This window comes from Podarcis pityusensis (genome assembly GCF_964106645.2).
Source record: "Podarcis pityusensis genome assembly, chromosome: 13".
Classification (NCBI taxonomy): Eukaryota; Metazoa; Chordata; class Lepidosauria; order Squamata; family Lacertidae; genus Podarcis; species Podarcis pityusensis.
Genome location: NC_138038.1, coordinates 30,464,699 through 30,536,787, shown reverse-complemented (window position 1 = coordinate 30,536,787; position 72,089 = coordinate 30,464,699). Strand labels below are relative to the sequence as shown.

The window sequence follows — 72,089 nt, the reverse complement described above, 5'->3', positions numbered from 1 at the left end:
GACGAAAACCAGCAACGCAATGAAGGGGAAATGCTGCTGTGGCGGCATTTGAGCAGCTAAACCCCGCCCCCAAGCATCGACCTGATTGGTTGGCTGCCAGGGGGCATGGCGTGGCAGCCGGGACAGCTAGGCAGGGGCCGGAACGCCCCCTGCATGTGGGAAACGGCTCCCACTCACAACTCCTCCCCTCTGCAAGAAGGAGAGGCTTTACAAAAAGGTTTATAAAACGTGAAGAAACTCCATCTGGGTGCAGTGCAAAAGCATCAGGAACATTCAGACATACAGTTACTACTTATCCCACAGGTGCTGGTTTTAAGAGGCACTCTTTGCCAATGAGTGGTATTCCTCATGGTCATGATCACACCTGCCCAAAGCCAGAATTTCCAGCCTGAGTTAGACACCAGCCAGCAGCAGAGAGGCTCGGATTTCTCTCAGGCAGAGGAGAGCTGGCACCTGCCGACTCCCCCTCCTCTTGTTGAAACTAAAAGGAATGCAGATAAGAAAGTAGCTAGAAGCAGGCTGGAACAAGCCAAAGCTCTCAGGCAGGCACAAAAAGCAAGAGAAAGAGCTTTTCTTCACCAGAAGAGGAGTTGGTTGACACAGTGAGCCCAAGAAGCTGATGAATGGGAAGGGTTTTAGACAGAAAACAAACCAAGAAACACAAGGTTCATAGGTTCAGTAAATTCTGCAGACACTGGAAGCATTCCTCAGAAGGGTCAACTTGGGTGTACTAATGGACGCTCGGCGAGAGGGCCCTGAGGATAATTGCTTTGTTTGCAATAAATCTTCAAGTTAATTACTCTGGTGTCCTGTGTTATCAAGCCAGCTGCCTGGACTCATTACACTCATTATTAACATTGATAGTTAGAGCTATCCATGTCAGAAGAATTTCATACAGATGGGTATATCTGATATAGCTGTTGTGGAATGATTAGTTCCCTTCATAGTTTTGATATTATTATGATAACCAAAACAAACAAATTAGCAAAACTAAACAAAATGCAGTATTGTTTCTATACAGCCCTAATGCTGAGGTGTGTTGAATTCCTGTGAGAGTAAATCTCTAGAAAGACAGGAGAATTATTAATAAGTGTCTTCCCCATGTTGATTCATGTTTATTGTCATCATAAATCCAACTGCTGGAGGATTGCTATAAAATTTCAGGTATGGGTGGAGAAATATGCAGCCATTTAATTTCACTGGAGAAGCATACTGGAGAGAACCATATGAAGAAGAAAAAAGTAAGATACCATTCTATATTTTCCACTTGCACTTACAATGAAAGTAATGTATTGGTCATCCTTCCTTCCTTCTTTCTCCCTAACTGTCATATTCTCTCCTACACAGATAGTCGCTCTCTCCAGCAACTATCTACCTTTGTTCACAAATCTTGCATAACACAAAGTACCTCAGCATGTGTTGCATCTATTTTCTGGATATTTTCAGATACTTTCACACTAGAAAGCAAAGTGTAACTTGGATTACATGAATTTGCTATAATTTTTTAACACAGTGGTCTACAGTTGGCAACAGTAAAGTGGATGAAAAATAATAACAATTATAACAATCCTAAATAAAATGGGCTCCCCTTTTAACAGCTGGTTTCTGCTTCCTTCCATAGCAACATGAATGTGAAGAAGCAGAGCATGGATAATCAAACATCTTTTTCAGAATTTCTCCTCCTAGAATTCTCAGAAGTTCGGGAACTGCAAATTCTACATTCCGTTATATTCCTGGTATTGTACTTGGCAACTGTCACAGGGAATCTTCTCATCATCTCTGCAGTAGCCTTTGACCACCACCTGCACACCCCCATGTACTTCTTCCTGCTGAACTTGGCCATGCAGGACCTGGGACAAGTTTCAGTCATTAATCCCAAATCCATGCTCAATTCCCTCATGAATACCAGGTACATTTCCTACTCTGGGTGTGTTGCACAAGTACTATTGTTCATGTCATTTATGGCATCTGATTTCTTTCTTCTCACAGTCATGGCATATGATCGGTATGTTGCCATTTGCAAACCATTGCAGTATGGGATGCTGATGAATAGGCAAGCCTATATTCAAATGATTAGCAGTGTATGGATCAGCAGCTTTTTCTATGGAGTGTTACACACTGGAGGTACCTTTGCATCCCCCTTTTGTTCCAATGAAGTCAATCAATTTTTTTGTGAAATCCCGCAGTTACTTAAGCTGGCCTGCACGGATTTGTATCTAGTGGAAATAGGAGCTATTGCTATAAGTGCTGTCTTTGGGATTGGCTGCTTTATCTTCAACATTATAACCTATGTGTACATTTTCACTGCGTTGCTGAAAATCCCCTCAACTGAAGGAAGGCGAAAGGCTTTCTCAACCTGCCTTCCCCATCTCATAGTTTATGCCCTATTTGTATTTACTGGATACTTTGCGTACTTCAAGCCTACCTCTAATACCTCACCATATCTAAATTTGGCATTTACAGTGATGTATTCCATGGTTCCACCCTTGATGAATCCAGTAATCTATAGCATGAGAAATAAGGAGATTAAAAACGCTCTATCAAAGCTACTGTGTTTGCCTCACTCCTCTATGAAAAACTTTTCCAGTCTTATTTTGTGAAGGATAATATCTGTATAGAGGATAAAACTAATTATAGAAAACCTGAAATTCTATGAGGAAACTTTGAAGCAGCTAAATAGATTTAGCTTTGTTTTCTCAATTGATCTAGAAGGGGTACATTGCTTATATTGCAAATTGTGAAAATTGGTGTAGTGCTTAAAATATCTGTCTTTGCCCTGCAGCCCTCTGCATGCTTTTTTATGATCTTTATTGGTTTTAGAGATTTTACAAATTTCACCATCATAATACATAATATATACCTTATTCCTTTTAACCTTAATACTTTAACTCTAAACAAGTTTGTACTTCCCTCCTTCCTTCTTCTGGTTTCTCTATATTTTCTGTATATTTATGCATTTGTCATGTTTACATTCTGTGTACTTAATACTATGTAATAATACTATTCAAAATTTAATTAAATATACATCCTTCAATTGTTGTAATATATTTGTTCAATGTTCTTAAATCCAAAATGAATGATTTTTAATAAACATTATGCGGTTTATTTCAGTCCCGCGAGTGTCTATTTCCAAACCCTTCTAAAACTAGTAAATCGGTGTTATCCAATTTTATCCATTCACCCAACCATGTTATACAGGCAGCCTCATAGTAAAGTTTAAGGCCCTCTGCATGCTTTTTCTCTAGCTCCCATCATAAGTGACTTTGGGCTATGCTGCCCAGGCCTTGGGCTAATTCAATAATCTATGGCCTTTAAAAGTGGGTGGGGTTGTTGTTTTTGTCTGTTACTCTATTGTGTATTTTTGTGTTTTTATATTGTAAACTGCCCTGTGATCCGCAGATGAAAGGTGGCATAGAATTGCTGTGGTTGTTGTTTTGCTTAATCTGAATTTTATTGTATTTCACCTAAGGTGTAATAACTGTAATAAGTCGAATGAATGAATTTTCTATGGAAAAGTAAAGCAATGGGAATTACCGCTCACACCTTTAGCAGTGGGCGGGGTTTGCAACCCGGCTCAGGCTTCCTGTGCCAGGGTGATGCCCCTCTGCATGCAGGCCATCGTTCTACTCCCTCCCTGGCTAGCCAATCAGCTGCAGGCTGGGGGGTGGAGCAAGGGCCAGGTAAGAAGGGCTCCAACTGACCTTCCTCCCAGTCGGTCTTTGGAGTAAAGCAATGGGAAACATTTTAACCCACACTTACACCACTACACCTAATTGTGGTTGCCTATCCACGACTGGACATAACGGTCAGGGCTACGTTTACCTTTACCCTCCAAAATGTCCCTATTTTCATCAGAGGAATGTTGGAGGGTATGTGTTTTCCCTGACTTTTGCCTGGCTCATGTTAATGGTTCAGAGTGTTTGTCCTGCTTGCACCTTTGATACAAGAATCAGCTCCTGGTGAACTATGTATAGCTCTTGATATAACATCTTTCTTGTCCATTGCAATGGAAGGCAACAGTCTTTCTCTTTTTTGTAATAGTATTTTGTTCTTTTTTCCACATCCAAAGTTACATTTGTTACTCAACAATTATATTCCAATCCAGCAAAACTAGTGACTTCCCGCTCACCCAACATCGATGTTTATAACTCAGATTACATACAATTGCATTTTAAGGTTTTGTCTTATCTAATTTAATTCCCTCTAACATGTTTGTACATATATTCTGCTGTTATCTTACACTTCAGTGCCATCAATTCTGCCATCTCTGCATATTCCAAGATTTTCATCAACCATTCTTCCTTCATTTCATTTCTGCTGCTATAGTCACATATATAAATATCATTGAGGGATTGCTTGGGATTTCATTGTCTAATATCCCCAACAGAAAGGATTCCTGCCCCCCCTTAATTTCATTATGTCCCCAAAAGCCTTTGAAAAGGCAACAGACTTCCTAACTCCAAATGTGCAGGGAGGATCAGATGAACACATTGCAAACTGATGGGAAAAATTGGAGTCACCATTAACCTGTAGAGGTACTCTGCTGCACATGAACACTGAGGATTGCATTTTGCTTAAATTTATGACTTAGAAACCAGGAAGATAAGACTCCCTATGCCCAGCATTTCAGAAGTTCTCATCTTCATCCCAGCTTTATACCATAGAAGCAGCAGAATAAATTGCATATTTCAAAAAACCCTTTTCTCTTTAGTTTTGTTTATTGGCTGACAGCTCGAAGGAGAAACAGAAGGGCAGTGATAAATACACTATCAGTATACAATCTTCATCCTCTGAATCTTGCCTGTCTGCAGAATAAGGCATAACCTTTCCTCTACCATCTTCTGGTTATGTTCATCCCTTAACATTCCAGGGAGCTAGGATCACTTTCATCTCTATATTAGAGAGGATGGATGTATCAGTGATTGGTTGTGGCCTGCACTTGCTGACTTTGCAACAGACTGTCTAAAGTTAAACATATCTTTCTTGAATAAACAAATCTTTGGTTATTTCTAGGTTTGAGTTCTTTAGTGGATACAAGGGTTTACAATAAACAAAATAAGGCACATTTATGTCTCTACTCGAAGTTCCTTGCAGAACTACTCATGTGGAGTTGACATGCAGGTGGGACTTGCTTTGATAGTTTCATTCTCACTTTAACCTATTATAGGCTCAGGTAGCTCCTTTTGTGATTCAAGGACCCACCACCCACTTGAGGATAAGAAAGACACAGGGACACAGTATATTAGGTTAATGGGCTAAAAAAGACCACAACTTTATTGATTACAGCATGTGAGATGTATTGGCTTAGGCATTGCATCAAACAACAGAGCGTGACTCCCCCCCCCCTCAGGGAGGTGTGAGTCTAACCAGGGTTAACCACCAGTGGGAGGAGCCTGTTGATGCAAATACAACTGAAAGCTCCCCCTGATGTCACCGGGGGTCATGCCATGGCCCTAGCCACCAGCAGGGGCATCAGACAGGATCCACAACTACCAGATTCCTTTACTGGAATACCCATACAGTGGAGGGGTAGGTGGTGGCCATACCCTGCCCTCCGAATACACAAACATATTCCAGTGCCTAACCTCCAATACCTAAAAAGTTGTGACGATTTGCTACAAGGTAGAAGAAAAACCAAGTGGCCGGTGCCATTTTGACAGTTGGATAAAAATTCCTACCAGGCCCCTTGGACAACCAAGGCGACCAACCAAAGGTCCATAGCAATGTCAAGAAACAAGGAATGAACTGAAGGGAGGGTGGGTGGGTGATCCGACGAAAACCAGCAACGCAATGAAGGGGAAATGCTGCTGTGGCGGCATTTGAGCAGCTAAACCCCGCCCCCAAGCATCCACCTGATTGGTTGGCTGCCAAGGGGCATGGCGTGGCAGCCGGGACAGCTAGGCAGGGGCCGGAACGCCCCCTGCATGTGGGAAACGGCTCCCACTCACAACTCCTCCCCTCTGCAAGAAGGAGAGGCTTTACAAAAAGGTTTATAAAACGTGAAGAAACTCCATCTGGGTGCAGTGCAAAAGCATCAGGAACATTCAGACATACAGTTACTACTTATCCCACAGGTGCTGGTTTTAAGAGGCACTCTTTGCCAATGAGTGGTATTCCTCATGGTCATGATCACACCTGCCCAAAGCCAGAATTTCCAGCCTGGGTTAGACACCAGCCAGCAGCAGAGAGGCTCGGATTTCTCTCAGGCAGAGGAGAGCTGGCACCTGCCGACTCCCCCTCCTCTTGTTGAAACTAAAAGGAATGCAGATAAGAAAGTAGCTAGAAGCAGGCTGGAACAAGCCAAAGCTCTCAGGCAGGCACAAAAAGCAAGAGAAAGAGCTTTTCTTCACCAGAAGAGGAGTTGGTTGACACAGTGAGCCCAAGAAGCTGATGAATGGGAAGGGTTTTAGACAGAAAACAAACCAAGAAACACAAGGTTCATAGGTTCAGTATATTCTGCAGACACTGGAAGCATTCCTCAGAAGGGTCAACTTGGGTGTACTAATGGACGCTCGGCGAGAGGGCCCTGAGGATAATTGCTTTGTTTGCAATAAATCTTCAAGTTAATTACTCTGGTGTCCTGTGTTATCAAGCCAGCTGCCTGGACTCATTACACTCATTATTAACGTTGATAGTTAGAGCTATCCATGTCAGAAGAATTTCATACAGATGGGTATATCTGATATAGCTGTTGTGGAATGATTAGTTCCCTTCATAGTTTTGATATTATTATGATAACCAAAACAAATAAATTAGCAAAACTAAACAAAATGCAGTATTGTTTCTATACAGCCCTAATGCTGAGGTGTGTTGAATTCCTGTGAGAGTAAATCTCTAGAAAGACAGGAGAATTATTAATAAGTGTCTTCCCCATGTTGATTCATGTTTATTGTCATCATAAATCCAACTGCTGGAGGATTGCTATAAAATTTCAGGTATGGGTGGAGAAATATGCAGCCATTTAATTTCACTGGAGAAGCATACTGGAGAGAACCATATGAAGAAGAAAAAAGTAAGATACCATTCTATATTTTCCACTTGCACTTACAATGAAAGTAATGTATTGGTCATCCTTCCTTTCTTCTTTCTCCCTGTCATATTCTCTCCTACACAGATAGTCACTCTCTCCAGCAACTATCTACCTTTGTTCACAAATCTTGCATAACACAAAGTACCTCAGCATGTGTTGCATCTATTTTCTGGATATTTTCAGATACTTTCACACTAGAAAGCAAAGTGTAGCTTGGATTACATGAATTTGCTATAATTTTTTAACACAGTGGTCTACAGTTGGCAACAGTAAAGTGGATGAAAAATAATAACAATTATAACAATCCTAAATAAAATGGGCTCCCCTTTTAACAGCTGGTTTTTGCTTCCTTCCATAGCAACATGAATGTGAAGAAGCAGAGCATGGATAATCAATCATCTTTCTCAGAATTTCTCCTCCTAGAATTCTCAGATGTTCGGGAACTACAAATTCTACATTTCATTATATTCCTGGTATTGTACTTGGCAACTGTCACAGGGAATCTTCTCATCATCTCTGCAGTAGCCTTTGACCACCACCTGCACACCCCCATGTACTTCTTCCTGATGAACTTGGCCATGCAGGACCTGGGACAAACTTCAGTCATTGTTCCCAAGTCCATGCTCAATTCCCTCATGAACACCAGGTACATTTCCTACTCTGGGTGTGTTGCACAACTATTCTTCTTTGTCTTCTTTGTGGGATCTGACTTCTTTCTTCTCACAGTGATGGCATATGATCGGTATGTTGCCATTTGCAAACCATTACAGTATGGGATGCTGATGAATAGGCAAGCCTATATTCAAATGATTAGCAGTGTATGGATCGGCAGCTTTTTCTATGGAGTGTTACACACGGGAGGAACCTTTGCATCCCCCTTTTGTTCCAATGTAGTCAATCAATTTTTTTGTGAAATCCCACAAGTACTTAAGCTGGCCTGCACGGATTTGTATCTAGTGGAAATAGGAGCTATTTCTATAAGTGCTGTCTTTGGGATTGGCTGCTTTTTCTTCAACATTATAACCTATGTGTACATTTTCACTGCGGTGCTGAAAATCCCCTCAACTGAAGGAAGGCAAAAGGCTTTCTCAACTTGCCTTCCCCATCTCATTGTATACTGCCTATTTGTATTTACTTCATACTTTGCTTTCTTCAAGCCTGCCTCATTACATCTGGATTTGGCATTTACAGTGATGTATTCCATGGTTCCACCCTTGATGAATCCAGTAATCTATAGCATGAGAAATAGAGAGATTAAAAATGCACTATCTAAGCTATTGCGTTTGCGTCACTCCTCTATGAAAAACATTTCCAGTCTTATTTTGTGAAGGAAAATCCTGTATGTGGTATAATACTAATGATAGGAAACTGGAAATTCTATGAGGAAACTTTGAAGCAGCTAAATAGATTTAGCTTAGTGTTCTGAATTGTTCTAGAAGGGTTATATTGCTTATATTGCAAATTGTGAGAATTGGTGTAGTGGTTAAAATTTCCTTATTTGCTCAGCAGCTCTCCACATGCTTTGGTCTCTGGCTACCATCATAAGTGACTTTGGGCTTTGCTAATTAAACAATTTATGGCCTTTTAAAGTGAATGGGGTTATTGTTTTTGTCTGTTATTGTATTATGTATTTTTGTGTTTTTATATTGCAAACTGCCCTGTGATCCGTGGATGAAGGGTGGTATAGAATTGTTATGGTTGTTGTTCTGCTTAATCTGAATTTTATTGTATTTCAGTTATGGTACATTGACAATAATACGTAAGTTGAATCAATGAATTTTCCATAGAAAGGTAAAGCAATGGGAAACATTTTAACCCACACTTACACCACTGTACCTGACAGTCGTTGCATACCCTCCAAAAGTCCTCAGATAAAAAGTCCCTATTTTCATCAGAGGAATGTTGGGGTGTATGTGTTTTCCTTGACTTTTGCCTGGCTCATGTTAATGGTTCAGTGTGTTTGTCCTGCTTGCACCTTTGATACAAGAATCAGCCCCTGGTGAACTATGTATAGCTCTTGATATAACATCTTTCTTTTCCATTGGAATGGAAAGCAACAGTCTGCCTCTTTTTTGTAACAGTATTTTGTTCTTTTTTCCATATCCAAAGTTACATTTGTTGCTCAGCAATTATATTCTAATTCAACAAAACTAGTGACTTCCTGCTTACCCAACATCGATGTTTATGATTCAGATTACATACGATTGCATTTTAAGGTTCTGTCTTATCTAATTTAATTCTCTCTAACATGTTTGTACATATATTCTGCTGTTTTCTTACACTTCAAACCCTGCTGTGATCTTCACATATGGGAAAATAACTTTTTATATAGACTAGAAATGGTTCCAATCTAAATAATAATAATAATAATAACAACAACAACAACAACAACAACAACAACAACAACATTCTAGAGGGTTAGAATCACTTTCATCTCTAAAAGAGAGAGAATGGATGTATCAGTGATTGGTTGCAGCCTGCACCTGCTGACTTTGCAATGTACTGTCTAAAGTTATGTATATCATCCTTGAATAAACAAATCTTTCTAGGTGTGAGTTCTTTATTTTATACAAGGGCTTACAATATACACCTAAAAACAAGGCACATTTATGTCTCTACTCAAAATTCCTTGCAGAACTACTCGTGTGGAGTTGACATGCAGGTGAGACTTGCTTTGATAGTTTCATTCTCACTTTAACCATTATAGGCACACAAAGTTCTTTTTACAAAAAAGATTATAAAATGTGAAGAAAATCCATCTAGGTGCATTGCAAAAGCATCAGGAACTTCCAGACAAACAGAAATAACAATAATTAATTATTTATACCCTGGCCATCTGACTGGGTTGCCCCAACCATTCTGGGTAGCTCCCAACAGAATATTAACAACACGAAAAAACATCAAACATTAAAAACTTCCCTAAACAGGGCTGCCTTCAGATGTCTTCTAAAGGTCAGATAATTGTTTATTTCCTTGACATCTGATGGGAGGGCATTCCACAGGGCAGGTGCCACTACCGAGAAGGCCCTCTGCCTGGTTCCCTGCAACCCCAGTTCTCGCAGTGAGGGAACTGCCAGAAGGCCCTTGGTGCTGGACCTCAGTATCCAGGCTGAATGATGGGAGTGAAGACGTTCCTTCAGGTATACTGGGCCGAGGCCATTTGGGGCTTTAAAGGTCAGCACCAACACTTTGCATTTTGTACTGGGAGCTAATGTAGGTCTTTCAGGACCAGTTTTATATGGTTTCAGTGGCCATTCCCAATCACCAGTCTAGCTGCTGCATTCTACATTAATTGCATTTTTCCAGGTCACCTTCAAAGGTAACCCCATGTAGAGCACATTGCAGTAGCTCAAGCGGGAGATAACTATAGCATGCACTGCTCTGGTGAAACAGTCTATAGGCAGCTAGAGTCTAAGCCTGTGTAGCAGATGGAGCTGGTACATGATTGATATATGAATATTTCTCCTAAAAATTGTATTTTCCCACAATTATGCCTAATACATGCATTTTGCAAACAAGCTTTATTTCTAATATGTGTTTAATTCCTGTGGGAGCAAATCTCCAGAAAGACAGAAGAGTTATTAAGAAATCTCCTCCCCATGTTGACAAATGTTTATTGTCACAGTAGATCCAAGCGTAGGAAGAATCTTATAAAAATTGCATGTATGGCTGCATAGATATGCAGTCATTTCATTTCAGTGGAATGAAACAGAATCTGAAGTGGAGAGAAATCTATGAAGAATAATAGTAAGCTGCTTATACTCATTTTCTCAATTGCACTTGACTTGCAATGAAAATAATAAATCCCTTCAATTCTCTGCCTGCTCTCCTCCTCTCTATTTCTCTGCCATATTCTCTCTTCCACATATAGTCACTTTGTAACTCTCTCTTTGTGCAACCCTCTTTCTCTTTTCATGACTAGTACAACACAAAGTACATCAACATGTGTTTTGTCTGTTTTTGTGTTTCTGTACTTTTCATTCATGCCAGTCCCAAGCTACTTTTTTTCTTTGTGCTGGTCACAAGTCCAAACTTCCCTATGTTCATATAATTTTATGTTCTCATTTTGTATTTTTATTCTAGATACTCTACAAATTTCACACACACACACAAAAAAATCATTTGATAGCAGTGTACCACAAAATGCCAATAACTCTGACCAAAGCCTAATTTTTGTTGCTTGTTAATATTGTTGGCATGGTTGGGATTCCTCTAATGTGAATTGCTCCATTGTTCTTCCAGTCTTTTAAACCCGCTTCTTGCAGGGTTGGTGCACCATCTATCTATATCTATCTATCTATCTATCATCTATCTATTGCTGAAAAACTTACAGACAGCACAGGTATTCACTGCTCATGCAGTGCATAAGAGAAATTCTTGGATTTTTTTTATTATTTTAGTCTTTAGGAAAATCATATGATACAATCTGTTCTGATCTATGTTGTCACAAATTATCGCTGCAATAGGTTGACTAGTTAGAAGGGACACTGCAAATCAAGTCAGGAACAATACCATCTTCTTTTGCAGACAGTGCAGGACTCTTTCTTGACATACTTTTCTTTTTTCAAATTCCCTTTAATCACTTTGTTCCGCTTTCTTCCACAGCAACATGATTGTGATGGAGCAAATCATAGTTAATCAGTCCTCTCTGTCAGGATTTCTTCTTCTAGAATTCTCAGAGCTTCGAGAGCTACAGATTTTATACTTTGTTGTGTTCCTTGCTTTTTACCTGGCAGCACTTACAGGAAATCTTCTCATCATCTCTGCAGTAGCCTTTGACCACCACCTGCACACCCCCATGTACTTCTTTCTGATGAACTTGGCCTTACAAGACCTTGGCTCAGTTTCAGTCATTATGCCGAAATCCATGGCCAATACCATCTTAAATACAAGGTACATTTCAAATCTGGGATGTGTTGCTCAAGTACTCTTTTTTCTCTTCTTCATAGCATCAGATTTCTTTCTTCTTACAGTCATGGCATATGATCGGTATATTGCAATTTGCAAACCGTTACAGTATGAGATGTTGATGAATAGGCAGGCCTGTACCCAAATGATCATTAGTGTATGGATCATCAGCTTTTTCTACGGAGTGTTACATACTGGGGGCACGTTTGCACCCCCTTTTTGTTCCAATCTGGTCAATCAGTTTTTCTGTGAAGTCCCAGAGTTACTTAAACTGACTTGCTCTGATTTGTACCTACTTGAAATTGGAGTTCTTGCATTCAGTTTAGTCATTGCGTTAGGCTGCTTCATCTTCATCGTTGTAACTTATGTGTACATATTCAGCTCAGTGTTGAAAATCCCCTCTGGTGCAGGGAGGCAAAAGGCCTTTTCAACTTGCCTTCCGCATCTCATTGTTTGCTCCCTATTTGTATTCACTGGATACTTTGCTTACCTTAAGCCCATATTTAATAGCCCACCACACCTGGATTTGGCATTTACAGTGATATATTCCATGGTTCCACCTCTGATGAATCCAGTAATCTACAGCATGAGAAATAAAGAAATTAAAAATGCTCTGTCAAAGCTGTTGGGTTTAAGGCACTCCTCTATGAATACCTTTCCCAGCCAATTTTGTAAATGTAAATTCTGTATATAACTCTAATGATTGGAAACTGTAAGTCTGATGAGGAAAGTTTGCATGAGTTACATATATTCAGCTCAGGGCTGCTTTACAAGATAAAACTGAACTAACATAGTCAAATTAGAAGAGCACTTTTTATTATTAAGCATTATGAATGTTCCTAATAGTATCAACTGTTCAAAAGTCATACAGATGTTTTTCAGAAGGTGATGAACAAGAGTCTTAGACGTTTTTATGTATAGACTAAATGTTCATCCATCAGGGATGTGTAGTAACTGGTTTCCTGCTACAGCAAGATATTGAGCAAGATAACCTTTCAAGTCACTCCCTGCTCTGATTCCTTGACGCACACCAATGCAGAATCAAAATTCCCTTTGTTACATGAAAACAGGCTCATTCTGTTACACTAGCTCAGCTGCGCCAATCAATCTTTACATAGACATTGAATTATGTATGAAAATTGAAGTTTAAAATAAACTGATTGCAAAGCAAAAAAGCATCACATTTGTATGTAAGTCTGTATGCATTTATTTATTTATTATTTTAAAAATTGTTTCCTAAAAGGATTTCAAATCTACTTCACCATACAACAAAACACATATATAAAATGCAGGAATAAAGTGCATCACAGACTTGTGAAGGAAATGCCTTTGCACTGCAAAATTTTGGGACCAAAGCCTGCAATAGAATGATGGGAAGTTTTGCTGTTGATTGATTGATTGATTGATTGATTTTAAATGTACCAAAGTTTGCCAGCTCTGTTTACTGTATTGGCTGATGGTTGCTGACTTGCCCTGTCAACTTGCCTTGTATGCAAATATGAACCTTGTGTTTGTGTAAAGTTGGCAATGGCTAAACAGTTATAACAAATACTATGTATCCATGTGTTAGGATGTACCAGGCTTTGGCATAATTTGTTAATTATATGCTAATTACAGAAATGTATAAAATACTTTGTACTTTCCTTGTTTGGGGCAGTACCTTTAGGTTGTCACCTGATGTGCAGCAGAAATAAAGAACAGAGCCAATTTTGGCTTGGCTTGCTTTGAATATTCCTTAGTTGCGTTTTCATTCAAGAAGCTCCCTATCTGGGAACGGACAGGCTTAGCATAACCAGCCACTCCATTGACAAAATGATTCCATATATAAAAACAATTTGAAATGCAATGCAGGAACACGTTCCTCTTCAACCAAGTCTTTGGCTGATTAACATCCTATATACTTTTATATGTGTTTGTGGGAGGGTATTGGTGTGTTTTGTTTTCCTTCTTGTTTTTATTACGTATTTTGTGTTTCTATCTTGTATTTTTATCCTGTGAACCACCCTGAGAGCTTTGAATGAAGACCGGTATACAAATTTCATAAATAATAATAATAATTCCAAAGGCTTGTTGAAGGATGAACAGGTCCTGAAGAACAATAGAAGTGACACCTAATATATATAAAAAAGAACTTCCAAAAGGTAGGTGTCTTCACAGTAGAGACCCATTTCCTATATTGTATAGGAAATGGATATCCTAATGAGCTGCTATCTTCAGGATACCCTCTTCTAAAGAGCACAGTGACCCATCAGGAAATAAGACATTGTGTCCCACAGCTGAATAGGCTTTGTCTCTCCTTATCTGTAGCAGGACCTTAGCCTGGTAGATAATTTGCAGTAAGCACAATTCTTTTAGCAGCTGTACATTTCTGCTTCAGTGAGCCGTCAAGTTCAGAAATTATGCTGAAGCTTCTGAGTCAACCTCATGGGCAACCTCACATAGAGCACATTGCAGTAATCCAATATGAAGGCATGGACACCAGTGGTCAAGCTATCCCAGTCCAGAAGTTACCACAGCTGACTTAACACCTAAAGTTGGTATAAGGGCACTCCTAGCCATGGAAGTCATTGGTCTTTCAATGACCAAAATGGATCCAGGTGCACTCCTCCAAGGGAGTACAACCCCATTTCAAATAACTCTTCCTCATCATCAGTATTAAAATGGTGAAGGAAGATGTCACTAGTATGTGCGATGATACAAACCCATTCTCCACAACAGCCTGTTGCATCGGACAGTCTTGTCACTTCCTACTTCTTTGGAATAAAATAGAAAGGGGGAGGTGAACTTATGGACTATGCTGAACTGGACAAATTAACTGGGAAGATTAGATATCAACGGGAACACAAGTTCATCAAGGACTGGGAAAAATTTACTGAATATCTGAAAAGTACATGTGATGAACAAACAACGCTAGTGGGATTTAAAGAGGCTTTGTGAAAGGTAGAGTAATATTTGTTAAACAGAAAGAGGATTGATAAAGTAATATTAAAATGCAATACTAAACTTAGAAAATGTGTAAAAATGGGAAAATATGGATGATTGACAGAGAAGCTGATGGAAGTCCAAAAAAACCTGAAATTTGTGAAAATTTGTTTGATGTTGGAATTGATATAATGAAAAAATTTAATAAAAATTATATTAAAAAGAAAGAAAGAAAGGGGGAGGTGAGATAGGAGTTATCCTAATGGCCTTCTGGGACAGATCCAAAGAGAGGAGAATGGCATTACATTTTATACGGTGCTTTGAGAAACTTCAAGTACAGAATGTGGTGCCTTACCTTCTGAAGAGCAGCAATCCATTCATCACTACTTCACATATCCTGAAGAGGCTTTATTTGCTAAAAAAAACCAACAACTCCCAGACTGAATTTAAAGTGCTAGTTTTGATCTCCTACAAAGCCCTAATGGTCTAGATTGTGGTTATGATAGGGAAAACCTCTAAGGATGAGGGGTGCAGGGCAGGAAAGATTTGCTATCTGTGACTTCTTTATGAGAAAAAAATATCAAGGTTTTGTGGTAAAGGTTCTCCTCCAAAGTCCCCAAACATTGTGTGGCACAAAGCAGGTCATGCATATTGCCATTGTGCAAGTTCCATGGGAACAAAGACCAGATCCTGACTTCTAAAAGTTTGAAAGAAGTGCCAGCATGCTGGACCTTCCTTCCTTCCTTCCTTCCTTCCTTCCTTCCTTCCTTCCTTCCTTCCTTTCCTGATCCCATGTTATAATACTTACTCTGAAACCAATTGTAAACTGTGTGGTGTACCCTCCAACATTCCTCAGATGAAAATAGGGACTGATTCTACCATAGGAGCCAACATATAGGGACCAAGGGGTCTTTGCCGCCCCCCCCAAAAAATATTTGAGGGACTCACCAACCCCAAGTTAATGGGCATTGCCATTCAAATGGTGTGTGTGTGCCACGCCATGTGGTCAATTATGTGCATTTTTGTTTCTTTATATTGTAAACCACCCTGTGAATCTTGGATAAAGGGTAGTACAGAAATTTTATCAATAAATAAATAAATAAAAATCTCAGGAACCCAATTTTCCACAGTCTGTAAAAAGTATATTATCAAAAAGAACAAGCTATTTTTGTTTCCGTAAACTCCAACTACTGAGAAGTGCTGGATTCCCATGACAGTAAATCTCCTGCAACACAAAACATAAATTATTACATCATAATTGACATCTTCTTATTATCACCATAGAGCTGTGTATAGAATGGCTTTTATAAAATGGCATGTACTGTATGGCTGGAGAAATACACTGTCATCTGACTTAGTTGGAGGAGAACAACCATTTGAAGCTGAGAGAAATCTGGAAAGAAAAAATAGTAAGCTGCTATATCCTTAATTTTTTCCCCTTGTCATCTTAGAGTTGCTTAGTTGCTCTCACTATGAACACTCACTCACTTTAAATATATACCCTTGCCCTTCGTCTTACAGTGGTACCTCGGATTAAGAACTTAATTCGTTCTGGAGGTCTGTTCTTAACCTGAAACTGTTCTTAACCTGAGGTACCACTTTAGCTAATGGGGCCTCCTACTGCCTCTGCGCTGCCACCACACAATTTCTGTTCTCATCCTGAAGCAAAGTTCTTAACCTGAGGTACTATTTCTGGGTTAGCGGGGTCTGTAACCTGAAGTGTCTGTAACCTGAAGTGTCTGTAACCCAAGGTACCACTGTACATTCATTTGTTTCTTCCACGTGCATCTCTCTCTCTCTCTCTCTCTCTCTCTCTCTCTCTCTCTCCCCCCCCCCTCCTTCCACTTACAATGACTCTTTTTCTCAACACTCTCTATGCCCATGAATCTCACACAAAGCAGAGTACTGTAAATTGTTTTCACATAAAGACATAATCCCATCACAGGGCAACACAATCTGTTGTGTAATCTCTAGTAAAGATGGTGGAGCTCTCAATTTTAATTCCCCCTCCCTGAAATCTTAAATTCAGTTTGCAGGAGTTTCACATCAGTTTCTCTCCCCCAATAAACAGCCTAGATGAAAATCCATACATATTTCCAGGCACCTTCCTCCTAAAATATGCATTTTAACACAATTATGCCTTACATGCCTTTTACAAGAAATTTTCCCAAATATAATGTATTTTTGTACATTTCCATTAATCACTGATGTATTTTTGGTTGCCCTTTACCATACTATACATAATTTTTATGGCTTGTTTTTGGCTGGCTAGAGAACAGTGTTGCAAAATTCATAGAAATGTACCCTAAATTTGTTTTGTATGGTCACATTTCATTTTCTATATCGGTTCAGGTAGTGTCTATTAGGTATGAACATCCCCCCTCCCTAAACTGTAATATAGATCCACAAACAACAAGAGCTGTATTAAAATTAAATTTGGTCATAATCTGTAAAAATCACCTTAACAAAGACACTTGAGGAATTTTAAGGGACATGATTTTAAAGGAAGCCTACAGACATTGGTAAGATTTCTCAAATTTCTAGTGGATGCATAACAGTGAGTGTTAATCACACAGAGAATATCGTTCTCTGAAATTATAGACTAACTTAGTGAAGAAAGTGTATGTTAAATGTTACTTGGTGTTTTGATATTGTTGAATAACTGAGTCTTTGAGCCTTAGAATGTTTAACCCTCTCTCCTTTCATCTCTCACTCTCCTTTGAAATGTCTTCCACTCCCATACAATGTTATGGCCACCTTGGATAAATTCTAAATTCACAGGGCATAGGGCTAGGTTTTTTCTAGGGCTATTCATTTTCTTTCTTTCTTTCTTTTTTAATTATTTTTTTTAAATTTTATTAAATGTTACAAAAAAATGAATGGAAAAGAAGAAATAGAAACAATACATAACCATACATAAAAACATTTTATCTACACAATTTTCCAGAATGCAAACTAGAAAAGAAGAAAGACAAAAGATAAAAGAAAGAAACAAGAAAAAAAATGAAAAGAAAAAATATTTTTCATAATCAATTATTCCAAATTCATACTTCAAACATTACAATATTTAAATCCTAGTTAAAATAATATAAAAGACTCCCACCGCATTCACCACACGTCTCTTGGTTATCTAGTTAACTTTTACATCTGTTCTTCAGTCACTTCCTGTATTCTCTGTATTCTTCACAAGGTTAGTCTAAGCACAACCAAACTTTCGTGTTTGATCCCTGTTTGTGTAAATATTCATTTAAGCATTCCCATTGTTTCTGTACCATAGTTTTAGATTTATGCCTTATTATATCCGTCAATTTTGCTAACTCCAGATACTCACATAGTTTACTTAACCATTCCCTTTTTGTTGGGATGTTATTTCCTTTCCAGGGCTATTCATTTTCTTTGCACCATACATAGACATATACCCTCTGACTGTCGGAGTCAGTATGCCTCAAAAATACCATTTGCTGGGAATCACAAGTGAGAAGAGTGCAGCTCCATTCAGGTCCTAGTGTAGGATTCCCATAGGTTTCTGGTTGGCCACTGTGAGAATATGGTGCTAGACTAGATTTGCTTTGACTTTATCCATCTGGGCTGTTCTTTTGGTTTTTGGCACATGCCAGAAATTCAGGTGGCACAATTAAATTAGATTTCGGGCTGTGGCAAAACAAAAGCCACTTCTAAGTTCAAACATGCACAACAATACTTCTGTAGTAAATAATGTAATGAGGAAATGCATTGGAAAGTTTGAAATAACAATTGCCTGTCATGGTGTTGAGTAACCTCTGAACAAGAAAATCAGAATGAATATTAAATAAACAAGGGATATTATAAAGCCTCCCTGCAAAATTGAGGAAACATATCAGGACGAATGCTCAATAATTGAGAGCCAGTGTGGCATAATGGTTAGAGAGCTGGACCATTACCTGGGAGAGTAAGGATGAATCCCCACACAGCCATGAAGCTCACTGGGTGACTATGGGCCAGTCACCATCTCTCAGCCTACCCTACCTCACATGGTTGTTGTGAGGATCAAATGAAGAGGAGGAGGACTATGTACCTCACCTTGACCTCCTTGGAAGATAAAGGTGATATATAAATGTAATAATAATAATAATAATAATAATAATAATAATAATGTATTGAATTACCTAATACAAATATAATTAATTGAAACAATGTTGTATTCTTCCCCTGCCTACCCATGATTCAAAAGTCACATTTTTCTCTTGCTTCCCTGTGTATATTTTAGATCGTACACTAGAACTAGCATAGTTGTTCTTTGGAAAGTGCTATATTCTGAAATAATGATGATGATGAAGCAGTGGTAGTAGTAGTAATTTGAAATTAAGTCCAAGTACTGTAGCTTCGATAGTTACATTAGGCTCTCATTTTAACAACTCTCCTTGTGCTTCCTTCAACAGTCAACATGCATCTTAAAGAGCAAAGCAGAATTAATCAAACATCTATCTCAGAATTTCTCCTTTTGGAATTCTCTGAGGTTCGGGAACTACAGATTCTACACTTCCTTCTGTTCCTAGTATTATACTTGGCAACTGTCACAGGAAATCTTCTCATCATCTCTGCAGTAGCCTTTGACCACCACCTGCACACCCCCATGTACTTCTTCCTCATGAACTTGGCTATGCAGGACCTGGGACAAGTTTCAGTCATCATCCCTAAATTCATGTCCAATTCCCTCATGAACACCAGGCACATTTCCTATTCTGGGTGTGTTGCTCAAGTCCTCTTCTTTCTCTTTTTCTTAGCATCTGATTTCTCCCTTCTCACAGTCATGGCATATGATAGGTACATTGCCATCTGCAACCCATTGCAATATGAAGTGTTGATGAATAAGCAGGCCTGCATCCAAATGGTTACTAGTGTATGGATCAGCAGTTTTTTCTATGGAGTGTTACACACGGGAGGCACCTTTGCACCCACCTTTTGCTCCAATATTGTCAATCAGTTTTTCTGTGAAATCCCACAGTTACTTAAACTCACCTGCTCTGATTTGTACCTTCTTGAAATTGGAATTGTTGTGGTAAGTGCTGTCATTGGGTTAGGTTGTTTTATCTTCATCATCATCACCTATGTGCACATCTTCTCTGCAGTGTTGAAAATCCCTTCTATTGAAGGGAGGCAAAAGGCCTTCTCAACATGCCTTCCACACCTCATTGTTTTCTCCATATTTGTGTTCACTGGCTGCTTTGCTTATCTCAAGCCAACCTCTAATACCCCCTCACATCTGGACTTGGCACTTACCATTATGTATTCCATGTTTCCGCCACTGATGAATCCAGTAATCTACAGCATGAGAAACAAGGAGATAAAACTTTCCCTGTTAAAACTATTGGGTTTGAGACACTCTAAGAACTCATTCTTTAGTTTTCTTGTGTAAATGTGGGTGGTATGTCATCCTGTCTATGCAGAGAAAATGTCGTGGACTACAACCTCAATTATTCTACAGAGTGGCAGTATAAGTTGGAATACTGCAATGGGCTGGCCTGCGCTGTGGACCTTTTTCACACAAGGTGAACAATTCATATTATTGAAGTGTTTATTTAGTACCACCCACTTGACCAAGTACCATAAGCCCAAGAATACTTTTAATGATTGACTGATTTTTAGACCATCCTTTAAGGATGTGATTGTTCATTTATGGCTGAGTAGAACATTTAAGAAAATACAGCAATGGAGATAAAAATATGACTAATATTAATCCAATTGAAACCACATTGTATCCCCTTAAAATTGAACCATAACATTTAAAACTATCAGTAACAATTTATAAAATCTATAGCAAATAAAAAACAAAATGAGACTAATGTTGTGAGCTGTTTCTTAAACTTTCTCCCAAATTCCCATTTCTACCGCTCATTTTAAAATTGCATTTTACTTAGGATTCTGGGTGCAATGTTCCTGAGAAAGAAATATTCTATTGATGTATGAAGTTGGGGGTGGAGAGGGCGGTCCACCCCGGGTACCACTCTGGGGTGTGTGTGACAAGATGGCCCCTGCCTCCCCCCAGCTGTAGAGCAGCCGAGGGCATGTGCAGTCAGTATGGGTGCCACTTGCGTTCACCATCCATATGGGCATTCATACAGGCTGCCTTTTGCATGGCGACCATACAGGCTGCCGCTCTCGCATGCCGTCCATATGGGGATCCGTACGGATGTTGCATGTACGCCATCGGGTGGCTTGCCCCGCCCCTCAGTGTATTGCCCCGGGTGCCGGGGAGGGTTCCTCCGCCACTGTATTGATGTGGTTCATCTTACTACCCGCTCCAAGTGACTGATGCAAGATTAAGTCAAGGTCACAATGACTATGCAAAAACCCACACAGTAGTTGCATTATCTTCCATCACTTACAGTCACTTGTGTTGGTGAAATAAACCAGTGTAAATTATGCTGGACTTACTCTGGTGTGGCCTGGCTGAGTGGAGAAACATCTGTCTGAGCCAAAAATCCGCTGTATCATAACTCACTCAACCAAGCAGATCTAGGACAGATCTACACTCATGGCTGTTAACGTTAAGGAAGGGTTAAGGAATGGTTTGATAATCATATGGCCACATGACGTTTCCCTTTTAATGTTCGTGATGCATTATTAAAATGTGACACCAGAAGGCGCTGCAGAGCAACCAGCAACTAACAGTATCTCACCTTGACAAGATTATGAGGTTAAAAAAATTTTTTTTTTTTTAAATTACATTAAAAAACAAATGACTTAACACTGGGGTCAGCAAACTTTTTCAGCAGGGGGCCGGTCCACAGTCCCTCAGACCTTGTGGGGGGCCGGACTATATTTTGGAGGGGGATGAATGAATTCCTATGCCCCACAAATAACCCAGAGATGCATTTTAAATAAAAGGACACATTCTACTCACGTAAGAACACGCTAATTCCTAGACCGTCCATGGGCCGGATTTGGAAGGCGATTGGGCCGGATCCGGCCCCCGGCCTTAGTTTGCCTACCCATGACTTAATATAACTCACCTGGCCCACTATTTCCTTCCCTGCCCTAATCTATTTAGTAGCAGTTGCCTTGTAATTTCTCCCATCTGAGTTAGATATTATTGTCAATGTTTAATTTCTAATAAGGAGGAAGAAGAAGTTGTCAGGTCTCAAATATGTGTAGAAATACCACCCTGTGATCTAGAAGCCCTGCACAAAGTCTCTGGAAATAGGGGGCTCTTGCTAGCTGTTCAGTGAGGGAGGGGAATGTACTCTTTACTTTCTCAGGAACATTTGCATTTAGTTCTAGTTTGAGGGGTGGAACCATAAGACTAAAAATGGGAGCCAGGTCTGTAATCCCTACACAATTTTATTTTTATTTTTTGAGATCAATAATTCTATCCCTAACTTTAATTCTCTAGCCATTTAAATATATTTATATTTCCCTCAAAGAAACTGCTGTTATATTTGATTGGACTCATGTCAGCCTATCCCCAGACGCCAACTTAGGAAAGCTACATATAAAGCTTTCTACAAAAGCGTCCTTCGGATGTCATTTTACCACTGAGCCAGATACATGCTCTTCTGGCAAATAATTGCAGATTTTCATTTCAGAGGAACTAGAGGATTGAATAGGTAAATAACTAGGATTTTGCAGATTATACAGACACAGACAGCTGGAAGGTCACAGGAAAAAGACAACATGTGAGCGGTAGACCTTCAACAGACTGTGAGAAAGAGTGATTGGTGGACAGATTTACTATGGTGATGACTGACAAATCATCTGACAATGTGAGACAAAGGTGTGCACAAAAAACTGATATTTTGGGATTAGGCCTGGGAAATGCCTGTTTTGGAATAACATAGCTAGCTCATAGAGAAATGTATAAAGAAACAGATACAGCCAAAGAACACTGGGGATTGTTTATAATTGTATAGACAATGTTGTTGTTCTTTTCCTTAAAATCATTCTTTCATCCATCATCATGTTATTTTTTTTGTCAGGTGTTGGACTTAAATTTCTTCCAGTGGAATTATGCAGACATCTGTCTATGACTTTGGATGGAAGTCCCTTCCTTAAAAGGAATATAACAATACTGGCCTAAATGCCTTCTTGAATCTTTATAAACAATCTCCTGTTAGGGATGACATCTAATGACTGGGTAATTGGTATTAAATATTCTGCTTTTATTGTCCCACACCACCATCTTTTCCTCAAATGTTTATCTACATCCTTGTTTGCTGCTGGTTTTTTGTGTTTTTTAAAGATGAGTCTCAGTTCTGTGTTAAAGTATGCTTTGTATGGATAAAGTCAAACATAAGAAGCCTAGCATGGATTTAGTTACTGTTCAATCCTGTGCACTTCTGCTCAGAAGTTCATCCCATGGATTTCAACAGGACTTACTCCCAGGTAAGCGGGTATAGGGTTGCAGCCTTAATGGTTGTTGTTGTTGTTGTTGTTTTTTGTAAAAGTACTAAGAACTTGTCTGTAGAGAAGACGGCAAGTCTTGCCCTCCAGGTTGGCAATACTGATTAGAACATTTGTAACGTTACTTGTGATCATAACCGTGTAGAGCAGGAATCACCAGTATGGTTTCCTCCTTATGTTGTTGGACTCTATTTTTCATCAGACTTAGCCAGCATAGCCAATGGGTAGCAATGTTGAGACCTGGAGTCCAAGAAATAGTTGGAGAGCACCACATTGTCTGTCCCTGGTGTAAGCTCTATTGTCATATGCAATTAAATGAAACGTAAATGAACAGTCCATTCTGGGTGTTGGGTTGCCACTGCAGCAGTTTTTGCACAAACACAATCTAATCAGCATTACATCTTCTGTCGGATATTACCCCTTGCCTTGCTAATTTTTGTTTTTCAAAATACTTTAAAGATGTCAACCACATAATTTGATTATTAATGTTCTGCTTTTTGGTAAGTCAAACAGTGACTATAAATGTGTTTACATGTCACCAGTTCCTAAATATATATTCCTTTTTTGGGTTACTGCAGTTATTATGTGTATCTTCATAAAGTCAACACGACCCATCTGACTCATTTACTGTCCTCATAAGCATGGTCAAATATTGCATTTAGGCAGAATTAATCAATGTTCAATTTTTAAAACATGCATGTAGAACCTCTATTGAGATACATTTCAGGACACCACCATCCCATTTATGTCTTCCCTTCTCTGACAGGGGTGCATTATTGAATAACAGTAAGGAAATGTTCAACCAAAGCATTGTGAAAGGTTTTCTTCTCTTGGAATTCTCTGAAATTCGAGAACTGCAGATTGTATGCTTTGTGACATTTTTCATAATCTACCTGACAGCTCTGACTGGAAATCTGCTGGTGATCAATGTTGTAGCACTCAACCAATATCTTCATACTCCAATGTACTTTTTCCTGGTGAATTTATCTGCTGTCGACCTTGGTTACATCTCAGTCACCATTCCCAAAGCTATAGCTAACACCATACTGGGCACCAGGCACATTTCGTATTCTGAATGCGTGGCTCAGGTCTTCTTCTTTGTTTTTTTTGCATCCTCCGAGTTCTTCCTCCTGACAGTCATGGCCTATGATCGATACATTGCCATCTGCAACCCACTGCAATATGAGCTACTTATGAACAAAGTATCCTGCATTCAAATGGTAGTTAGTGTGTGGCTCATTGGCCTTTTCTATGCTGTTTTGCACACTAGCTGCACATTTGGAATCATTTTTTGCTCTAATGTCATAAACCAGTTTTTCTGTGAAATCCCACAGCTTCTCCAGCTCTCATGCTCCAACTCATACATTTTTGAAGGAGGAGCTGTCATATTTTGTTCAGTGTTGGGTATAGGATGTTTTGGATTCATAATTATTTCCTATCTGCAGATTTTAAAAGCAGTGCTGAGGATCCCCTCTGTACAAGGAAGAGAAAAAGCCATCTCCACTTGCCTTCCCCATCTCATTGTCCTTTTCTTATTTTTCTTCACTGGAAGCATTGCTTACTTGGGACGAGCATCTAGGTTCTCCTCAGACATGGGGCTGATGCTTGCAGTGATATATTCAATCATTCCACCTTTCATGAATCCCATTATTTATAGCATCAGGAATAAAGATATCAAGAGAGCACTTTGGAGGCTTATAAATAGAAAATAAATGATGCACTTACAAATACTCTGTAAAATATGGGATACAACTTGCTTGGTGCAATACCCTATAACCTTCCAATAACCCCACCCCCCAAAGTACATGCTCAGTAGGCAACATTACCTGATCTCCCAACAAACTTTCTGCAAACAATTCAGGATGAATGTTCAATAAACAGGTCATCTTGAAGTGGCCAGTATTCTACATACATGATGTGTATTTTGCAAAGTGTGTGTGATATTTGTCTTTTATTATTGAATTAATTTGTCTTGGTTTTCTAGTCATGGATTGGACAAGAAGTTATGCATGGCACTAAAGACTTTACTGCTGGACATATTATCTGGGATCCCCAAGATTTCACCAGATATGGCCATTGCAATTTCAAGACTCTCTTCACAAACAGAATTAAAAATGTAATATTTTTTATTATGAAATCTAGGAGTTGCAGTTTGCTTCTTTTACCGCTGAATCAGAGCAAATGTCAATCAAGGGGAAAACCTGATTGATGCCTGTTCTGATTCAGCAGTAAACAGCAGGTTTTCCCAGGGAAAGTGGCAGGACAAAAAAACCCAACAACACTCCAGCCTGTGCCTAGAAATTGCAACACAAACAGAACTGTGGATGAGCCCTTAGTGTTTCAGTATCCATTAGCTTCCACATCATTTGAATTCTGGCAGGAATTGTGGGTTTTAGAATGTTGAACAGATTATTCATTTTTAAAAACCTACTACTTTCATTTTTATGGGAAGCTTTCTTATGGAAAATATATTTTAAAACTAAAAATGGAAGCCATCATGTCCAGCTTTTTAAAATGTGTGTGTATCACATACAATTACTTGTATATAAGATTACACAATGTGAAATTGTGCAATAAATGGGATCCTCCTTAATGAAGGTCCTGGTTGCGCTTGGGCTCCCAGGACACCCCCGCAGGGTGGGTTGTAGCTAAGTGTGTCCCAAGCCTTAACCGTTAGGCCCTGGGATCGCGCCAGGCTGTTTTGGCCAATCAGGGCGGGCGGTGTGATTCCCGGGGCCTATAAAAGCGGCAGCGCGATGTGATTGGGGGCACTTGCTTTGCGCTGCTGAACACCCTCCCTCCCTAATTTTACATCATGCTGCTCTGGCCTTGCTTTGGATTGGGTCACCTGTTTTGGAACAAGGGCTGGGTAGGATTTTTTTCCATTTGGCAGATTGGCTGTAGCCACTTGGTTTTCCCCTACCCCCTTCACAATCGTCACAACTTTGTAAGGTTTGGCAGTCAGGCATTGGCTTATTGAAGTGTGTGGGAGGGCAGGTGAGGCCATCACCTGCCCCTCCAGAAATAGGTATTCTGGCAAAGGTATCTGGGGGTCCTGGATCTCATCCAAAGTCCGCTTGAGGGGCTAGGGCCATGCCAGGACCACAGGAACCCCGGGTGAGCTTCGGTTGATCTTCATTGATGTGGCTCCCTCGTTTGGTGTTTACCCTTTCAGCCAGAGAGGCAGGAGTCAGTTATAGTCTGTTGCCAATGCCTAAGCCAATACCACTCACTTTGCTGTAATTAATAAATCTGTGGCCTAAAATTTTGCCCAATAGCTTAAACTAAAATTTATGTGTCAGTGTGAAGTTATTTACAGAGGAAGGGCTTGGGGGCCTCTAAGCGCAAAAAGGCTGAAAACAAGACTCAGCATTTATAGAACTGTTCCTCAACTGCCAGAGAAGTCAACACAGTCCACTCTTTCCACAGAGTTCTACTTTGATGATATGTTAACTTACAAGAAGACTCTAAGTTCACATAAATTTAAGGTAGTCTCAGGTTTTTCACACCTAGGCAGGCTATTTATTCCATGAGATTCTAATATGGGTGAAGTGCTGCAGAACTGGAAAACACATTCAGTCAGGGCAGGACCATTGGATATGATCCCTGCCCCAATATATGCATTCAGTCTTTCAGTGTGATTGTATTGTCTGAAATGGCCAACAGCTGGCAGCTATCAGGAGCTGTACAAAGTCTAACATAGAGTGTAGATCTGGGTCAAACCTACACTTCTCCCTTCTCCCAGGACTTGGACCCTTTGATTCAATTTTTTGCTTCCACAACAAGGTACACCATAGGGTCAGAACACTGGGTTTTTATTTATGCAATCATCCATTCCTCAATTATGATTATTTCCAATAATTGCAACTTTTTACACAGACCACATGGCATATGTTTGGTTTGGCCTTTGATTTTAAAATGGTGAATGGAAGGAGACATGGTAAAGATGGGTTCAATTCCTTATTTCCCAACTGGCAAAGTGTACAGAGAGGAAAATCAAACTTTACAGTAAGTAGTTTCTTCCTTACTGTATAGTGGGATGTGAGTGCCATCTTATGTTCCAGTGTGTTATTCGTCTAGTTTGTATAATTGTTTGTTTTTAATCAGCACCTTATGTCAGGGAATGAGGAGGAGCAATTCAAGTTTCCGTGCCAACATGCATGCTGAATTAATTTGATTTGCAAAGTGTGTTGACTGTATAATTCTAAAATCACTTCACTTAGAATTACTGTGGCATCTACCAAACATTTTTTCTTCTTCCCTTCAGTTTGTAAAGACCACAATTAATGCTGTAAGAGATACAACATATTAATTTAACTGGAATACTGTTTGAAATATTTATTCCTCTTTATTGTAGGAATTAAACTAATTTAAAGACAAAACATGCTTCTCATTATTTTACATTTCACAGTCTAGCTTAATTAGTTTAAATAGTTGTACAGATACAAGATTATCTCTAGAGAGATCATTATTTTTTAAAGCTGAGCTTACAACCTCCTCCAAAAAGTCAGGCTAATTAGGCTTCATTATATTATTTGGAAAGCACAATAATCCCAAGAATGCTAATTTATAGGGCATATTGCTCTTTGTCTTCTTTTTGGAAAATAAAAAAGGGTTAAAGCTTCTTTTTAAAGGTAATGTGCTTTTGGTTAATTAATGACAACCATCTTCAACAGATGAGAAGGTCAATTAAGAATGAAGAACTGAACTATGGTGAAATAATTCCATCTTAGAAAACATAGAAGTAAATGAAGCAGAAAAAAACCTCACGTGTTCCTCCTCTAATTTCCCTGGAGATGAGTTAAAACAGTTTATAGACAGTTATCAGTATTTCAAAAAGAATTATTTTCAAAATGTTGATTATTGTTGCTTGCTCATTTTTTTAAAATAGCAAAATAAATCTCTCTCACACACAAACCGGAAGAATAAACTCTACAAAGTAATGATTTATTTAATGTCGATTTTTGTGATTTTATAAGACCTATTCAAGCCACCATTCAAGCAGTATTCCAGTGATTACTGGGAGGGGCACCATATGGGGACACTGTCAATGAGAACAGATCATATTGGGCTAGATGGACCAATGGTCTGATTTACTATAAGGCAGTTACCAGGTAATGTATGTCTATAGTGAACACACATAGGAGGAAGTGGAAGCAAGTCTCCATTGTGACCTACATACAAAGTGGCCAAATGGTATCTATTGCTCTTAATACATTTTAAAGGAGGACACTGGGGCAGGGGTGATGGCAGTGGCGGAGCTTCATGCTCTGGCACTGGGGGAGAGCAGGTAGGGCAGGGCTGGCGCGCATCCTGAGGGTGGAGCACGCCGCCTGCGGGGGCTTGGCACCAAGCACGGGCGGGGGGAGAGCCACGATGGCACCCTGCCAGGATTGCGCTGCGCTCCCCCTGCACTCCTCTTCCTCTGCCAGCGGGTGATGGTGGCATACTTCTAAATCTCCTGTGCCCACTGAGCAATTTTGACAACAATTTAGGTGACAGTGTTCCACTGTGTGTACAGACCCAACACACACTCATGAGAGGAATGGATCCTTTTGCATGGAATCAACAACCCCATCTGTTAAAAATGCATGCATACATTTGACCAGTAAATAATTTGTCACACCAGGAAGTAGAAAAACACTTGTTTATTAAATAGAAACAAAAGAGACAGAGTATATGGTTTAGACAGAAGGCTACAAATATGGCAGAAAACCACCATTCAGTACATACACACCTCTTAGTCTTACAGAGTGAGAGAGTCCCAAACTTCCTAAAAGGCTAGAGAAAATGAGCATAGCAATGTACCACAATACTCATACTAAAGGAAAGAAAAATAAGGGAGAGGAGAGATATACCTGATATTAGAGCAAGCAGAGCACAAAGTCAGGGATTCAAAATGTGTGCCTTCTACATGTTGTCAATATCATCCCATACTCTCTTGTTGTCTGTAGTAATGGTGCCCTCTGTCTTTCAAGAATTTGCTCAAAGGCAATAGCTGAGGACAGAGGTACCAACTTGCAAGGGACATTGTGGGGGGGCAACATTGTGTGTGTGATGTTGCACATGCGATGTTAGGAGGAGCTGGGGAGGGGTGGGGAGGCAAACATAGCAGTAGTGTGGCTTCAGTGACTGGCAGCTCCTCCTCCTGCTGCTGCCACCAGCTAGAGGCTGCTTCCACCTCTTCCCCTCTGTGGCAGGAGTAGGAGAAGAAGAAGGAGCTGTCCACTGAAGTTGCACTATGCTCAGCTCTGTGCTTGGCCTCCTCTACCCCCTGATTTTTTTGAACAAGGGTGGAGGGGGGCACTCACCCAAAAACATATTGCGCGCCCCCAAAGAGCTGGGCATCTTGCTTTGGCTAGAAGTTCAACATCCACCCTTATTGCCAATTAATTAGGGACTGGCAGGCTTCCTGGGGCAATGAGCACATACCTCCCATAACTCTTCTTGACACCAGAGCAGACAAGCTGCATTCCGTCTTCTGGGCCTGATAACCAACAATGTTGGAGCCTTCGCTACGACCGAGCTGGAAAAGCTCATCCTCCGGTCGAGTCCTCCAAAATTGCCTCCTACAATGATTAACGACCTGAGCCTTTGATAAGGCTCCAGGCACGTTCCTTCATTACACAGAGCATACAAAACAGCAGAAGGACGAGAAATATGAGCTACATTGCTAAGAGTTTTATTTCTAACTACGCAGACAGTAAATTCATCCTCTCTCTGTGAAAGCAGAGAGCAACCGGAAAACAAAGGAACAGGAAACCAGTAACATCACATCCGCCTCCCGTCTTCTGTGAGACTTCCAACAGTCTGGAATGTCTGGAATGCAAAACAGAGTCTTGTGTGTGATGGCCTGGGAGTCTGATTCAGAGGCTGAACCAGAGGAATCCCATCCTGCAAAGAAGTCCCCGCCTCCAGGGCCGGCTGAGCCAGGGCAGGGCCTTGAATCTGAAGCGCCTGCACCTGTGCTGGATCCTCAGGAGCAGACACCAGATGAATCCACTCTGGCTCCGGAGGTGATTGAGGACCCATTGCCTACAGGTGCGCCTCTCCCCCCAGCCCTGTCAGGGGAAGGTGAGCCTCCCCCTGGGTCCAGTAACCCTCCAGCCTCTCCTGAGCTGCAGAGGCTCAGGGCAGAGAGGCGGAGGGAACTGGGTTCTCTCAGGAGGAGTGCTCGCCTTAAGGCCAGGAGAGGCAGGTCACCTGTGGGCCGGGACCACCCCTGGCCTCAGAGAAGATAAAGGCCAGTCAGCCCGGTCCCAGGTTGCGGGAGCAACGTCGTTGGAAACCTGTTTCTGCCAGCACCCAGACCTGTTCTTCCGGAGTTCCTGACCATGCCCGACTTCCTGCTTTGGACCCCACTTCGCCCTTGGTGGACAGTCTCCAGACTCTCGACCCAGGACCGGACTCTGACCACGCCTCTCGGTAACCCCCCCCCCCGGGTCCAGCACATTGTGACTCCAAGCATTGCACAGTGACAACACAGAGATACCTAACATGAGTTGGTGCCTCTGGCTAAGGTCCAGTTGCGTGGTTATATTAATAGTTTGCAATCAGATTCCCCAATGTGAGCCACTGTAGGCAATGCAGAGATAGATGGATCAATGGTCTGATTCAGCTTCTTCCATTTCTAATACTGGAGACTCTAACACAGGGGTCAGCAAACTTTTTCAGCAGGGGGCTGGTCCACTGTCCCTCAGTCCTTGTGGGGGGACGGACTATGTTGTTTTTTGTTTTTTTTTAATAACCCAGAGATGCATTTTAAATAAAAGCACACATTCTACTCATGTAAAAGCCCCAGGCAGGCCCCACAAATAACCCAGAGATGCATTTTAAATAAAAGGACACATTCTGCTCATGTAAAAACACACTGATTCCCGGACCATCTTCAGGCCAGATTTAGAAGGCGATTGGGCCGGATCTGGCCCCCGGGCCTTAGTTTGCCTACCCATGCTCTAACAGCAGACAGAGTGGGTTTTGGTTGTGAATGGTCTGTCACTCTCACAAACTCTTCCACACCCTCTGCTAATTTTATTAGCAAAACACAGATAAGAGATTTACCGGTAATCCTTCACCTGGACACCTGTAATCCTGTGGTACAGCAGACTGCAGAGAACAAGGCTCCAGGGAAATTATGCTTTTAATAGACTTCTTCTGCCAGTATAGATGGGCTTTCTATGCTTCAAAAGGAGCAGGATAACATTTGTAAGATGTTATGGATCACTGAGTAACAGTGCTGGGAGCAGAAAGTGCAAGAGGAGATACAATAAATCTATGAGGGGAAATGTAAGTCATTTATCTACGTAACTGATCTACTTAATACTTTAGAAAAAGATAGATACATTTCACACTTTCTTAAACTTGCAAAAATATAAATTGCTTTTCTGACTATTTGGATACAGCTTAGGTAGCACAGCAGTGCTGAGGGGTTATATAGAAGCAGGTTAGATGCAGGTTTGGGTTTACTAAATGTATACCTCCCACTAAAATCATCATCATCCTGAAAGTGATTTATTGCTGAACAGTTAAAGCAGCTAGCTTTTTTAAAAAAATGGTCTAATATTTCTATTCATGATAAACCATGGTAGTTTGTAGATATTCTATCTGGTGAGGAATGTAAACTAATGAAACTTCAGACTATTCTAAGAATAGTTGTGGAAAAGTAGTTTAAAATATATGGTTTGTAATATATATGGTTCATATATGTTGACCTCACCACTACCTCCTAGTAAGCAGCAACAAGATTCCTGTACTCGGTTCCATTACTGTACTCACTCAAAATATAATCAACAATAATGTAAGATTTTTCTTCATTACAAATCTGCTGGGTGCCCTAAAGTTTTGGGAGTTCAATGTTCCTGTTCTAATCAAGCAATTAACTAAGTGCACCTTATCCAGCACATGTGTTGAAGTTTTTCAGTGTTGTTGTCCATAAAAAGAAGTAGAAAGTTAGGCTGAAATAGAATGTTATTTCGGTTCTGATGTCTTAGTGCAGTTTCTAAGCATTGTGTATTCTAAATATGGAAATGATATGGGGAGTCCTCTGCCCTCTAAGTAATATTTTAACCTCATCATCCCCTAAGCCCAAAAGCAGTAAGGATGGCCAAGAGCGTTAGGGTTTATCCTATAGCCATCAAAAGGTTCACTTCTAAGACATATAATTTATTCCCCTTGTCTTTCTGTCTTTCCCCCCTCCCACAAATATCTACAAAATAAAGTAGGCATTTGTTTGTAACTGTGTTACATTTCTGCTTTCTTCCAGGGGTGGCAAGCATTATAGTAATTTGTTTATTTTTAATGGATAATCAATCCTCCATTTCTGAATTTCTGCTCCTTGAATTCTCAGAAATCCGGGAACTGCAGATTCTACAATTCCTTTTGTTCCTGATATTATACTTAGCAATTGCATCAGGGAATCTTCTTATCATCTCTGCAGTAGTTTTTGACCATCACTTACATACTCCAATGTACTTCTTCCTAATGATCTTGGCCATCCAGGATCTGGGCTCTGTTTCTGCCATTATTCCCAAATCAATGGCCAATTCTCTCAACAATACCAGACACATTTCTTATTCTGGATGTGTGGTTCAATTTTTCTCTTTTGTCTTCTTTGAAATATCTGATGTCTTTCTCCTAACAGTCATGGCATGTGATTGGTATGTAGCCATATGCAATCCGTTACAATATGTTATAGTGATGAACAGGCAAGTCTGCGCACAAATGGTTGCTGGTGTTTGGTTCATTGGTCTCTGCTTTGGTCTCTTGCACACTGGAGGCACATTTTCAGCCTCTTTTTGCTCAAATGTTGTCAATCAATTCTACTGTGATATCCCACAGTTAGTAAAAATTTCATGCTCTAATTCATACCTAACTGAAGTTGCCATTCTTGCAATTACTTTAGTTACTGAGTTAGGTGGCTTTGTCTTCATAATTGTAACATATGTGCTAATCTTCACTGCAGTGCTAAGAATCCCCTCAGCTCAGGGAAGGAAAAAGGCCTTCTCCACCTGCCTTCCACACCTCACTGTATTTTCTGTGTTTATGTTCACGGGGTGGTTTGCCTACCTGAGACCTCCTTCTGATAAACCATCTATTCTGAATTATATATTAACTGCGATATATAGCTTTGTTCCACCCTTGTTGAACCCAGTGATCTATAGCATGAGAAACAAAGATATAAAGGTTGCCTTAGCAAAGCTGTTAGCTTCAGTGTGCTCTTTTTTTGTGTAGCTGTTGATTTTGTTTTCATTTAGTTACCCTTATTTACATGGAAAACAGTTTAAAAATATCTCAACCATTGATATTGCTGATATGGAGGTGGAACTTGGCTATCAAGACTCTTTTATATGGGAAATTTAGGAAGTTTAGTTAGTCCCATCTTCCTCCTGTATGACATAAATACCCATCTTCACACATTACGTACTTATGCTAAGTAAATAAAGAAGGGCACAGCAGGGATGAGTATTCTACTTCCACCCTCCAGCATCATTCCCCTAAGCCTCCATGGCGTAAATTCCCTGAAGTTGTATTTCCAAAACTCTGTGGGGGTGGAGGCAGCAGAGGTGTAGCAAGGTCAGGTGGTACCCATTGCAAAAAATTTTTGTCACCCCCCCACACATTGAAATTATTAAAAGAAGGAAAAAGAAGATACAGTTCCAAGTGTCATTTTCTGGTTTATTTACTTAACATTGTGAGCATAAGCACTTAAAACTCCACACACACACACTTTGTTCTCACACGCCACCTCTCCTCCTGTGTGTTCCAGGGTTTGGTTCCTGAGTTGAGGGAGCTTTTGCTTCTCTCCTTCCCTCCCTGCTCCGCATGTTTGCTCACCTGCCTCCTTCCCATTCTCTCCCTGCCTGCCGGCCTGCCTCCTCCAGCAGCCCAGGAGTGTGGGACAATGGCACACCACACGCTCGCACTCCCAAGCCTCCCCCGAGCTGTCAAAACAAAGGGGGAAGGCTGCCGGCAAAGCGGCGCAGCTCCCTGCTTCCGTCGATGGCTCAGGGTAGGCTTGGGAGTCACGGGCAGGTGGTGTACCGAATGTCACACCCCTCAGTGGTGACATCTGGGGCAGATCGCTCCCACCACACACACCTTCCTACATCTCTACTGAACTCATAATCTTCAGATCTTGCTAAGTTTCATCTAGATGTTGAACAGCGTGGGAGACAAGATGAGCAATTGTTCTCAGTACCATCTTCCAGAACTGTGTGTTTCCATGAAGGACTGAAACTGCTGCAAACAAGTACAGTCTATCCCAGGCAGGTCCATGAGAACCATATTGGGATGGATAGTACTGAAAGCTGTTGACAGGCTCAGCAGACCACCAGAGACAGGACTCCCTGGGTTTAGTTCCTAGTGTAAATTGTCTAGAGCAGTAACCAAACTGTGCCCTGTGAGCTTCATTCAGGTGGTCTATGCAGCGTTGGTAAAATTAAAAAATCATACAACATCTAGCACAGCACATTATAATTGCTACAACAGGCAGAAAAATCATTAAGTAGCCTGTCAAGCAATATTCAAATGGTTCAAGGGCAAAAAAGAGTTGGGAACCACCAAATCCATTTCAGTACCAAAGTCAGGCCAGAAATCAGATTGAAATTTATCTTGATCCTCCACAAACCTTTGGCAGGGAGACACCATTGCATACTTGCCCCCAGATAAATTGCTGAGTAGCCAGAAATTATCCAGTATGGTGAGTTCAGACAGAGGCCTTTCAACAACAATCTTCAGCAGTTTTCTGGTAAAACTATTCACCCCCTGAAGGTACCATAGCCCATTGGCACACGCTTTTCTCATGCGCTTGGCTAGCTGTCCTCTCATGAGTGAGGACTGAGTGTGCAGGTGATTGCCCTAAATACTTTAAGGATCATGTCCAGATCTTCATACAAATTGGAAAGTACATCTGAAACTACTGCTAATGTGGTTTCCAAACTGGAACAGATGTGAGTGATTTTTACCTATGAAAAGCTTTGCAATCTGATCACAGTGGCTTACTGAGTGCTGGGATGCATGCTTCGCTGATGTGCTCCTATTGCATGTATTTCCATTTAAATCTGATACCTGCTACGTTTCTAAACCTTTGGAGGTAAGTCATAATTAAACACAGACAGACACACACACACACACACACACACACACACACACTTAAACTGGGCTTCAAAGATGGCCAGCTTTTTCTTTGTGCCTTTTAATATATGCATGACTGGGCATAGCCCTCCTGATGTTGTTGAACTACAACTTCCAGCATCCCTAACAATTGGCCATGTTGGTTAGGATTTATGGGAGTTGGCCATCCCTGTATTAAGGCACAGAGCCCCTGTCAACATAGTGCTATGGTAGTAGGGATGCGGGTAGCACTGTGGTCTAAACCACTGAGCCTCTTGGGCTTGCTGATCGTAAGGTTGGTGGTTTGAATCCATGTGACAGGGTGAGCTCCCATTGCTCTGTCCCAGCTCCTGCCAACCTAGCAGTTTGAAAGCACACCATGTATATATGAAAGAAAGCTACAATTTCTTTATTAAACAATGACAGAATACCGGGATCTGATATCAGTCTGTTGTGGTAGTGCCCTGAGGAAAGAGGGTCATAATTCCTCTTGAAACAGAATTAAAAAACCATGGAGTCACCACTAAGAAGGCTGATTAATCTCATTTGCAGATGTTGTTGACATCTCTCTGTCTTGGAAGAGTGAAACTGTTGTAGAGTTACAGTGCCTACTGTGGCTGTAGAGACTGATATAGCAGAGGCATTTATTAACAGCAGCTAGAGCAGTAATGGAACTTGGAAAACCTTGCAATTAATGAATATTGATCACTGCTATAATATAGTGTGACAAACAGACATAATGGAAAATCTGTTGCGCGTCAAGGCCCAGGCGCACCCCCCAGGAATAATAAAAACACAATGACACAGAATTTTAGTTTAAAAGTTAATGGGCAAAATTTAGGCCATGATTTTATTGATTACAGAAATGTGAGTGATATTGGCTTAGGCATTAGCAATAAGTATAACTGACTCCTGTCCGCCTTGCAGGAAGTCTGAAAGGGTAAACCACCAACCAAGGGAGCTCCATCAATGGCAACCAACTGAAGCTCACCCCGGGGTTCCTGTTGGGTCTGGCATGGCCCTAGCCCCTCAAGCATACTTCGGACGAGATCCAGACCCACGGATTCCTCTAACAGAATACCCTTCTACCTGGAGGGGCAGGTGATGGCTTCGCCTCCCCTCCCCCACATCTCACTAAGCCAATGCCTAACCACCAAACCTTACAAAGTTGTGACGATTGCTAAGAGGTAGGCGAAAACCAAATGGCCAGTGCCAATCCACCAAATAGAAAAATTCCTACCCAGCCCCTGTACCAAAACAGGCGACCAACCCTATTCCAGAGCAAGGCCAAAGCAGACATTTAAAACTAGGGCGGGTGGGCGGGTGTTCGGCAGCATGAAGCCAGATGTTGGCCCTGACAATGCGTCACTGCCTTTTAAAGGCCCCCACGATCATGCCACCACTCTCTAATAGGCCAACAGGCCGGTGGCTTGATTGCGGGGTCACTGCAGGCTTGGGATCATCCCGCTCCTCTCCCATGGTTATGGGCGGGATGCCCTGAGCCTGTGCGCAATGCGGACCCTCGAATAGGAGGATCCGATTTGCCAAAAGAGTGAAGGTGGTGAGGGAAGAGGGGCGAATTTTTTTACACTGTATGGTGTCATTTTAATAAATATACAAATGAAACAACACATGGACAGATATGTACGTACAACATATATTGCAATATGGAGTCGATAAGCAGGCACTACTATTATTCTGTGTTTTCCAAGTTGCTTTGTTGAAGAATTCATTTTACTGGCTAATGACAATTAATTCTTATTTTGTAGCATAAAATAAAAGGTTTAGTATTCCTGTCATAACCCATTTTTGTAAGTCATATCCTGTTTCATGATTTATGTGCGTACAATTTTGGAATAAGATTTAAAAAGCAAAAAGAGTCACCAGTTCCCCAAACAAAAGAGCCAGGTTTCATCAATATCTCCAGTTGAATTATTTTTAAACTGCCTTCCACACAAGTGAAGGTATTTAAGCAAACACAAAATCCACAGTTACATGCAAAAAGAGGACAGTGAAGCTGATAGCTTTGCTAGGGCAACCTGGATATCTTTGTTTCTCATGCTATAGATCACTGGGTTCAACATGGGTGGAACAAAGGTATATATCACAGTTAATGCCAAATCCAGACCAGATGGTGTATCAGAAGGTGGTCTTAGGTAGGCAAACCACCCAGTGAATATAAATACAGAAAATACAGTGAGGTGTGGAAGACAGGTGGAGAAGGCTTTTTGCCTTCCCTGGATGGAGGGGATTCTCAGCACTGCAGTGAAGATTAGTACATATGTTGCAACAATGAAGAAAAAACAGCCTAACTCTATAACTGCACTGATCACAAGAATGACAACTTCAGCTAGATATGAGTCAGAGCAGGAAACCTTTAGTAACTCTGGGATTTCGCAGTAGAATTGATTGACAATATTGGAGCAAAACTGTACTGCAAAGGTCCCTCCAGTGTGCAATGTGCCATAGAAAAGACCAGTGATCCAAACACCAGCAACCATTTGTGTGCAGGCTGCCTTATTCATCACCATTTCATATTGTAGTGGTTTGCAAATGGCAACATAGCGATCATATGCCATGACTGTGAGGAGAAAGAAATCGGATCCCACAAAGGAAACAAAACAGAACACTTGAGCCACACATCCAGAATAAGAAATGTACGTAGTATTGTGAAAAGAATTAGCCATTGATTTGGGTATGATGGCAGAAACAGAGCCAAGATCCTGGATGGCCAAATTCATTAGGAAGAAGTACATAGGGGTGTGCAGGTGGTGGTGAAAGACTACTGCAGAGATGATGAGGAGATTCCCTGAGACAATTGCTAGGTACAATATCAGGAACAGAGAGAAGTGTAGAATCTGCTGCTCCCGGACAGCTGAGAATTCAAGAAGGAGAAATCCAGAAATGGAAGACTGATTATCCATGTTTTTTTAAAACAAATCACTAAAATCCTTGCAACCTCTGGAACAAAATAGAAAGATAACTGTTAGCATAACTTACTAAGCAAGATTTACTTAATTCAGAAGAGAGTCAAAAAAAGATAAGAGAAATAAGCCACAAGTCTTAGAAGTGAACCTTTCAATACATGAAAACTTTAATGATGTGTTATTACAAGAGATAGTGACTCACCTCTGCTTCCTTATCATCAGTGTTCTGCTGCTCATTTAATATGGGTTTGCTTTGATCTTCTAAACACTCAGAACCTTGAACTGTTATTATAGGTTAAACTTCTTTCAGCATTTGAATATGGGGACCTTTACAGTCCCCAAACCTCATTTGGGGTAAAAACAGCCCCACATAACACTCATTTCATTCAAATTTGATGAGACAGACTGACATATGTCCCATTACTGGTATTTCAAAGGTGTTTTGTGTTAGGCAACTTCCTTTAAAAAAACTCAGCAATTTTGGGAGTTTCCTTGAACAACACTGTGCTGAAAGTGTGTTGCTCTACAAATGGACAGCCCATAATATCTGTAGCAGCCACAAAGGAAGTTAAGCATGGTTGTATCCTAGCTCCCACACTGTTTAATTTATATATAAATATTGTCCAGAGTTTAACATCCCCAGAGTATCATGCCCCTATATTGGCCACAAAAACCATCTCTATATTATTATATGCAGATGATGCAGTCTTTCTACCTCAAACAAATGTGGGCCTAAAAAGATTGATGAGGGCATTCACAGGATACTGCCAAAGAGAACAGTGGGCTGTGAATTACAAGAAAAGGAATGCCATGGTGTTTTCAAGAAACTATAGGGCCCATAGATGGTATATGGATAATCAGTTGATCAAACAAGTTAAAGTTTTTAAATACCTTGGCCTTATTTTTCAGTCAACAGGGTCATGGGGAGCACATCAGAAATATGCAAAGGGAAAAAAAGTCTCAAAGCACCAAAATTCTGACACACATTTTCTGTACAAAAGTTGGCAATCACATACCATCAGCACTTGAAGTGTTTAAAGCTAAACCCCTAGCACAGTTATTATGGGGCTCAGATTTGCCCAGGCGCTCTCCTTGGATCTACACAAGCTGTTCAGTCTAAGTTCTTAAGGCAATTTTTTCCTGTTCCATCCTGTGTTCCAAATGCTCCATTGAGCTTAGAGGCTAATCTCCTCTATGTTGAATTATAGATTTGGTGTAGGACATTTAGTTATTGGCTTTGACTAAATTTAAACCCCAACGGCCTACTACCCTTAGTATCACAAGATTGCCATGAGAGCGTCTGGATCTAAATTGTCAACCCAAAGCTTTACTTTTCTGGTTTTTCATCACAACAGTTATTAATTAAAAAGCTCAACAACTCTATGCATACACTTCACGCACACGCACACACACGTATTCTCCCCCTCACAAACAGGCATTTCCTACACTGATTGTAACAGAACAAAATAGTAAGAACAGCGAGGCAAGACTTTGTTCACAGGACTGTTGCTGGGCCATTCAGGCTTTACCAGTTCTTAGCTGCACTGCCATATTGGCTGAATGGTGAAGTAAAAATAAGCAATGTAAATGAGAGCAGATTATAGGTTTAAAACACAAACTTCAGTTTAAGTATAGAGGTAAGCCACATACAAATTTACAATGCGCTACAAAGCAGAAACCTGCAAACTAAGTTTCCTACATAGCCTATGCACTGTGTAAGCAGTAAGCATGTTCTACAACAGGGATGAGGAATTTGTGACCCTCCATATCTTATTGGATGGACTCCCATCATTGCCAACCAGCATGGTCAGGAATTATGAGCATCGTAATCTAGAAACACCCGGAGTTTCACAGGTTCCTCAGCTCTGTATTACAGTCTTGCATATTATGCTCCCTTACAATTTAGCCCATGTGCACCTACTTTTTCTTTTGATCATCCCAGCATAATTCCCTACTTCTTTTGATTGAAGACATCCCTGAATAACTTTGACACATGTACTGGATAACATGTACCTTTCAGTAAATGCTTCATTAAAGCAAGAACTTTGAGATCTCAAAAGTTTATGAACACCCATCATTTGTGTAACAAACCCTGCAGTATTGTTGAAGTGTACAGTGTGTTTTGACTGAGCACAAACATGGCACCAAAAGCAAGATGTTTACACTTGGATAAAAAACATCTATTACACAGCCATTCTTCACCAGAATATCCTGAAATTCAATTACATTGTATATTCACTAATTGTCTTGATTTATGATTAACAGAATTATTAAGGTTGTAATGACAGAATGTTAAAAAGCTAGCTGCTCTACCAGCCCAGTAGTAACCTGTAAATAGCATCAAAAGATCATATTATTATTGAGAAACAATGTATAAATTTAATAAATCTAATCTAAATCTAAGCTGTTTCTGCTGTACAAACCCTCTGTATTTCTGCAGTACCTAAAATGTGCAGTATATATCTGCCATTTTCTAAAGTATTAAGTAGATAAATGACTTACATTTATTCCATAGATTTCTATTGGCTTCTCATGCACTTTCTGCTCCCAGAACTAAGTGTTTCCCAGTGTGCTAAGATGCATTATAAGTGTTCCCCTGCTCTTGTTGAGGCAGGAAAATCATATCGTTACTGGCAGTAAGAGTTTAACACAACCATCAGGAGGTGGTTTATTAATATGATCTTAATTTCCCTGAGGACTTGGTCTCAGCAAGCCACTTCAAGCCATGTAGAAAATTAGTTTTACAATCTATGTTTTCCTAACGTAATTAAGAGAAACTTTATCTATAGGAGTTTCTGACAATGGCATAGCATTCAAAACAATCAATATTGCATACAATGACTCATAGACAATATACAGGGTTTAAGATGGGGATCTTTTCTAGTCAACTTCTAGATGCTGAGGAACCTGAGACCTGCTGAATAAAAAGCATGTGGCCGACCATTGAGCTATGGATTAAGATGGCATGCGTAGGAAATCTGATTATAAACTATTCATATCATTGCTTTACTGGTCTCGAGCATTTGCCTTTGCAACTATTTGTTGTAAGATTTGGGGCTACTACTGTTACAGAAAGGACCAAAGGTTTCAGTAATGGGTGATAATGGCAGCTTGTGGAAAAACAAAAATGTTGTGGCCATTTTGGTTTTGCAATGCAAGTTAATGGAATTTCTAGCTTCATAAAACACTGGAAGAAAAAAAGTGCCCTGCAGGACACCATAACAACTCTGAACATTACCTTGCAAGTAGAAATGTTGCCACTGTGACAGTGCCCATGATAGCCTCCCACAGAGCTGGTTCAGTAGAACACCATGTTCAATAATATCAAAAGCTGTTGAGAGATCTAGTAGGACAGCCAGGTTACACTTCCCGTCTCTACCTCGGACACATAAGATATTAGACACCTCAAATGGAACTGCCACAGTTGTGGCATTCAAGTGCTCTATGAAGTTGAGTGAGATTACTCTCAAAGTATTAAGCAGACTATTCACAGTTGGCCTCCACATGCTCCAGAGCCCCATCCCTCATATCTGATGTGACTGCTCCGTGATTTCAGTCATGGGATTTTTGTCTATCACATGACGGTGTATGTTTTGACCCCACAGAGTGGGAAGTGATGGAGACAGGATGTTTGTGTTACTGTGTTCCGTGAAGTGGGACTATTGTCCTTCGTTCTTTTTCTCTTTGCTGTCTGATGCTAGAGAGAGAGGGAGCCATGTTGCAGTGCTCTGTGTGTGTTTATATGTAAATAAAGTAGACTAGCCAAAATGCTGAGTTGCTGAGGTCCGTTACGCAAACTGCGAACACTCTGAGGATCCCTAAGTGTGCCGATGTCTATTAGCATCGGGCGCTGTGATGTTCAGGCAGAAGAAAGCTTCTGAAGCTCCTGAACGAAAGATCAGGAGGGAGAGAACATGCCAGTCAGGCATGTGTCTCTGCCAGGGTCATACTCGAGTGTAGGACAAGCTCCTGACAGTGACAAGCCTCTGGACCTCATGGAAAATCTCAGCTGGAACAGTGGGAATATATGTGGATTAAAGGGCTAAAATTTACATTGTGTTATTATACCACTTTAAACAGTCAAAGAATTCTGGGAGCTGTAGTTTGTTAGGGCTCCTGAGAGTTGTTAGGAGGCCCATATTCCCTTCACAAAGTTTGAACTCTAAAAGTGGTTAAACAAGCCCTGTTTCCAGGGAAATGTGGAAATTGTAGCTATGTGATGATTGCTTAGTGGTCTGATACTGTTTTAAATGTATAGTGCAAATAAATGTAATGAATTGATAAATAAATAAATGTTCGTGTGCTCTCACATACATTCATTATTTTCAGAAATAGTGGAAAATCTATTTTCCTTGGGGGAGTTCTTTGCCCAGTTGTGTTGAACTCTTGGGAGCATGTGCCAGGGAACACAACAAACATAACAATATAGTGGCAATTTTGTACTGCCAATGAAAACAGACTTTTCACTGCCTTGGAGGGTGGGAGGCAATGGAGCGGGGTGAGAGAATATAAATAAAATTTCATCTGTGCCCGTATGGATAGATCGACATCTAAAGACAACAGAGAGGAAGAAACATCATAATTTGGGAGGGAAAGTTGACATGAAGAAAAATAGTAAGTTATTAATATCATTTTACCTTGAATGACTGGACATGTATGTCTTTTTTAACAAACTAACTAACTAACTAGTCATCAAATCCCTACATTTCTTCTCTTGAAATGATTGTCCCACTTAAATCAGAGCATGTGATTTGCCTATAGAGGAACTGCTAATGGGATACTTTCATTTGGCAAGGTAAACAGTACTATAATCTGAAAACCAAAAATGAGATGCTGGCTCTTACACTGATTAATTCTATTTCCTACAACATGCAGTATTCAGATCATTTCCAGAGGGTAGTCATATGTCATCCATTCAAGTGGAAACATATTAATCTGCATTATTTAAGAGACTTTATTATAGCCTTTGGTGACAACAATCCAACCTTAAGGAACTACTTATGTGTTTATTTTATGTTATCCTGAAAGTTTGTGACCAACTGAGGGACTCTTTATAGAACATTCATTAGAATTATACAAGCAAAATTTAACTGAGTACAAGGTCTAAGCTCTCAGAATTCTCCATTCCATTTTGCATGAATGGGGAGGGAAGCTGCTTCTCTTCTTCGTACTCTTTGAATACATCCTCCTCTACATCTTTAGTAAGACTGGGAAGGGAGACATAGCAATAGTCTTTAAGTAATGCCAATATTCCCTTTATTGTGTGAAAGGGAAACAAGAACAACCTGAGACCTACAGTGCTTCTCTGGGAACTGAGCATCATTAAAAACTGTTTGGGAATACATAGCAAAATACATCAGAAACACGTATTTTATTTCAAGCTCTATTTTGGGCTAAGAATATCCATACCCTTTAGATAATGAAACAGCATCTCCTAAACAGCTCAAATAAAGTGAACATTTTAGTGAACCATAGTGCTACAGTGCGTGCTGGGAAGCTACACTAACAGTATAATACAATGTGATGCACAGAGGCCCCATTGTTGCTGAAAAGCAGAAAGGCAGAACATGGTAGGGCCAACTCAGGTGGCAGAAAAAGGCATTGTGCGGGCTCCTTAGTCTGGTAGAGTGGTGGATTGAAATACATGGTTCCAATACATGGGTCAAATTTTCAGGGTACCCTGTTAAAGAGATTCAGGGAGAATGTATTCTTTCTGAATGCCCAGATGGGTGTCAACCAGCCATAGAACTCCCTAAGATGGTGTTCTGGAGGGATCTTCAAGAAATGATACACCTCATAGGGTGATCCTAAAACCCAGCATCAACACTGAAGGAATAATCTCCTGTGGGTTGGAGGATTCAGGATGTACAACCAATTCCTTTGTGAAAACTTACTGCTAGCTCTAATCAATAAACTTCTCCTTCATGAAGCCCATCCCTCAGTGGCCAAAGCTCACCACATGGGACCTCAAAATATCCATAAGCCACAAAGAAAAGCTAGATGATTTAGTGTTGAACATATGCTAGTTATAAATTTAGTGTGACAGGTTCTAATTGTGTGTTCATAAATCGTTTTATATTTATTCATTAAACCACTTCAAACTGAATTAAATACAGAGTTGTTGTTTTCTTCCAGGGTTGCCATGCTACTTAACATTAAGTAAAAAATGGATAATCAAACATCAGTGTCTGAGTTTCTTCTCTTGGAATTCTCAGAAGTTCGGGAACTGCAGATACTACACTTCTTTCTCTTCCTTGGAATGTTCTTAGCAACTGTGACAGGGAATCTTCTCATAATCTTCGCAGTAGCTTTCGACCACCGCTTGCACACCCCAATGTACTTCTTTCTGGTGAATTTGGCAATGCAGGACCTTGGCTCTGTTTCAGTTATTATTCCCAAATCCATGGCCAATTCCCTCATGAACACAAGGCACATTTCATATTTTGGATGTGTTTTTCAGGTCCTCTTGTTCTTCCTCTTTGTTGGATGTGATGTTTACCTCCTTACAGTCATGGCATATGATCGGTACGTTGCCATTTGTGATCCCCTGCAATATGAAATGATAATGAACAGGAAAGCTTGCACCCAAATGGTTGCTGGTGTGTGGTTTGGTGGTCTTCTAAATGCAGCTTTAAACACCGGTGGAACGTTTTCAATGCCCTTCTGTTCCAATGTTGTCAATCAGTTCTTCTGTGAAATCCCACAGTTACTTAAGCTTGTGTGTTCTGACTTGTACCTAATTGAAATTGGAATTGTTATGCTTAGTACTACTATTGGGTTTGGCTGCTTCATTTTCATCATTGTTACTTATGTACACATCTTCAGTGCTGTTCTGAAAATCCCTTCAGCTGAGGGAAGAAGAAAGGCCTTCTCAACTTGTCTACCCCACCTCATTGTCTTATCCACATTTTTCCTTACAGCAGGCTTTGCTTACCTCAGACCCACCTCTAACACTGCCACACAACTGGATTTGGTGTTTACTATACTATATTCCATGGTTCCACCCATGCTGAATCCAGTAATTTACAGCATCAGAAATAAGGACCTCAAGGCTGCCCTGGCAAAACTTGTAGGTCTGAGGTAATCTTTTTAAAAATGCTTTCTCTGTTGCTTTCTTTAAGCAATGGTTTGGTTTGTACTTTTTTGTCTTATTATTTTATAGAGAAAAGAATAAGTGATGCTTGGGATTAAATCTACTATGGACCTTTTGGGGTAATAGTGGGGGAGTGGGGCTAGATTGAATCCTAAACTCATTCAGCTCAGTTACATGGTCTAGCCCCCTGTGTAGAAGACTATTTGAAAGGTGTGCTTTCCTTCTGTCAGGCTTAGGCAGTGTAGCAGCCCAGCCTTGCTGCTGAATGGTGTTTGGCTCTAGTGTAACATTACACTGGCTTAACATATACCAGTTTCCTTCAAATGAACTTCATGTGCATAGGATTGCTATCTTTGTATATCCTTTCACAGAGAGAATTTAGCAGTTTAACTTAAAAAAGAGTAATATCCAATTTAAGGGCTTCTCCCCACTTCTACTTGTCCCCTGCTTAGAAATCACAGGTCTGAGCAGCTTTCTGGGTCCAAGCAGTTTTGCCTTTGCTCTGCCTCTTTCTTCCAGAAAACCCGCTCTTCTGTGCTAAATTGGAATGAACAGAAATCCACGGAAAACCTGACTGCTATTTGTTCCAATTCAGTGCTCAAGATAGGATTTTTTCCCCCAACTCTACTGATGTAATCTGTAGCAGCAATTTACCAAAATCCATTCCTCCATACTAAGATCCTCTTGTAACTCCCTAGCTCATTTCCTCATAAATGGTCCTCTTTGGGTATCAAATTCAATAATTATAAATATCACCTATTCAACCTGTATCATTTGCTGATGTTAATAAAATTCCAAATTTTGGTTCAGCTCTTTACTCTCCATATTTTCATTAAGTACAATAATGCAACCCTTCTATATATATATTTCCCATCAGTCTGGAGATTTCAGCAAATGGTTTCACATCTTTTATAGTAACTACTTTTGTGTCCAATTCTGTTTGAAACCATGGTGGCCAATCTCTGAGCAAACCATATATATGTATGAAAAAATATTGTGAAATGGTTATGTTTGTTGCAAAAGGTCTGGACACATTCCACCCCCCCCCCTTATTTTTCACCACTGGTACACACCACCCCAATATCCCCAAACTTTGTGGGATGCAAGGAGTTCTGGGCAGTTACCCAGGGTCTGTGTTTCTTTTTGGACAATGAGGCATGGTGGAGACTCAGGTGTCTTTAATATATATGGTTTATTTATACATGTCTACAACCTGAGCCTAGATGGAGACGTTCAATGCATTACAATCCAAGAGGATTACTTGCTTCTCCCACAGGCACAGCAGGCTTGCATCTGCCATGTTCTCTTTCTTTTTATTACAGCCTTTCACAGTCAACCCACATGATGCTCTTCTGGCCCCCTGCTTCCTCCTTGTTGCTACTAACTCAGAGAAAAATTATACATCTCTGAGCCTTGTCATTTAAACTGAAATTCTACACCCTTTAAACCCTTTTGTCTCTGCCCATTAAAACACAGTGGAAGGAAGGGCTGAAGCCCCACCCCAAACCTCCCCAACTCGCCAAGTCTTCACCCTTTTGATGGCTGCACAATCAAAGGGCAACCAGGGCTGGGGTGGATGCAACTTTACTAAGATCAATCTGCACATGTCTACACAATATAGGCTTGGTAGTTAATCACTGTCATCAATTCTCCCTGTTTTTTTTAAAAGATCCTCACAGAAGAGCAAATTATTAATTTCCCACCTTTTATTTTGGCTGTGTCTGAGTAGGCATAATCAGCTAGCCCACAAATCTTAAGACTAGAGAATGTGCTTCCCAAGTGTAAAGAAAATTTATGGGCCAAAGACATCCCAAGTTAGGCCATGTTCAACAGAATTAAGTAAGTTTTTTTACTTATTATTTTGTGTAAATTGCATATACAAACATAAATAAGAACAAAATACATCATTTCAGGAAAGTGCATATAAAATGTCTATTTGAGTAGTGTACTTTAGAAAATATATACAATTTCAATGTGCTTCTTTTTTGCACATTTGTTGTTGTTGCTGGTGTTGGCATCCATCTGTCTGGAGAGAAAATGGGATGAAGTCAAACTACTGCAGAATCATAATGCCTTTGAAAATTTAAAGCATTAAAAACTTTTTCTGTCTACTCAGAAGACCTGTTGGACTCAATTGGTCTTACTCCAAGCAAGATCCCATCTGCACCATGCAATTAAAGCAGTATTATACAACTTTTAACAGTTATAGATTCACCCAAAGAATCTGGGGAGCTGTAGTTTGTTAGGGGTCCTAAGGGTTGTTAGGATACCCCTATTACCTCCACAGAATTTAAACTCTGATAGTGGTTTAACAATACGTATTTCCAGGGAAATCTGGGAATTGTAGCTGTGTGGTGATAATTTAGTGGTATGATACTGTTTTAAATAGATAGTTCAAATGGGGCCTAAATGTGTATAGAACATCATCCTGGTCAATAACATGCAACGATTAATCTAAAAGCACAAATTCAAAAACTAAAACCAGCTAAATCTTCATCGTTTAAAAACTATCAGAGAAGGACTTAATATTGTGTTACTGGATTATGTGATTTTTAAATCATTTACATTGTTCATTGCTCAGAGAACCCCAGTTATAACTTATGGGTGGATAATAAATGTAATGAATTGATAAATAAACAAATGTACTTTCAAAGACATTCATTATCTTAATTATATTTTCAGAAATAGCAGAAAATCTATCTTTCTTGGGGGAGTTCTTTGCCCAGTTGTGTTGAACTCTTGAGAGCATGTGCCAGTGAACACAACAAACGTAATAACATAGTGGCAATCTTGTATTGCCAATGAAAACAGACTTTTGGCTGCCTTGGAGGCTGGGAGGCAATGGTACAGGGTAAGAGAACATACATAAAATTTCAGCTGTGCCTGTATGGATAGATGATCATCTAAAGACAACAGAGAGGAAGACGCATCATCATTTGGAGAAAAAAACCGACATGAAGAAAGATAGTAAGTTATTTATATCATTTTACCTTGAATGACTGGACATGTATGTCTTTCTTTAACTAACTAACTAGTCATCAAATCCCTACATTTTCCTCTTGAAATGATTGTCCCATTTAAGTCAAAGCATGTGAGCTGCCTATAGAGGAACTGCTAATGGGATACTTTCATTTGGCAATGTAAATAGTACTATAATCTAAGAACCAAATATGAGATTTTGGCTCTTACACGGATTAATTCTATTTCCTACAACATGCAGTATTCAGATCATTTCCAGAGTGGTAGTCATATGTCATCCATTCAAGTGGAAACACATTAATTGCATTAATAAAAAGACTTTACTATAACTGTTGGTGACTACAATCCAAACTTAAGAAGAACTACATATGTGTTTATTTCATGTTATCCTGAAAGTTTGTGACCAACTGAGGGACCTTTTATAGACCATTAACCAGATTTATATAAGCAAAATTTAACTGAGTACAAAGTTGAAGCTCTCAGAATCCTCATTCATTTTGCATGAATGGAGAGGGAAGCTACTTGTCCTCTTGGTACTCTTTGACTACATCCTCCTCTACATCTGAGGTAAGACCGGGAAGAGAGACATAGCAATAGTCTTTAAGTAATACCCATATTCCATTCATTGTGTGAAAGGGAAACAAGAACAACCTGAGACCTAGAGTGCTTCTCTGGGAACTGAGCATCATTAAAAACTGTTTGGGAATACATAGCAAAATAAACCAGCAAACAGTTATTTTATTTCAAGCTGTATTTTGGGCTAAGAAAATCCGGTACCCTTTAGATAATGAAACAGCATCTCCCAAACAGCCCAAATGTAATGTGTATGGGTTGCTCGTGTGTAAGTTGCCGCCTCTCCAGGCTTTGTTGCCTTGCTAAACCTTTCAGTCTGGGCAGCCCTTCACTTCGTGGCTGCCTCAGTCGCTAGCAGAATCCGTCAGTGGGCGTTTCTTAAATCTTTTCCAACATAAAAGTTGTTTGACACCCAGTCTCCTCCTACTTTCTCTGTGTGGAAGTCTTCTGCGCAGGGTGGGAATGGGTAGCGGAGGACCTGTGCTCTCCCCGCTGGTGTCCGGTGAAGAGTCCTGGAGCCCTCTCGCCGATTCCCCCATCAGCCCCTCTATATCCCTGGTGTTGCGCTGATTAGCTTCCCCATCTGCGGAGCTGCCTCTCTCCCTGCTGGGCCCTTCTCCAGCATCATTTGAGAGCCTTCCCTCCGCCTCTAGCTCCGATGCCAGTTCCCTGACACCAAATGAAACGAACATTTTACTGACCCATACTGCTACAGTGTATGTTGGGAAGCTACACTGAATTTTCAGAGACACCGTTGATGGAATCTTTCAAGGAGTTGGAGATGATGTTTATAAGTATTCCATGCTTAACAAGCATACAGTAAGGTTGGTAGTACAATAGCTTTGTAAACAAGCATTTTAGTTTCCCCACGAATGTCTCAGTAGTCAAACAATCTGCATTTCAATCTGGAGAAAGCAGCGCTCGCTGAGCTCAGGCAGTACTGGATGTTGGCATCAATGTCGGTCCTTGTGGAAAGATAACTGCTCAGGTAGGAGACGTGAACGACCCTTTCCAACGTTACACCATTGAGTTTGATTTGTGGCATTGCAGAGTGGTTGTTTTGTGCTTGTTGGTGCAGCACTTTGTTTTTTTTGGATGTTGAGCAACAGGACAACCTTTTTGTTAGCTTCTGCCAAGATCCTCTATGGGAAATTTAGCTTGACGGATTCTAATTGTGTCTTCATAGAGGATTTGATATTCATTTGATATTCATTAAACTGCTTCAAACTGAATTAACTATAGAGTTGTTGTTTTCTTCCAGGCTTGCCATGCTACTTAACATTAAGTAAAAAATGGATAATCAAACATCAGTCTCTGAGTTTCTTCTCTTGGAATTCTCAGAGGTTCGGGAACTGCAGATGCTACACTTCTTTCTCTTCCTTGGAATGTTCTTAGCAACTGTGACAGGGAATCTTCTCATAATCTTCGCAGTAGCTTTTGACCACCGCCTGCACACCCCAATGTACTTCTTTCTGGTGAATTTGGCAGTGCAGGACCTTGGCTCTGTTTCAGTTATTATTCCCAAATCCATGGCCAATTCCCTCATGAACACAAGGCACATTTCATATTTTGGATGTGTTGTTCAAGTCCTTTCATTTCTCTTCTTTGTTGGATGTGATGTTTTCCTCCTTACAGTCATGGCATATGATCGGTATGTTGCCATTTGTGATCCCCTGCAATATGAAATGGTAATGAACAGGAGAGCTTGTACCCAAATGGTTGCTGGTGTGTGGGTTGGCGGCCTTCTGCATGCAGTTTTAAACACCAGTGGAACATTTTCAATACTATTCTGCTCCAATGTTGTCAGTCAGTTCTTCTGTGAAATCCCACAGTTACTTAAGCTTGCATGTTCTGACTTGTACCTAATTGAAATTGGAATTCTTATGTTTAGTTTTACTGTTGGGGTTGGCTGTTTCATTTTCCTCATTGTTACTTATGTACACATCTTCAGTGCTGTTCTGAAAATCCCTTCAGCCCAGGGAAGAAGAAAGGCCTTTTCAACTTGTCTACCCCACCTCATTGTCTTCTCCACATTTTTACTTACAGTATGCTTTGCTTACCTCAGGCCCACCTCTAACACTGCCCCACAAATGGATTTGATATTTACTATAATATATTCCATGGTTCCTCCCATGCTGAATCCATTAATTTACAGCATGAGAAATAAGGACCTCAAGGCTGCCCTGGCAAAACTTTTAGGTCTGAGCCTGAGGTAATCTTTTAAAAATGTTTTCTCTGTTGTTTTCTTTAAGCAATGGTTTGGTTTGTATTTTCTTTACATATTATTTTATACAGAAAGGGGATAAGCTGTACTTGACTTTAAATCTAAGGTGGATCTCATGTTCTTCCCCAAGATTCATACTCTGATCACCCTAATGTCACGTGGAGGTTAAATTTTTCTTTTTCTTTTTTAATAATTCCGTTTTGATTATGTTTTCGGCACCAATGAATATCCCTCAAAGTGCATTAAAACAAATAAAATATCTAAATAAGAAAATAACTTAAGAGCGGCAATCCTACAGCAAGATCTTCAGGTATAAGCATTGGGATTTAGTTTATCTCTGGTTTGGTCAATTGTTTTTCAGCATTTAGTTCCTGACCCCAGCTCTGTTGAAGTCACACCAGTATAAAATGCTCAGCCAGCTGAGTGGAAGCTGGTTGAGCTGTGGGTGGCATAAATTTCAAAAAAAAGGCTGTTCCAGAAACATGGTTGGGGTAGGACTGGGGGAGGTGGGCTAGGCTGTATTTTAAGCCTATTTCGCTCAGTCTCATGGCCTGGCAGCTGGCATAGAAAACTGTTTGAAAAGTAAGTCCAAATTGAGGGTAGTCAGGGGGAATGGCAGAAGCAGGACCAGGTGGAGGGAGTTCTTAGGCTATATCCTAAGCCTGTTCAACTAGGTCATGTAACCTGGTTTAGAGCACTCTCATTTTAAAACAATCATTTTTAATTAAATCCTTACAGCATATTACAACATCACACAAACATACAATATCCCACCCTAACCAAGATGATAAAGTTTGGGCAATACATCAGAAATAACAGCCAAATACGATATAAGTTCTCATCCATGAAAACATTTGCACACAGGGTAACATACAGATTATTCTAACCAAAAGTTTTTTATAGTGTCAAAGGAGCCCTCTGTTTTAATTTTTAGCCATATATTTAATAAAACCTTTCCAATCAGTTGCAACTGAATCATTATGCTTCAATCTTTGTGCCAATTTTATTTTATTGCTCTCTTTTTTCCTCAAGTGCTACTTGCCCTAATTTGTTTCACCTTATCGTATATTGTTATTATGAGCCTGGCTCCTAGACAACCTTTGAGGGGTCTGAAGCTAGTGTTATTTCCTGCCAAAGGTTAAGAAGCAGTGCCAGGTCTGGACATTAGAGGTGTTTTGCCCAGGGACTGATTTTATTTCAACAAATCCTTCCAGAACTGAACCACTTCCCACATCTCCACCACATATGCTGATTTGAGCAAACATTCCACAAGGTGATCAGCAGTTCGCTGAATAAGGAAAGTATGGGCTAAATGTATAACCATGAGATATCCCTCTCAAGTACTACCTCTTTTGTCAAGGCTGAGACAGATTTTAAAGGAAGTTTCAGTTTCCCCCACATTGAAGTCCAGACACACTGAAGTTGGAAAATTGCCAGACTTCAGAACTCTTATCAGTTGCAGGACTTTGTGAGCAACTGAACAAAAGACTTGGCTGTGGACTTTAACACAGCAAAGACTTTGAAAGAAAGAACCCTCTCTGGGCTCAGAGAGCGAAGACAACTTGTAGCATCTGTAAATAGTGTATGTATAGTAGTGCATGTTGGTGTTTGCCTAGTGAAGACCACTCTGCTAAATGGCTGTTTTCTGTGGTGAGTTTTACTGCTTGTCTGAGCTTCCGCAGCACATGCACCCAACACCCCAACAGCCTGCCCTTGGCCAGTGCAGATAGGTAAATCATAGAGTTGGAAGGGACCCTAAGGGTTATCTACTCCAACCCCCTTCAATGCATTCATGACAGATGTCCATCCAACTTCTGCTTAAATGATCATGATAAAGTAAAGATTGACAGTGTGTTTATCTAAACTACTGTAGCAAATACAAAATTTCTTTTTTAAGAAGTTGGTTTATGGATATTATACTAAAAAAGCAACAAGAATGGTCTTATGCATCTTTGTTTTTATATGGTTTTGGCATTTTAGGTATGGCCTTTTTTTAAGCAAACAGATTATACATTTTCTAAATAAATATAAGGTATTTATATACTTCTATTTCCTAGGGAAGGTGCGGGCAATCTAACCAATCAATATTAGCTTACAGCCATGGCATATTCATAGTGAAGCAATAGTAAGTCTGCCTCAGGGTAGACCTAGTAGCCTGGTAGAAAATTGAAACATAGATCTGCATTTATGAGCATGCTCAGAACTGTTTCCTTGAAGGCCAATCCTCCATAGAACTCTGAGCACTTCTGGTAACCAAAGAAGCAAAAATGAGTGTTTCCTACTTTAAGGTTTTTGTGGTGTTGTTTTTTTAAGAAATGTTTTGTTTAGCATTTAATACCTGTTTTGTGAATTTGTTAAAGAAAGAGAGACAGAGAGTGGCCAAACAAGCAGCTTTGGACACAGTGTGAGTCCATTGGGCACAGCATGAGTCCATTTCAACTGACATTCATCAGTTATTCAGTTCAGTGGTTTTCAACCAGTGTGCCATGGCACCCTGGGGTGCCTTGAATGATGGTCAGGGGTACTGCAGGCAACACTGGCCTCCATCCCTCTTTTGTTCTCTCCCTTCTCATGGCAGCAGCTGCCTGGAAGACTCTCAAGGAGAGTGGAGAGGTGAGGAGGCTGAGGGAAAACTCCACAAGGGTGAGTGTGACTGTCTTGTGGGGAAACGCCCTCCGAGCCTCAGAAGCCGAGTTATGTCACAGCCCCTCACCCCTTTTCAAACACCCTCCATCTGGACAGCTGTCGCCACTGCCCCTGGTCTCTGAGCTGCCCTCCCACCTAAAAGATAGGTGCCTTCTCACACTGCCCCATATGGTCCTGTGAAGAGAAAGACCCCAGCCTTAGCAACCCAACAGGGATTGGCCAAAGGTGAATGTGAGACCAACATCTTCCTTACTTTGGGAGGCAGCAGTGGGTGCCACCAGACTTGCATGGCAGAAAGCCTCCCTTTTGGTGAAGGACACTGAACTCCCAGGCAGGCATTGTACACAATAAGCACAAGAAAGACCCGTGTGCTTGCTGCCTGCCCGGCCTCTCATTTGTCCATCCATTCCCAAGAGCAAGGAGTGGCAGACTGGCTGGCTGGGCTACCTCAACTACTTGCTTGCTTACTCCAAGACCACCTCAGTTTCTGGCAACCAGCACCCCTTGGCCAACCCCAGAGGACCATTTGCATGGGGAGCTTGTAGCCAGAGCTGCTGCAACGAACAGCCATGCAAGCCTATGGGAGGCAGAGACGTGAGCAGGCATCAGAGGAGGGAGGGAAGAAAAGAGGGATGGAGGCCATGGTTGCCCGCAGCACCCCTGACCATCATTCAAGGCATCTAAGGGTGCCACGGCACACTGGATGAAAACCACTGGTGTAAAAGATTTCAGTCTTAGATGTGTCAGACTTCTTTGAAGTCTCTCAGCCCCACTCACCTCACAGAGTGTTTGTTGTGGGGAAGGAAGGGAAAAGAGAATGTTAGCCGCTTTGAAACTCCTTCGGGTAGTGATAAAGCGGGATATCAAATCCAAACTCCTCATCCTCCTCTTCTTCTTCTTCATTTAAGCAGCCACTGCCAGCAACCCACCACACACACATAGAGAAAAGTGATTTAGGAACTTTTAAAAAACCCCTCTGGTGCAAGCCTCTAAGCAGAACTTTGGATCATAGTCATTATAAACATAACTGAATCTCAACCCTCAAAATACACATCTGATTCACAGCTGCTGAGCTGTAGAAGGCTTGTGAGAATTAAACCTTCTGGGTATAATTATATAATGAGACATTGATAAAGCTCATTGCTAACCATTTCACCCCTTTGTTGAATAGCTTAGTTTCCAATACCTGCCCTTCAGTGATAGAGATTACATTGGTTGGAATGAGTCTTGATGACAGGGAGGGCAGTCAGAGATTCACCACCAAAGGATTCTTTCATTTTGGCTTCTCTTACCAAAAGACAGGAGTGCAAGTAGAACACATCACCAGGGTAGGCTTCTTGGCAAGGTGGATGATGTAGCAACGGAGGAGGCACAAGCCTTTTTGGACAAGTAATCACAAATAATCAAAGCATGTTTGCCAAGAAAGATTTCCTGGTTCAACTAAATAAGAAAGAATTAGAAAGAAGTAGTATGGCAGCTTTCTTTCCCAGGCACCAAACAAAGGTCTGAGACACACAATGATGAACCAGTCAAGAGCAAATGAATTCCTTCTACATGGATTCCCTGATATTAGGGAGGTGCAGATATTTCACATCAGCCTTTTTGTCATAATATATCTGGTGGCCCTCATAGAAAACCTTATCATCATCACTGTCATCTTCTACAGCCACCAGCTTCATACACCCATGTACTTTTTTCTCGCCAACCTGTCATTGCAAGACCTTGGCTCCATATCAGTTACAGTTCCCAAGTCCATTGCAAATTCTTTGATGAAGACCCAAACGATCTCTTACTCTGGATGTGTCTGCCAAATATTCTTCCTTGCTTTCTTCGTGATGTCCCATTACGTCTTCCTTGGTGTCATGGCATATGATCGCTATGTTGCCATCTGCAATCCACTGCATTATGAGACTGTCATGAACAAGAAAGCTTGCATTCAGATGGCAACCAGTGCATGGATTGGTGGACTTTTCTATACAACAGTGTACACCGGAACAACATTCAGAGTTGAGTTCTGTTCTAATGTCATCAATCAGTTTTTCTGTGAAATCCCACAACTGCTGAAGAACTCTTGCTCTGACTCGGATAACACTGTGATTTGGGTTGTGACTTTTGGAGTTTGTTTAGCCTTCATCTACTTTGCTCTTATTGCTTTTTCTTACATTCAGATCTTCAGAGCAGTCCTGAAAATCCCATCCAGACACGGGAAGCAAAAAGTCTTCTCAACTTGTTTGCCTCATCTTATTGTTATCACCCTGTTTTTGGTAAGTGGCACCTTTGTCTATTTAAGACCAACATCTGGGTCTCCATCAGCATTTGACCTCTTGGTTTCTATGTTCTACTGCATGGTGCCACCACTAATGAATCCAATCATCTATAGCATAAGAAACAAGGATCTTAAAATGGCATTCTGGAAGTTGCTGGTAAATATTTTCCCCCAATTCTTAGACAAAAGACATTCTCCATTTTAGGAAACAGTTTCAGTTGCCTGGATGGTGTGCTTAAGTTTAGTTCAATCCTATGTTTGTTTACTTAGAAGTGGATATCACTACATTGAATAGGAATTCTAGTCTCAGCAAAGTATACATTGGATTGTAGCCATATATCACACGTTTACTTCATCTGTATATGTCTTTAGACCAGGGGTAAGTATATGTTGCTTTCTGGGTGCTGTTGTACTACAACATCCATTCTCCCTATCTACTAGCCATACATGCTAGAGCTGATGGTAATTGGGTTCCTGGAGATTACTGGAGATTATTGTGTATAGAACTGCCATTTCCCATTGAAATCTAGATGATCTAAAACTTATTTAACACTGATGTTAGTACTGAATGCACAATATGAACATGTGAAAATCCTTTTAATTAAACCCTATGAAAGTTTATATTCATTAATATTTGAATTAATTTTTACTTCTTGCAGTGGAGATACAAGCTGATAAAAACATAATTGTATTCAACTGACCTTACCTATATACCTGTCCTTGCATGTGCCATATATTTTCACTTGTTTTTAATTGATCATTTGTGTCCAGATGCTATAAACCTGCATATATGAGACAGGTAGGGAGGAAGATGGCTTTGATGTGGCTGCTATTTCCCATTTGTTATGATTCCACATCCCAGCACTACTCATAGCAGGACATCTATATTTAGAAGAACTGTGAGTTGAGCCATAGCTAGAAGAAGGTGGAGACTGGAGAGAAAAGGGCCATCGGGGGAAAACAGGTGCTTTCTAATGTGCCTTGATCCCAGCATTTTGTATTTGACTTCTTTTAGTAATGTTTTCTTTTGAAATGCTTAAGTTAATGTTTACTATGCTATGGATTTTTGTGTTTTTATATTGTAAACTGTTCTGTGATGCTCAGATCAAGGGCGGTATAGAAATTTCATAAATAAAAAAAATATCTTTGTGAACTTTAATGTGTTAAATGTGCATCTGTAGTTGACATCCTTTCCATTATTTTATTAGGAAATTTTTAAGATCATGTATTACTTTCCTGTTAATTATGTTGCTTTGAATGTATATTTTATATTTGTCTTTCTTCTGTAATTTTCTATTCTGGATTGTTTTATTTGATGTTTTAATGTGTTGTAAACTGGTTGAGGTTTTTCTTCTTCTTAAGCAGTACAGAAATGAAATGGAGGAGGAGGAGGAGGAGGAAACAACTCCTGGATCCAGAAGGTTTTAGGTCATAAGGCATTTTATGATTGGGTGGATTATGGTTCCAGCTTCTGAGGTTTGAAGCTGATGGTTCCAGCCCCTACTGCAGGTGTACATGGGAAGAGCCTTCTCTGCAGTGGCTCCACATTTCTGTAATGACTCTCTTAGCTGTGTCATGCTTCAACACTGCTGTCTTTTCAAAGTTAGGTAAAAACATTTCAGTGATATGCAAGGTGGTAATAGATCTGTTCCAACCCAATACAAATCTGTTTGGTTCTGATGTATGCATTTAATTCATTTTCTTTAATCTGTCAGTTCCTGCTATAACCAAGAACTATGGATATGTTTCTATGTGCTGATGAAATTTCTCTCTCTGGGGAAGGACCAGTGAGGGTCAGTAGATGCTGGGAGGGTTGGGATTGATGCTGTTTTAAAGTTTTGAAAGCACTATCATTTTGTTCTGTATATTTTTGTGTCTGTTCTGAAACTGAATAAAAAAATAAATATTTAAAAAATCCACTTCAGTGTTCAGGACTTTGGGAAAGGCTGAGATACCCTTCTTTCAATTAACAATGTCGTTATGACATCACATGATTAGAGGTGGTTTGTTCTGCTTGTCTTTTAAAATTAATAGCACAAGAGGTACTGTGAGATTTTAAAAGGCTTTCTTGGAATGGATACACATTTCCCTATGTGTCTAGCAGGGGTTAAATTCTGCTCAGTTTCTATGTGCAGGCCTGGTCTCAGCAGGAAAGAAGCATGCACAAAGAAAGCCTTGGAAAAGAGGTACCCCCCCCCCCACTGTGAGGTAGATGCAACCTAACTGAACATAATTTAGCTTCCATTGTTGATATCAGAACAAAAGAAAAGCCTGGTGACTGTCAGGGCCGTTTTACGCATATCTGGCACCATGGAGAAGGCAGTGGAGAAGCAGGGGAAGGAGGGAGGGGCACTGGGGGCAACTGTTGCAGTGCGCAACTTTGAGCGCAGGGATCTTCCAAGGTAGAGTGGACAGGGGAACAGTGGTAGAGTCACGTTTATGATGTGCAGAGCTTGGGATGCAAAGCACACACCACACAGCCAAGGAGGTGGTGTGTCATGGAGCCAGCGGAGAGAGCTCCGGACTGCGGGAAAGCAGCCGGAGCCTTCCCCCCTCCGATGGGCACCAAGCCCCCACTCCATCTCACTTACCTCCCCGCTCTCCCCTCCCCGGACTCTCCCCTGACTCTCTGCCTGGCGCCCTCCACTGCTTGGCACCCTGGCTCACTGTGCCACTACGCCCAATGGTAAAGACGTCCCTGGTGACTGGGCTGTACAGGTGTTCAGCCTGTTGCAATAAACAGACCATGTGGACTGTCATGCAAAAGCGTGAATGGTGCAACTGAACTGGAGGAATCCAAGAAGACCTTGTGACACAGGGGGATTTTGAATCTGCATATTTGAATTTACCTGGAAGTTGTAACTATGGGTTTCAGGTAGCTCTCAGGGCAGGCCCAAGACATTTTGCTGCCTGTAGCAAACAATACAATCATGGGTCCCTCCACCATGCAACCTAATGAGGACACTGAACAGTCACCAGATGATAAATGACTAAGCATGTCTTGGTCTCTGAGAAAAGATGATCACAGAACTGATTCCTAGAAAGGGCTGGTGTAGAAAGTGCTTCTTCTTCTTCTCTTCTTCTTCTTCTTCTTCTTCTACTTCTACTTCTTCTTCTTCTTCTTCTTCATCTTTTAAAAAAACGTTTGCACATGAGGGAGAAGAAGCCTTAGGGCTATTGCAGTCTCTGCAAAAGGACCATTCTTTCTATGACAAATTATACACTCACCCACTGAGAAGTGATGAGATTGTGGATGCAGCAAAAAAGGCATGGATGTTTTGATTGAATTCATAAAAATCCGCAGCTTCTTTACAAGCAGAAGCAGCATCACAGACCACAAGGTTCAAAAACAGGGATAAAAAAAGCTTCAGGATTTAACTCCCATACCCATCTCTGTACTCCGGTGTTCTTCCCTCCTTGCAGAAACAAATGAAGAGAAGTGGATGTTGTATAACAGGGATGAGGCTGTTTTCAGCCTGAGGGCTTCACTCCCTTCTGGGCAAGTTTCCTGGAGCCACTAATGAATGGTGTACCTCACCTGCGGCAAAAGAGGCCAGAGTAAAAAAAATGTGAGCTTTAGCTTTCCACAACAGGCTAGTTTCTACATGCGCTTGTAGCATGTAGCATATCTTCTTTATTATCCATTTGGGCAAGCCAATACCACTGATTTCAAGAACGTATTCTAGCCAAATAAAAAAATTAAAGGAGCATGCAAAGATGGGCTGGTGTGGGATTGTGACCATTGTTGGAAATACGGCCTGAGAGTGCTGAGGGGTAGATAAATTTGACCCCGGGCCTGAAGTTTTCCACACCTGTCATATAATTTCTGCATCAGAAAATCAGAAAGTATGCTTGATAAACAGCAGACATTGTATAATATCTGTGGAAAATTCAACCAAACAAATGAAGCTGAATGCTCAATGATAATATGGGAACACCCCATGCATCATCTAATCTTGCCCAGGACTGAATCATAAGTTGCTTGATGTGAATGCCAGAAAGTAACATTGTTAACAATTCTTCTACTCCTTGTGATTGCCAACATACTGAGGTTTCTTTCAGCCTGCACAAAAATGCAAATATAACAAGTAAAATGTGGAGTCTTCTCTTAGAAGTCAGTCTGTGCTATATTAAAAAGATGGACACAGTTCTAATGCAAAAAGTTGGTCTGCAAGCCTCACTATGGACCATAAAGCAATCTACATTGTTCTGTGGATGCTAGCCTTAAATCATATACAACATGTAAGTGTTGCGGAATTCATTTGCCATTATCGATCTGTTATTACTTGCTTTGATTTAGAACTTTTTGGGAGGGGGTAAGCAACAAAGAAAACCAATTTCATAGTTGTGTAAAGGATTTCAGTCCTAGATGTGTTAATTTAAATAGCAACAGCCAACAATCCACAACCCACACAGGGTTATGTCTTAGAGAAAACTGCTCTAGGAACATTTTTTAAAAGAAACACCCCACTCTGGTGCAAGCCCCTTACATACGCCAAAGCAGAACTTTGGATCATAGTCATTCTAGGTGCATCTCAACCCTCAAATACACATTTGATCCACATCTGCTGAGCTGTATGTAGGAGGCTCATGAGAATTAAACCTCCTGGGTATAATTAAAAGTGAGACGTAGTTAAAGCTCATTGCTATACATTCCACCCTTTACCACATTCAGTACAAAGAGAAAGATTTCCTGATACAACTGAAAGAGAAAGAAGCAGTGTGGTAGCTTCCTTTTCCTAGGCACCAAAGCCTGAGACACAATGATGAACCAGTCAAGAGTAAGTGCATTCCTTCTACATGGATTCCCTGATATTTGGGAGGTGCAGGTATTTCACATCAACCTTTTTGTCATAATATATTTGGTGGCCCTCACAGAAAATATTATGATCATCACAGTCATCATCTACAGTCTTCAGCTTCATACACCCATGTACTTCTTTCTGGCCAACCTGTCTTTGCAAGACATTGGCTCCATATCGGTTACAGTTCCCAAGTCCATTGCAAATTCCTTGATGAAGACGCAAACCATCTCTTACTCTGGATGTGTCTGTCAAGTATTCTTCCTTGTTTTCTTCATGTTGTCTCATTATCTTCTCCTTGTTGTTATGGCATATGACCGCTATGTTGCCATCTGCAATCCACTGCATTATGAGACTATCATGAACAAGAAAGCTTGCATTCAGATGGCAACCAGTGCATGGATTGGTGGACTTTTCTATGCAACAATGTACACTGGAACAACGTTCAGAGTTGAGTTCTGTTCTAATGTCATCAATCAGTTTTTCTGTGAAATCCCACAGCTACTGAAGATCTCCTGCTCTGACTCGGATATCACTGTGATTTGGGTTCTGACTTTTGGAGCTTGTTTAGCTTTCATCTCCTTTGCTCTTATTGCTTTTTCTTATGTTCAGATCTTCAGAGCTGTACTGAGAATCCCATCCAGTCACGGGAAGCAAAAAGTCTTCTCAACTTGTTTACCTCATCTTATTGTTATCTCCCTGTTCTTGGTAAGTGGTAACTTTGTCTATTTCAGACCAACCTCCAGCTCCCCATCAGCATTTGACCTCTTGGTTTCTTCATTCTATTGCATGGTGCCACCAGTAATGAACCCACTCATTTATAGCATAAGAAACAAGGAACTCAAAATGGCATTCTGGAAGTTTCTGACCAATATTTCCCACCAATTCTTAGACAAAAACCATTCTCCAATTTAGGTAACTGTTTCAATTGTCTAGATGGCTTGCATAAGTTTTGTCTAGTCCTATGTTGTTGTTTTTTTTACTCAGAAGTGGACATCACTGCATTGAATGGGAATTAATATCAGAAAAGTGTACCTTGGATTGTAGGGTTACATTGCATGTTTACTTCATCTATATAGATCTTTAGTCCAGGGGCGAATATCTGTGGCTTCCCGCAACATCCATTCTCCCTATGTCCTAGCCGTACATGCTGGAGCTGATAGTAATTGGGGTGTTGAAGATTCTTCAAGGTTGTTTTGTATAGCAATGCAATTTCCTATTGAAACCTGGAGGACCTAAAACCTATGTAACACTGATGATCGTACTGAATTCCCTAGTAAGAACATGTGAAAACCTTCCACCTTAATCTCTACCAAAGCTTCTGTTTATTAATATTTGAATTAATTTTTACTTCTTGGAGATATAAGCTTATAAAAACATAGTTTTATTCAACTGACCTTACCTATATACCTATTTCTTGCAGATACCATAGATTTTCACTTGTTTTTAATCAATCATTTGTGTCTAGATGCTATAAAATTGCATATATGGCAGGTAAGGTGGAAGGTGGCTTTGATGCAGCCACAGCTTCCCCTTTATAAAGGAATGGGAGCATGTGACTGGATGAAACCTGCCACAGTCTAAGTAAATCAAGAGATAGTGCAACCTGCAGTAATACCCCTAATGAAGATGGGAGGATTTTTTACTGGGATCCTTTAGATCTTCAATTGTGGGGGGCAAACACAGCTCTTCAGGCCTCTCTACTTGCCTTTTGAGACTGTCCATGGGCCACACATCCTCACCAACCAAATCCTTTCTCCAACCCTGTTTCACACCCTTTTTGAGTGTTTTCCCTGGCTGGAATGTGCCCTTGAGCTCTGATAATGTCTCTCTTTTTTGTATGGATGGGGGTATACAGAGGGGTGTGAGAGTGTGTAGAAACTAACCTACTTTACAGGGGTAAAATTCACATTCACTGCCATACCCAGTTTTGTCTCTGGCCCCATCCAGCAGTGGCATGTGACCCTTGAAGTTTGCCATTGATTTAATGTGGTGCTTGGCTGAAAAATGTTCCTCATCCCCGCTTTAGGCCCAAGCATCCTCATGTACTGGATGTGACAGATTCTTTTTCTCTCTCCCCCATTTGCCATATTGCTCCCAGTCTATCAGCATTTAGTTGGGAAGAGGAGTTGCACTGAAAATCCTCACCACTTACATCACATGTGCTGGATTGCCCCTCCTGTCAACCACATGTAAATATGAATATTGTAGGAAGGAAACCTTCATATCTACAGCTCCCTCTCAGCTGATGTTTACAAGTGGATACAAGGGAAGAAAGTTAGTTGATATGTGCAATGTTTGGGGCTGGCTTAAGTGGAACCCCACATCCATATTTACAGAACGTTTGAGTGTTCTGTCTGTATAGGACTCAGGTATGACAAGCAAACAGACCCTCACGCAGCATGCCAAACTTTAGATAGCTGAACTTTAGATATGCTGAACTTTAGATAGCAAGGGGAGAATAAGAATAAACATCTCAGCTGTTTATTTATATGCATATTTATATATTGCTATTCATTCAAAATAACAGAGTGGTTCACAAAAATATGCATAAAATCATACAATGAAAACCACATAGAGATGTTAAAATCAGAAGTCAGCTATTATGGAATGATATATTCTTCATTGTCAGCATTAACCTGATGGAATAGAAAAGTTTCCAGCAGAAATTTAAAAGCTGAAACACAATGTGACCGCTGTATCTATATTGGCACTGTCTTCCATTAAGGGCTCAGTTTCTTGTTGAAAGGAGCACTTCAGCAATCTCTTGAAGAAAGGTTATGACAATATTTTGTTTTCTTGCTAATTATGCTGTTTGAAATGTGCAGTTTATATTTGATTCCTTTTAATAATGTTTTCTTTTGAAATGTTTAAGATAATGTTTACTATGCTATGTTTAATGGTCATTGTATTTGTTCAAAAACAAAAAGTTGTAAAAAAAGAAGCATTGCCTTTTAAATTCAGGGTCCTTTCACTGTGCAACCCCACCCCAGCACCTAGCATTGGAAAAGAGGTTCTTTTTTTCTCCTCCCACTGTGATGTAAATGTAGCTGAACTGAACAAATTTAACTTCCACTGATGAGAACAAAAGAACGGTCTGGTGACTGGGTTCAGCCTTTTGTAGGCCAGATGTCAGGGACTGGGCAGAGGAGGAATGGTGGAGACTGCCTCCCCAGCCTGTCCCTTCTAGAGAAGAAGGAGGCAGATCAGAATTACAAAAGGGGTTTGAGGGAAGTTATAGCTCAGAGGCAGATGAGGGGAAAAGTTGGGAAATAATGGGAAAGGAGGAGGAGGAGGAGGAGGAGGAAGAGACTATGGGAGAGACAGCTGATGGACTCAGTGTCTTTAGAAAGCATTCCAGACCCACACCCTACCAGAACACAGCAGACCTTGAAAGTAGGAGAGCAAAGAACTCAAAGGCAAAAGGCGCTTTCCAGCACCCGTAGCGATGACTTATGAGGAAATGGGAGAGACAGAGGGGGTGGGGTTTCACTCGGAGCAATACCATTACTCCAAGAGGCTGCATTTCTAAGCCTCTCTCTGTGAATATTGAATAAAAAGCATTGGTAGAACTTTCCTTGTCTTATCCATTCCTGGCAACCTGCTGTGGGGGGTTGGATCCTCTGATGCCTGACACCACCTTGGGAATCATTCAACTGTTAGAACTTTGAAGTAAATTAATGTAATCAACAGGTCATGTGATCTGACATGCAAAAGTGTGAATGGAGCAGCTGAGGTGGTGGAATGCAAGAAAACTTTGTGACACAGGGTGAATTTGAATCTGCCAATCTAAATTTATATGGAAGTTGTAACTACCAATAGTAAAGGTAGGTAAAGATAAAGGACCACTGGACAGTTAAGTCCAGTCGAATTCTCCTATGGGGCTTATGGGGCTCATCTACACTTTCAGGTCAAGGGAGCTGGCATTTGTCTGTAGACAGCTTTTCTGGGACAGCTTTTCATGTGGCCACCATGACTAAAACACCATAATGAGTGCCAGATCACACAAAAATGTCTTTTACCTTCCTGCCACAGTGGTATCTATTTATCTACTTGCACTGGTATGCTTTCAAACTGCTAGGTTGGCAGGAGCTGTGACAAAGCACTGGGTTCGCACGGTCCGTCGCACGGATTCAAACTGCCGACCTTATGATCAGCAAGCCCAAAAGACTCAGTGATTTAGACCACAGTGCCACCCGCATCCCAAATATCAATGATTGGTTTCAGGTAGTTCCCAGGGATGGCCCAAGACATTTTGCTGCCTGGGGTGAGCCTAAACCTGTGGGTCCCATGTAACCAGATGAGGACACTGACCAATCGCCAGGTGATAAATGACTAAGCAAGTCTTGATCTCTGAGAAAAGATTATCAAAAGGATTGATTGCTAAAAAGAGTTGATGAACAGTGATGGAGAAAGTGTAGAAAAGAAGAGACAAAGTATACATATTCTTGGAAGCAGAGGGTTTAGATTCCCAATGTGCCTTGCTGTTCTGGCTGGTAGAAGAAGCCATAATATACTTCCATTTGGTTCCAGCATCCCAGCCCTCGATATGCTGATACAAAGCTTGCTCTCTACTTTAATTAAAAGCACATCCTGCAGTCTTTGCATGCCTTACTTTATGCCTTGCCATGCAAAGATATACATAAATAAAGAGATTACTAAACCAACAATACTTACAGAGCTAAATTCAGCGCAGTCTTTAGCATATGTGCAGCCAGGGCACAAGGACCTGCCCAGAGCCCCCAAATTTAGTTTAGCCCCCAAATTAACTTTTATTATGCTTATGTCAGACACAATGTTTATGCCTTATCTCTTGTTTACGAAAGAAGGGAGGACAAATAAACAAACTTTTTTATTTGCTTATTTATTTACAACACATTTATTATACTTAAGTGTACAACACCACCACACTTAAACTTGTAAGTATTGTTTAGGCACCTACTTAGGAGAAACATCAGTCATGTCAAAGGTGCTGCTGACCCCGCTGCCGCTTAGCAGCACATATCAATGCAATATATAACATAATATTTTGATGTAAGAGTTAATTTTGTGTGCATGGTGCTGTTGAGAATGACAAGGGCTGCCATTGTGAATGACAAGCACCGTCATTGAGTCAAGTGCCACCATTGTTAATGACAAGGGCCGCCGCTGGCATGGCATGTCTTTGGTAAATGAGTGCACAAAGTCGAAAGTCCTTTAGTGAAACAGTAGGTATACATTTCGGTAATACCTAGGTATATATGTATTTTGTTTTTCTAACTTGATCAAAATTATTTATTATTTCATAACATGTAGATAGTTAAGAGCTTAGGTGGCTTCAGTGGCAGGCACCTAGCACCCCCCTGAATTTGGTGCCCAGGTGTCCCGCACCCCTTGCACCCCTGGGTAAAGACGGCCCTGGCTAAATGTAAGAAGACTTTGAGGCTTTTGGATTAAGGCTGGTTGCTTGTCTGAGCTGTTTAGAGGCTTGATTTGGAGAGTTAGATTGTGAATGTAGCTGTGTGCTCTGCTAGAGCACATGGTCTGAGGGAGGGGGGCTACTGCTGAGAGGAAGCCAGGCTGAATAAGGAAGTGAGTTGGAGGAGTTCTATTTAGCTGCTTATAGTTTATGGGAACTCATGAACAGGACTTGCAAACAGGGCAACTCATTGCACATAGTGCTCCTCTGTTTCCATAACATCAACATCTTTGCCATCCTGACTCGGCCCCAGACACACTGACCAGATGTTTGGAAGCTGTGGCTGGATGGTTACGTGGGAGCCGGTTGAAGCTAAATCCTTCGAAGACAGAGGTCCTGTGGCTGGGACGGGGCGATATGGGATTGGGGGGGCAACTCCCATCTCTTGCGGGGGCGCAATTAGTGCCAGCACCGTCCGTTAAGAGTTTGGGTGTAATCTTCGACACCTCCCTTTCCATGGAGGCGCAGATTGCAGCTATAACAAAGGCGGCATTTTTCCATCTCCGCCAAGCTAAGCAGTTGGCTCCTTACCTCTCTCGCCCTGACCTAGCCACTGTGATCCATGCGACGGTCACCTCCAGACTGGATTATTGTAACTCGCTCTACGTGGGGCTGCCCTTGAGACTGACCCAGAAACTCCAGCGGGTGCAGAATGCTGCAGCGAGACTCCTTACGGGGTCTTCGCTGCGAGACCACATTCATCCGGTGCTATACCAGCTGCACTGGCTCCCGGTGGAGTACAGGATCAGGTTTAAGGTGCTGGTTTTAACCTTTAAAGCCCTATACGGCCTAGGACCCTCGTACCTACGGGACCGCCTCTCCTGGTATGCCCCACAGAGAAACTTACGGTCTTCGAATAAAAACATCTTGAAGGTCCCAGGCCCCAGAGAAGTTAGGCTGGCCTCAACTAGAGCCAGGGCTTTTTCGGCTGTGGCTCCGATCTGGTGGAACACTCTGTCACAAGAGACCAGGGCCCTGCGGGACTTGACATCTTTCCGCAGGGCCTGCAAGACAGAGCTGTTCCACCAGGCCTTTGGCCAGGGCACAGCCTGACTCCCTCCCTCAGCAATCTTCGCGGAGCTCTGGCCCAATAGTTGCCAGTGGCTTGAATTAATTAATTTTATAACGAATGATTTTAGACTGTTGTTTATGCTGTACTTTTGTACTGTTTTATTGTTGTTAGCCACCCTGAGCCCGGCTTCGGCTGGGGAGGGCGGGATATAAATAAAATTTTTTATTATTATTATTATTATTTGGCACATCCACAATAATCTCTCCAAAAGTCCCCAAAGGAGGTAGGCTTCCCTTAATAGGTGGATGAATCCCGATGCTGACTGATCCCTACCACATAGTGAATGGACTAGACCCCAATGAGACCTGAAGCCCATCTGGAATAAGATGGCCTCAAGTAAGCCTAGTTCATTCGAGGGCCTTATTCAGCTCAAAAATACATTCAGGGGCCTGTCAGATATAAAGCCTACTGGGTTGAGTAAGCAATAATACCCTCCTAAGGCTCAACAATATTCATGAATGAATGGGCCCAGTTTACTCAATTGTCCAGGAGGGCTAACTCTTAAGTCACACTGTGCCACAGGCTAGGTGAATCCAGTTCTGTCACCATGCCCAAAATACAGACTGGTCCTTGATCTTGTCTCCCCTCCCCCCGCAACTAGGAATACCACCCACAAACCACAAACCCTACCAAAGACCTTTCCTACTCCTCAGCTCCATTCAAGGGTGGGGGTGTCAACATTCAATCATATAAACAGAGTCATCATCAAAACAATGCTTTCAAGTTAAATAACAGCCATTGAATCACAGTCATTATGAGCACATGACTCCCAAAATGTGTCTGACTTAGTGCAGCTGAGCTGCTCTTAACTCCTGAGAACTGAACCTTCTGGGTACAATTAAAAATGAGATATCAATAAAGTTCATTAGTACAATTTTTATTTCCATCACCACTGCCAGAAAAGGAAGGATATTTTGTCCAAAGAGAACCACACCATTTCACAAATAGATACAATCAAATGAAAAAAGAAGTCGTGTGGCATCTTTCTTTGCACAGGTAACAAATAGAACTCTGAACAATACAATGTTGAACCAGTCAAGAGTGAATGGATTCCTTCTGCTCGGATTCTCTGAGATGCAGGAGCTGCAGATATTCCACATTATTTTTTTTTGTCACAGTGTATTTGGTGGCCTTCATAGAAAACCTTCTCATCATCACAGTCATCATCTATAGCCATCAGCTTCATACACCCATGTACTTTTTTCTGGCTAATCTGTCATTACAAGACTTTGGTTCCATATCTGTTACAGTTCCCAAGTCCATTGCAAATTCCTTGATGAAAAACCAAGCCATCTCTTACTCTGGCTGTGTTTGCCAAGTATTCTTCCTTGTTTTCTTCATGGTCTCCCATTTCATCATTCTTGGTGTCATGGCATATGATCGCTATGTTGCCATCTGCAATCCACTGCATTATGAGACTATCATGAACAAGAAAGCTTGCATTCAGATGGCAACCAGTGCATGGATTGGTGGACTTTTCTATTCAGCAATGCACACTGGAACAACGTTCACTGTGGAGTTCTGTTCTAATGTCATCAATCAATTCTTCTGTGAAATCCCACAACTGCTAAAGATCTCTTGCTTTGACTCATATATCAATGAAGTCCGGGTTCTGATTCTGGGGTCTTGTTTTGGCTTTGTTTACTTTTTTCTAATTTTTTTTCTTATGTTCAGATCTTCAGAGCTGTTCTGAGAATCCCATCCAGTCAAGGGAAGCAAAAAGTCTTTTCGACTTGCTTGCCTCATTTTATTGTTATCTCCCTGTTTATGGTAAGTGGCATGTTTGTCTACCTAAAGCCAACATCTGGGTCCCCATCAGCATTTGACCTCTTGGTTTCTATGTTCTACTGCATGGTGCCACCATAATGAACCCAGTCATCTATAGCATAAGAAACAGGGAGCTCAAAATTGCATTCTGGAAGCTGCTTGTCAATATTTCCCTCCAGTTCTTAGGCAAAACCCACTCTTCATTTTAGCAAACAGTTGCAGTTGCCTAGATGGCTTGCATAAGATTTGTCCTATCGTACATCAGTTTACTCAGAAGCAGGTATCATTGGATTGAATGGGAATTAATCCCAGGAAAGTGTACTATGGATTGCAGCATTATATTGCATGTTGAATTCATCTATATAAGGCTTTATACCAGCAGTGACTAATCTGTAGCTCTGCAGATGTTGTTGAAGTACCACCTCTGCCTCTATAGCTACACCGGGACACTACTTCTGGTTTTGCGGAGTTCATAAACTAAATTGTTCTTAAACAGGACTGTTCTTAAACCGAGGTACCACTCTCTCTCTCTCTCTGTGTGTGTGTGTGTGTGTGTGTATTGTGTGTAATATTAAAATCAATGAGACACAGTGGCAGATTATTGTGGATAGGACTGCAATTTCCATCTGAAATCAAGACAACCTAAAACTGATTTAGCACAAATGCTAGTATTGAATTACAAATAATAACATGTTTACATTTTTCTCTTTAAAAGATTATATTCATTTTATTTGAATTAATTATAATCCTTTGGAAATGTAAATTGATAGATAAAATGTAATTTATTTCAGGTTACCTGTACACTTGTACACTTTTACTGTATGTGCTGTGAATTTTGGCTTATTCACTTGTTTTTAATTCACAATTTGTGAGTATCATTATATAGATGCTATTTTTCCCCATCACAAAACCATATACATATAGAAAGCAGGATGCAGAATGATCCTTTTGTAGCCATTACTCCTGCTTTCCAATGACCCCACATCCCAGCACTGTTCTTCCCATGCAGTTTATATTTAGCAGAATTGGAAATAGAGCCATAGGTAGAAACTGGATAAACAAATAGTCATTGATGAAGAACAGGTGCACAATAATCAAACATGGTTTCTATTGTGCCTTCATCCTAGGAAAAGTGGGATTAAATGTTTTATGGGAGAGCATGACTAGAATAAGCTTGCCACAGTCTAAGTAAACTGAGAGATATAACAGAACAACCCACATTAATACCCCTAATGAAGATGAGAGGAATTTATACTGATATCCTTTAGATACCCAGTTGTGGAGGCCAACACAGACCTTTACTTGGCTCTTGAAACTCTCCACTGGCTGCACATCATCACCAGCCAAACTCCCTCCCCAACCCTGCCTCACACATTCTTTGAATGTTTTCACTGGCTGGAATGAGTCCTTGAGCTCTGATAAAGCGTGTTCTCATAAAAGAGAGAGCACGTGTTGCGGATGGGGCCAGACAAAACCCCCAGTTAGTAGCCAGGCCATTGATGGCAATGGGCTGGAGCAGATTGGATGATTGTGTTACTGGGGTAAATTTGATGTTGCCAATTTAGGGGTGGGATTAATGGCTATATATAAGCAGGGTCCACAGCTTTCTCTTTCTCTTTCGCTGTGGACATCGGATCTATCTGCACCGAGTGACTTCAGCGAGAGTCTGGTCGTATATTTTGTGGATTTTTTCCCCCTTCCCTCTTTGCTTTCTTTGCTTTCTCATCCTTTTAGTATCGTTCTTCCTTGGTTTACCCCCCCCACCTTTTTGTCTTTTGTTTTGGTCCCTTTCATAACCCCCCCCTTTTTTCGGCATAGGGTGAGCTCCCAGCTTATTACCCTCAGGAGGGGGGGGCGAGGCTTCTGGCCCCGGGTGGCTGACGGCCCGGTTCTCGGCCGAGCCACAGGACCCAGGGCCGGGTGGGATAGCCTTCCTTCCTCCCCCCGCCTCCCTGCAGTGGGGCCTCCGAATTTGCCCTGCTTCGGCCTTGCAGGCCGCTGTTGAGGGCCGCGGCTCCGCCGAGGCCTAGTTGGCCCGGCCGGGGCCTGTTCTTTTTCGCTCCCCCCCTCCCAGCGTCCATCGGGCCTTTGGGGGCCCGGGGGAGGCCCGATCTCCGGCCGCGGAGGTTTGTGCCGCGCCGGGCGGCGCCTGCCCGTCGCGTGTGGGCCTGCGGGCGCGGCGGTGCCGCCGCGGCCTGGTCGGCCCGGGCGGGGCCTGTTCTCCTTCGCCTGCTGCCCCCCCATGGGTTCCATCGGGCCTTGGAGGCCCTCGCGTAGGCCCAGACTCCGGCGCGGCGCGTGGTCGCCGCGTCGGGCGGGCCGCGCTGCGCTGGGCGCCGCGGCAGGTTGGGCGTGGGCCTCTCCGCCCGCCTGCCCCCCCGTCTTTTTGGGCCTTCCCGGCCCCTGGCGAGGCCCTGATCTGCGGGCGCGAGGCGCGGACGGGCCTCCGTGACCGTTGGGCCGTCCCCGCGCCGGGGATCGCTGGCCTGGTGCGTGGGCCGGCGGCCCGCGACTGCTGCGGCCTAGTAGGCCCGGCCGGGGGGCCGTTTCCTTCCTCCCCCGTTTTTCTGGGCCTCTGGGGGCGCCGGGAGAGGCGGTCAGGGCTTTGGGGGTGACTCACCTAGCCCAGGGTGGGCTCCCCTGGCTGCCTGCTTCATCCCCAAGCAATTTTGGCGGGAGCGCCATTTTGCCTTCCCCTCCAATTGAGTCAAAGAATTGTGTGGCGGCCTCTGGTGGCCGCAGGGTGCATTGCAAGGCAATTTTCATTGCCAGGTGGCGGCCTCTTGTGGATGTTGGTGTATTGCGTAGGCCGCATTTGCTTCTGACTCCTGGTGCCTTTGGATATTGGCCTGGCTGTCTTAAGTGCTGCCACACCACTGTGAATTGCTGCCGGTTGGGTCCTTCGTTGCTGCTGGGTATTTATTTATTTCTT

The 72,089-nt window shown here is 41.2% G+C and overlaps 8 protein-coding genes and 1 pseudogene across 9 annotated transcripts; 8 read left to right on the top strand and 1 right to left on the bottom strand.

Annotated features, from left to right (window-relative positions):
- Positions 1-1,625: 1,625 nt before the first annotated feature.
- Positions 1,626-2,600, top strand: LOC308461489 (olfactory receptor 14A16-like; the record flags this gene model as incomplete). Its single annotated transcript, XM_080978484.1, has 1 exon — positions 1,626-2,600. One exon carries the CDS (start codon positions 1,626-1,628, stop codon positions 2,598-2,600), a length of 975 nt encoding a protein of 324 aa, XP_080834610.1.
- A 4,813-nt stretch (positions 2,601-7,413) lies between these two features.
- On the top strand, positions 7,414-12,632 carry LOC308460837 (olfactory receptor 14I1-like; the record flags this gene model as incomplete). Its single annotated transcript, XM_080977371.1, has 2 exons — positions 7,414-7,732; positions 11,980-12,632. The coding sequence occupies 2 exons, from the start codon at positions 7,414-7,416 to the stop codon at positions 12,630-12,632; spliced, it is 972 nt and encodes a 323-aa protein (XP_080833497.1).
- Positions 12,633-19,283: 6,651 nt separating this feature from the next.
- Positions 19,284-20,255, top strand: LOC308460836 (olfactory receptor 14A16-like; the record flags this gene model as incomplete). The annotated part of the gene is made up of 1 exon (XM_080977370.1): positions 19,284-20,255. The coding sequence occupies one exon, from the start codon at positions 19,284-19,286 to the stop codon at positions 20,253-20,255; it is 972 nt and encodes a 323-aa protein (XP_080833496.1).
- A 12,281-nt stretch (positions 20,256-32,536) lies between these two features.
- LOC308460835 (olfactory receptor 14A16-like) lies at positions 32,537-33,469 on the top strand (the record flags this gene model as incomplete). The annotated part of the gene is made up of 1 exon (XM_080977369.1): positions 32,537-33,469. One exon carries the CDS (start codon positions 32,537-32,539, stop codon positions 33,467-33,469), a length of 933 nt encoding a protein of 310 aa, XP_080833495.1.
- A 3,872-nt stretch (positions 33,470-37,341) lies between these two features.
- On the bottom strand, positions 37,342-38,274 carry LOC308460834 (olfactory receptor 14A16-like; the record flags this gene model as incomplete). Its single annotated transcript, XM_080977368.1, has 1 exon — positions 37,342-38,274. The coding sequence occupies one exon, from the start codon at positions 38,272-38,274 to the stop codon at positions 37,342-37,344; it is 933 nt and encodes a 310-aa protein (XP_080833494.1).
- A 6,169-nt stretch (positions 38,275-44,443) lies between these two features.
- Positions 44,444-45,361, top strand: LOC308461559 (olfactory receptor 14J1-like; the record flags this gene model as incomplete). Its single annotated transcript, XM_080978561.1, has 1 exon — positions 44,444-45,361. The coding sequence occupies one exon, from the start codon at positions 44,444-44,446 to the stop codon at positions 45,359-45,361; it is 918 nt and encodes a 305-aa protein (XP_080834687.1).
- A 4,853-nt stretch (positions 45,362-50,214) lies between these two features.
- On the top strand, positions 50,215-56,744 carry LOC308460833 (uncharacterized protein; the record flags this gene model as incomplete). The annotated part of the gene is made up of 4 exons (XM_080977367.1): positions 50,215-51,134; positions 54,964-55,120; positions 55,283-56,215; positions 56,718-56,744. 4 exons carry the CDS (start codon positions 50,215-50,217, stop codon positions 56,742-56,744), a joined length of 2,037 nt encoding a protein of 678 aa, XP_080833493.1.
- Positions 56,745-60,821: 4,077 nt separating this feature from the next.
- On the top strand, positions 60,822-61,775 carry LOC308460832 (olfactory receptor 14C36-like; the record flags this gene model as incomplete). The annotated part of the gene is made up of 1 exon (XM_080977366.1): positions 60,822-61,775. The coding sequence occupies one exon, from the start codon at positions 60,822-60,824 to the stop codon at positions 61,773-61,775; it is 954 nt and encodes a 317-aa protein (XP_080833492.1).
- Positions 61,776-67,716: 5,941 nt separating this feature from the next.
- On the top strand, positions 67,717-69,366 carry LOC308460831 (olfactory receptor 14A16-like; annotated as a pseudogene). Its single transcript has 2 exons — positions 67,717-67,807; positions 68,509-69,366. The product of its transcript is annotated as an olfactory receptor 14A16-like (transcript).
- Positions 69,367-72,089: the final 2,723 nt, after the last annotated feature.